The sequence below is a fragment of the Lampetra fluviatilis genome, chromosome 7 (assembly GCF_964198595.1).
Source record: "Lampetra fluviatilis chromosome 7, kcLamFluv1.1, whole genome shotgun sequence".
NCBI classification, from domain to species: domain Eukaryota; kingdom Metazoa; phylum Chordata; class Hyperoartia; order Petromyzontiformes; family Petromyzontidae; genus Lampetra; species Lampetra fluviatilis.
Genome location: NC_136281.1, coordinates 13,733,335 through 13,804,649, shown reverse-complemented (window position 1 = coordinate 13,804,649; position 71,315 = coordinate 13,733,335). Strand labels below are relative to the sequence as shown.

At 51.7% G+C, this 71,315-nt stretch overlaps 3 protein-coding genes across 3 annotated transcripts; 2 read left to right on the top strand and 1 right to left on the bottom strand.

Moving 5' to 3' along the window:
• Window positions 1-8,720: 8,720 nt before the first annotated feature.
• Window positions 8,721-14,258, bottom strand: LOC144933608 (polyadenylate-binding protein 1A-like). The gene has a single exon (XM_078858587.1). It carries the CDS (start codon window positions 12,751-12,753, stop codon window positions 10,267-10,269), a length of 2,487 nt encoding a protein of 828 aa, XP_078714713.1. The 5' UTR covers window positions 12,754-14,258; the 3' UTR covers window positions 8,721-10,266.
• A 1,924-nt stretch (window positions 14,259-16,182) lies between these two features.
• POLR1B (RNA polymerase I subunit B) lies at window positions 16,183-32,235 on the top strand. The gene is made up of 17 exons (XM_078858586.1): window positions 16,183-16,403; window positions 17,910-18,077; window positions 18,727-18,873; window positions 19,462-19,594; window positions 20,603-20,739; window positions 20,883-21,106; window positions 21,571-21,742; window positions 22,823-22,997; window positions 23,512-23,793; window positions 24,100-24,233; window positions 24,701-24,871; window positions 25,947-26,103; window positions 27,397-27,593; window positions 28,037-28,296; window positions 29,724-30,079; window positions 30,972-31,153; window positions 31,458-32,235. Exons 1-17 carry the CDS (start codon window positions 16,227-16,229, stop codon window positions 31,836-31,838), a joined length of 3,453 nt encoding a protein of 1,150 aa, XP_078714712.1. The 5' UTR covers window positions 16,183-16,226; the 3' UTR covers window positions 31,839-32,235.
• A 16,116-nt stretch (window positions 32,236-48,351) lies between these two features.
• Window positions 48,352-49,977, top strand: CYP1B1 (cytochrome P450 family 1 subfamily B member 1). The gene has a single exon (XM_078857987.1). It carries the CDS (start codon window positions 48,352-48,354, stop codon window positions 49,975-49,977), a length of 1,626 nt encoding a protein of 541 aa, XP_078714113.1.
• The last annotated feature ends 21,338 nt before the right edge of the window (window positions 49,978-71,315 follow it).

The window sequence follows — 71,315 nt, the reverse complement described above, 5'->3', positions numbered from 1 at the left end:
ACCTGTGTGCTGTACCACTGACGAATCGGCACGTTCTGTTGACGTGAAAACCCCTACTAGTTGGCTGCGTCGGGTGGTGGCGGGTTTAACGACACATTTTTTTTTATTTACGCGATCTAACCCAAAACAACCTCTATTATGGATGATATTTGTCGCAAAAGCCTACATTGTGTTAAAGTAATTGGAATATCTGCCTGAGTCTCACATTGTGTTGGTGTCCTTCACGAGCGTGTGGCCGAAGAGAGCATTATTTACGTTGAATTCCCCCTGTTGCGGTTCCAGTAACGGCGAATATGAAAGGGGAAAAATCCCCCTTAAGATGATTTGTGCAGCTGGCCGCCGGTTCGGTCGCCCTTTTCAAAATGACGAACTTGCCAAAGAGATATCAAAGCAAATACCAAGAGAGACGCGAAGAGCCAAGAGGCGACATTCCTATATCAAAGCTTGCGGCGTTTAAAACAATATCAAACAATACTCTGGCACGTGGTCGTGTCGGACGCTGCGAAATCCGACCGTGGTACGTCCGGTGCTCCCTGCATCGGCTTCCGGTTGCAGATCCAGGCACGCTCATCGCACACAACCATGGGTGGGAAAAAACCCGATTTTTCCAGCGGCAGGCATTGGGTTTTTTCTTTAATACAATTAAACCCGATTTCGGGGAATTAAAACCTGGTTTAATGAATACGAAACTCTGATCCAAGGCTTAGGCTGCTTCCTCGTCGGTGCTGCTATCATCGTACTCGGGGGGGGGGGGGGGGTCGTCGGGCACGGGGTAGTCGTAGAATGCGGCGGGCAGGTTGGTCTTGATGAACACGAGCTTCTCCTGCACAATCGTGGGCGCCAGTGAGTTCCTTCGCTTGGAATGGATGAAGCCCATCGTTGAGAAGTTGGCGAAGTGCGGTTCTGCAATTAGAACCAATTAAACCGGATTTCTCCCAATCGCAGATGATCGGGTTTAATATAAAATGACAATTAAACCCGATTGTAAAAAAAACCCGACTGTGCCACCCTTGCACACAACCGAGTGCTCGCCACAGATGGAACCACGATAGCTCGCTGGCCTCGTCCAGGAGCAGACACCATCACGCCAATTCGGGTCATCCTCGCGGTGGCTTTTTGGCTGCTGGCCATCGAACAAAGGCGGTGGTCACCGCGTCGCGTGGCGCTCTCAGAGGCGCTTCTGCGGCCGTCTGGAACGCTCTTCCTTCTGATGCTAGGAAGTCACTGGACCTGTGCGCTTTTTAATCACATAGATTGGAAACTCATTGCTTTAGAAGTGCTTTTTGTGTTCCGTTTGTTGTCATTCCCCCCGTACCTCCGATTAGCACGGTTGGCTACGTACGGTGCGAAAGAAGTTCAACGTACACACGTACAAATCACCTGATATCAGAAGCTAAGCAGAAGTTGCGCCTGGATAGCGAGTTGATGGGCGACCATAACACACTGTAGGCTCCTGCGGTGCCACGTTGTGAGCAGCAGAGAGAAATGCAGCACAAAACTACTGGTTGTACTGTACTATGCTCCCACGTCTAGCCCCCCTGCCTTCACCAACCCGCACTTGAAGGCTGAGACCCATGGCCGACGCGGGGTGTGGGGAGGCCGTCATCCAGCAGTGGATCGCCAGCGGGTTCTACATTCCCATTATTGTTACGACACCGCCGCAGTGTAGATGAGCTACAACAGGGGGACGTTATCTTCGTATTGAAGATGCAGCTCATAGAGGTTCCGACTTTTAGTCACCCCACCTCAAAGACAAAGATCCCCCATATAGCCTTCAACAGACCGTTAGGGCAAGTGCCGCTGGCGAGGACCTATGAAGGCCTGTACGGTGAACGAGGGGGTTGGGTGGCCAACACCACGACCGACCGCCTTCGTCTCCCTAGTAACGATGTTTATACATAGCACCAGGCACTAATTTGAGGTTGAGTCGACCTAGGGGAGGCCCATGACCGGTTCAGATAATCGCCACTGGTGGTGACCGTGAGTGGGCATTAAACCCCCGGGTCGCCGGGTTCGTAGCGCAGCGCGTTAACGGCGACACCACCGCCCTCCTCCACAAAGACAAAGATCCCCCGTATAGCCTGTAACAGACTGTTGGGGCAAGTGCTGTTAGCGAGCGCCTATGAAGGCCGGCACAGCACACGAGGGGGTGGGTGGCCAATACCACGCCCGGCCGCCTTTGTCTCCCCAGTGGCGATGTTTACACACCGCTACACCAGCTAATCATCTGAGGCTGAGTCGACCTAGGGGAGGGCCCAGGACGAGGTTCAGATACTCGTCACCGGTGTTGTCCGCGAGCGGGAGTCGAACCCGGGTCGCCGGGTCCGCAGCGCTGCCCGCTCCGCCTCTCCTCCACCTCGAACACAAACACAAACATCACCCCAATTCACTCCTTGCCTCATCTGGCTCCCCCACTCTACCCCCGCATACCCCGCGTTGCCTCCCTGACCCCCCCACCCCCCCAGCCCCTCGCCGTCACTCCACGTGAAACGTGCGCTGATGAAGCAGAGCCGCTCATCAGTGCGGGGTCGCCTTCGGGCCCGTGGTGGTAAGGAGTGAATGGGGGGGGGGGGGGTGAGCGAGTCCGGGTCAAGGTGAGTGGGTAGCACGAGTGAAGCTTAACGGCCTTCGTTTGTGATTTGCTCAACCGTCGTCGTCATCATCATCGCTAAATCCACTGCTGGATGAAGGCCTCCGCAAGCCGCCACCACCCAACGGCGTCGTGCGATGTACTGATCCACCCGGCACCTGCACAGGAGCTGGTTTAATCGCTCCGTCTCCTCGGTGGAAGTGAGAGAGTTGCGCACATCTTTCGGCGGTCCGCCAACCCTCGTCCTTAAAGTGTTGGGGGTCCACAGGTGCCTGCTATCAAACCCGTTTCTCGGGTGTATTGAGTTGTTGATCCAAAGCCTCGCAACCAAATGACTGCAAAGACAAAGATCTCCCGTGTAGCCTTAACAGACTGTATGGGCAAGTGCTGTTAGCCAGCAAACACACACAAAACGCCTCCATCGCGTGAAATTTGGTTCGATTTCAGCTCTGAGAATTAAAAGCAATGGTTCGACTGTCATGCGACAAACATTGCCCTCGTGTGGCAAAGCGAGTGGGCAAAAGCCGCCCTCTGCTGAGTAGACCAGGTCACTTGAAGGAATCCAAGAGGAAATCAGCGAACTACCAAGATGCTCCCGAAGGAATAAAGATGCCATATCAGCTGCTTGTGACGCGTGTATGAGAAACGTGGATATGGGCAAATACAGCGGCACAAAGGCGGACGAGTGCGCAAAGTAGCACGGAGAGTGGCGCACGCTCGCAATGTACGCTGAGATACACAAATAGGAACCCCCCCCCAGGTGAGAGAACGCACGCACAGGTTAGATTCGTCATTCTGACCGTAAATAAGTAGACTTGGGCAGGACCCTCCCCGCCCTCCCCCCCATCCATGGTCGAGACGAACCACAGAGTTGCAGTCAAAGGAGGGAGTGACCTCGTGAACCGCACAGGTGAAAGGATGACATCAGCTCGTGGTGCATAGGAGCTGCGGTTGAAGGTTGGATAGCGACAGCGTGAGAGAGGGAAATAGCTGGGGGGGGGGGGGGGAGGTGGCGTTCATCCAGCAGTGGATCGATCATGACTGCTTGCCGCTGTTGCTGATGATGATATAGGCCTTTAGGGCGGTGCGTACATTCACTGTGTTGATGTGCGTCGCTTGGATACAGATGTGGCTGGCAACAGCTGGCAGTGTTGCAGCGGGGGTGATCCTTAGGGATGGCGGTGGTGATGGTGGTGATGATGGGGATGATGGAGGGAGAGATGCTGGGGGTGGGGATGGAGCGAGAGGGGTTTGGAGGGGGGGGGGCAGAATTCACATTAATCTGAGCGGCTTGGCTGGGCGATGTGGATTGGTGGTGAGAGGAGATGCTGTTTTTAGCCGTGTGATGTCACCTTGTCAAATGCGCGCACAGAGACACACACGGGCCCCTTTGTGAGGGCCAACATTTGCCAAAGCGCCGCACATGGAATCCACGCCTTCACCTAAATCAATCACGAAATCTCCATACACTTTGACCAAACATTCACGGACGCTAGCCACAACACTACCCGCAACCACCCCCCCACCCCTCCCTCCATTGCGACACAAACCTCTGTTGATTGTTACTCAAGAGTAAGTGTTAGCGTGCGTGCTGCTACAACTCGAAACACTTCTGTATAAACATGCATATTTATTTTAACATCAATTTCTAAGAATTCGTCACGCTGAAAGAGGTAAGCGAGGTAAAGGCGCGGCCCTGCAATTTCGTTCGCCTGCCACCGGTGGCGAAATGAACCCTCAACCACAGAGATGTACGGAGAGAGCCACTCTCGCCGGACTTTGGTCTACTCTTCCTCGCTGGTCAGATGTCTTTGCAAGGGGCGGTAGTACCCACACTTCACCCTACTTACCACACGAGCTCCTGCCGATCGGACAGCAGCAGGGTGACTTAGGAAACGTTGCACCGTGGTTTCAGCTGCCGCGCCGGGAAATCGAATCGAACCGACTACCACTGTGTTTAGTTTTCAGGCTTAGTGTACTCACCATCACACCATTGGTGCCGTGCAGCGTTCCCTCGTTATTCGCGAGGGGGATACGTTCGGGAGATGCTTGCGAACAGCACATTTCGCGAATAATGCTATTGGCCCACGAAAACTTTTCAACGAATTGCCTCAATTAAATACGTCAATAAGCTATTAAAACCATGACAGTGATGTATCTATCTCATCTCTTTATCTCATCACTTTCTCTCTCATCACTTTAGCTCGTCACTTTCTCGCATTACATTCTCTCTCATCACCTTGTCTCTCATCACTTTATTTGTCTCACTCTCTCTCTCTGTCAATGCAGTCGTGTAGAGTTCCACATGCGATTCGCGGGATAGCCAAAAATTGCGGATAGCAAATTCGTGAACAACGAGGGAATACCGTACTTGAAGCATCTGTACCAAATGCATCGCATTGAAAGTAAATATGAATTAGAGACATAGCATTGACTATATTCTTGGTTCTTTCGGTAAAGTCACGTAGAAGGGAAAAAATAAAATAATACGTGACTTTACCGAAAGAGCCAAGAATATGAATCCCTGCAGTCACGAAAGCTTTAAATAAAAAATTTGCATTGACTGTTAAGATTGTATACGGGTGCTTGGGTTGGTGTGAATCGAATCACATTGGCACCCACGATTTGTCCACGGGAGTAGAACCGTTGTAGATTTTCGCGGATGTGCTGTGCAGTTCCCCCTTGCGTTTTCGGGCTGTATCGCGCTTGTTCGCCATGATGTCCGACGTTTCGCTCTACGTGCTGGGAGCTTATTTCAAGACCTGACGGAATGGAGAAGCTCCCAGCACGCGTGGTGCAATATTACTGGCATCAATGCCGTGTGTTTACCCCGGGAAAGCCTTACCGACTCTCAAGATGTTTCACAGATGACCCCTGCATTGGTGATTTTGGCCAATTCCTCAAATGTGTGTGTACGTATGTTGATCTCTTTCGCACCGTACGTAGCCACCCGTGCTAAGCGGAGGTGTGGGGAACGGCAACGAATTAACACACAAAAAAATTAACCCGTAAAAACAAAGTTTTTCACTATAAATCCTTTATATGCGTGGCGGCTAGAGTCCTCTCGTCCTCTGGCTTGAGATGGCTGCCACCTATGGGTCAGATGATTGCCTGCCACCATTAAGCAATTGGTAATGAAATATAAAAAAAAAATTCCTAAAAAGTGTAAAATTTTGGAAAAAGATTTTCACGAAAATAAATTGTCACGCACAACGAGTCTGTGTGCAAAATGTCAGCTCGATTGGATCACGGGAAGTGGGTTAAAAAACGACCGAAAGATTTGCACGGTCGTAAGCGCGCAAGCAAGCAAGCAAGTGAACTTAATATAAAGGATTTGAAAAGCGGAGTGCCTGAATAAACACAAACCACGCCTACGACGGAATAACGCTCAAGTCTCAGAAAGACCGCTTCACGAACCCACTCGATTATCTCCCGGCCACCTCGCAGCCCAACAGGTTTGCGAGTTTTTTTTTATTACAAATCTCTACATGATCCACAAACCCTTGCTTCCAAAGCGCTGGACCGCAGGCGTGCACCATCACGCTCGGTTAAGGGATGATAATCATACTACTTTCATTTTATATAGCGTCATTCATGCCAACAGCATCCCACAACGCTGTACATTAATTATATGTATTCTATATAAGGACCGAATTCCATATATGCGATTGGCTACGCACCGTGCAAAAAGAAGCCCTACATACACACGCACACGCGTAGCATAACCAAGCACACGAAAACCCTGCTCCCAAGCAAAATTAACAATGAATAAACTAATTAAGAAATGGCACCAAAAAAAAAGCACAAACAACAACAAAAACTACAAAGTTTTCAAAACAAAGAAACGAGTCCATTCGGTGATAGCGGGTGGACGAGGCTGGTGATGGACCGGCAGCTAAAGGAGGGGAGAGAGAGCGCGCGCCATGGAGGACGCTCGCCACGTCCTTGCGCAGGAGAGGAATTGCGGCGTCGCAGAACCGTGGGCGATGGCGACACCACATATCCAGCAGTGGACAGACCGTGGACATTAGGAGGTTCAGGGACTCTGTGAAGTCATGGGAGAGAGGTGTTAATGGTTCCTCTGGGATCTTCACTCAACGAGCACTTCCCCCCCCCCCAGTACTGCAGAAACCCCCCCCAACTCCCCATTTTTCTCACGGCCCAACCCGCGCCTCCCTCTCTCCCACCACCCAGCCGGCATGCACACCCGGTGAGTAACGGGTGGGCCCCTAAAGTCCGTTCTAATTCACCGCATCCATTATTTCAGTAGCAAGGTCCCACGTGGTGAGATTAATTAAGACTTCGATGTCCTCCGAGAGGCGCCTCGATCTGAATTTTTCGTGGAATATTTCCACCCCTCCGCCCGACCAATAACCAGCCACCAGGACACCGTCCATTCCCTCAACCTCCCACCGATAGCAAGACGGTGGGGGGAGGTGGGGGGGCATTTTTTCCAGAGCTTAGCATCGGACAGCTCCGCTGAAACTAAAACTGTCCTTGTAAGCTGAAGGATGAGAGCGGTGAGCGAACGGCGGTGGGGCAGGAAATTCTCTTGCGGCATCTAGTGGACATCAGTCGCATGAACAATCTCGAGACGGATAAAAGAAAACGCACGCGACTATTGCAAAATAAAAAAAACCCCACAAGAATAGGCTCGAAACCCTTTCGGGCAATAAAGGGTGTAAAACATTTTCATACGCCAAATAGATCCCTTATCGCAAGGCATCGAGTCTGCATTAAACCACACACACTTGTGGCGAAACATGCAAATTAACATGCTCTGATCATATGCATTGCCTACACCAGATACTGCCTTTTGTGTGGCCTTGTCTCACCGGTGTTAGACCAGAGAACGCCGAAAGGCGAACAGCGCAAAGGCAGCACAAGTATCAAAGTATGATACTGGCAAAAAAAGGTCCCATAGACATAACACAATTATTTTTATCATCACTGCTGAGGTTGTCGCGGTTGTGCCCTACAGCTCTCCGATGAGCGTTGAGGTTGTACCACACACCCTGTTCAGCATTTTGTCTGACGTTTCGCTACCACGCGGTGAAACCTGAAAACACATTGGGGAGCTTCACAGTGGGAAGTGGCCTGGAGACAGAGCTGGATTTGTCCGTCACCCCGAAGCGAAGCTTCCTCCGTAAGTGAAAAATAACCACATCATCTCAGTTGGACGTTAGAAGGATCGACTCGGATACGAATTTCCATGAAGAAGCGCTCAATTACTTTTGACCCAAAAAATAAAATTACGTGATCAACGGGCCAAATCACAAGTGACAAAGATGTCAAAGATTAGAACCTACAGAGTTGAACAGTATCCGACAAAGCACATTCATAATCCACAAGGGTGCCACAGACCCATAGCCGTGGAAACATCAACTCCCAGGAAGAGAACAAGACCCATATATTCTAGATTTGAAGTTTTCGTGACTGCAAGGGTCCATACTCTTTGGTTTTTTCAGTAAAGTCACGTAAGTAAAAAAGAAAATAAATTAAATCACGTTTCGGAGGCAACACAATTTATTTTTTATTTTATTTTTTACCTACGTGACTTTACCGAAAAAAACAAAGAGTAATATCCAGATACCAATACAAGGCTTGTCCCAGTCAGCTTCCAGAAATTCACCTACCACCCACCATCCAGGTTCATCACCACGATCACGTTCCACATACGTTTCAGACCACACAAACACGTGTAAGAAGCACACAGCCTCGATCCGTATGCAAAACACATGAGCATTTCACGAAAAAGTGCATGTGGTACTCTTAAATCACCATCCAAATACATTTGAGCAAATGTGACCTTCTGACCGCAGCAGTGAGGATATGCAATTTTTTTGCATAATGCAGAGGTTGAGATGCATTTTACACACGATTGTGTTGCTTGAAACTCATGGTTTTACAGAATGCACGATTATACTTATTATGTTTGTCTTGCCCTAGACGCATTTGAACTCGCTCCCATTCCCAGAGGTCCTGCTGATCCCATAAGGGTCCCCGAAGAGCTTCCACAAAAACTCCCAGACTTTCCCAGGACGGTGGGGAAAAAAAGAGATTCGAGTGCAGCAGAGATCTGTGTAAAGTTTTATTATAGATGTTTTTCCCGTCAAGAATCACTTTGCACGGCAGACGCATACGGGGGGGGGGGGGGGGATAAAACGGTACAGCACAGACCAGTTATTAGAGACGCCGGTAAATAAAGACAAACTTCCTCTCGGGCAATTATACGTTGACACGATTCCGTTGCAATGTTAACAAAAAAAAACATACGCAACAAGACGATTTGACAAGTCGTGGCGTGACCGATGTTAAAGGGCAGGGGGGGGGGGTTCAAAGCAAAAAGAGGTTGGCTGTTTTGTTGTTGGGTGGCCAAATGTGGCTTGGTGTGTCGTGGATGCGTTTTGTGTGCGCCACCCTGGAGGGTGTGGCACGTGTTGGCAATTAACTGTGGAAAACACCATTCTTCCGTTGAGTGTGGAAAACAATGACCCCCCCCACCCCATCACTCCTTAAACTCAATAATAGCCTCATGAGGACAAGTCGTATAATTGTAAGCACCGACTATCAGGGATTCTGAAACTCTAGTCCTGACAAACCACCAAGGCGGTGCACCTTGAAATTTTACAAATCAAGTCGCCCCATGTCACACTCACTACAACTGGTAAATGTGGATCCCTTGCACCCTGGTGAGGAGCTCGGGATGGTGACTGACGACCTCAGCGGACTCACTACATCGCCTCTTAAAGCTCACGGAGCTTGCTTTCGGACTAGGGCTGGACAAGGGTTTGACAAAAAACAGATACTTCGGTTGAAATGTCACATTAAAAAACTGCACTTGTCAAAACTTGTTTATTAAAAAGTGACCAAGGTACAGAAAACTGGGTGCATGGAGCCGGCTGTGGCTCCATTGACTGACACTTTCCCCCAGGCGAGACATTATTCGTGAAAGCCAAAAACATTCACGATTGAAACAAGGACGTTTGACACCGACCGCTTCCGTAACAATCACTTTTCTACAAACACTAATTCGACTGCTGGTGTTGCATTGAGGTGAATGTGTTTTCTGACCGCGGTCGTTAACAAAAACAAACACTGCGGCCACTGAGATGGAGAGCCAGCCCCCCCCCCCTACACCTTAAGTGTTCTTTGAAGGAGCTAGGAAAACCATCCCTAAAGTGGCCTTTCTCAAGGCCCCCTATTTTCCGCCTCTCGTTGCTTCGACTCCACGGGCCTCGGGCGAGACCAGGCGGGAGGGAGCGAGCGGCGTGCTCCCCATCTTCGGGGCATCCACTCCAAGTCCTACGGTGCTGGCGATGTGTGCAGTGTGGAAGCGAGGAGCGGACCCTGCCCGTGCGCCACTTTTGAGGCTTCCCCGCTGTGCGAGGAGCATCCCGAAGAGTCTGGTCCACTCCCATGTGACCGCCGAGCCTGACCACGTTTTGCAGAACTCCAAGCCAAAAGCAGTGGCCGGTGAGCAATTCAACTCTCCCACCGACTTCAGCTTTCTGACAGTCAAACTCTCAGTCCATGACCTAAGCCGCAATCTCAACTTTTCCATGTATTTTGCAAAAACTTGGTAGGCAGGAGACTGAGTGATGGTGTTGGTGGGGCTCAGACTTTTTCCGAGTGTTTGCAAATGCAAGGCCTTGCCGACGCACATGCCGGGTCCACTAGAGGTTCTGCATGCCCCTCGTGTACTTGTAGGTTGGCACTTGTAGTCCGGTGACCTGGTTGGAGAAAGAGGGGCGGGCCATCATGCCCTGGGAGATGACGTGCGCGGCATCGATGCCCTGCGACACATCGGCCGCGTTCACCTGGTGCATCACCGTAGTGCCGGGCGACGGCTGGCGGATGGGGCCCGGCATCGCCTGGAAGCCGGCGGCGGCGTGGGCGTGGGCGGCGTGGGCATGGGCGGCGTGAGCGTGGGCGGCGTGGGCTCCCTGGGGCTGCACTGGCAGGAGCCACCAGGGGTTGGAGCGCACGGGCACCATCTGGGACTGCGGGTAGTACGGAGTGCGGGCCTGCGCTTGTGACAACGTCGTCATAAAGTATCCAGAGGTGGTCGCCGGCTGGTACTGCCCGATGATGGTGGTGCTCGGCGCCACCATGCGCACGCCGCCAACGTGCTGCACGTACTGCGAGGACGACAGCTCCACCTTGCGCTCCACCTTGTGCTGCGCCAGCGTCACGTACATGGGCTTGGAGCCGACGATGCGGCCGTCCATCTCCGACATGGCCTTGATGGCCTCCTCGGGCGTGGAGAAGCACACGAAGCCGCAGCCCTTGGACTCGCCCGTCTTGTTCACCATCACCTTGGCGCTCGTGATGGTGCCGAACGGCGAGAACTCCTTGCGCAGCCTCTCGTCGTTGATGTTGCCGTCCAGGTTCTTCACGTACAGGTTCACGCCCTGGAACTTGTTCTTGCCGTCCTGCTTGGGCGACTCGTACTCCCCGTTGAGCTCCATCTCGCTCTCCGACCTCCTGTGCCCGCTGCCCGCGTAGAACTCGTGCTCGTTCAGGTGGGGGGCGAGATGCTGGAGGTTGCGTTCAGCCTTGAGCTGCGCCAGGGTGACGTAGAGCGGCTTGGAACCGATGATGCGGCCGTCCATCTCCGTCATGGCCTTGGTGGCCTCCTGGACGGTGGAGAAGCACACGAAGCCGCAGCCTTTCGACTCGCCGCTTCTGTTCACCATCACCTTGGAGCTCGTGATGTTGCCGAACGGCGAGAACTCCTTGCGCAGCCTCTCGTCGTTGATGCCGTCGTCCAGGTTCTTCACGTACAGGTTCACGCCCTGGAACTTGTTCCTGCGGTCCTGCTTGAGCGACTCAAACTGTCGCTCCAGCTCCAGCTCCTCCGCCGACTTATGAAGATGGCCCACGCAGATCGCCCGCCCGTTGAGGCGAGGCAAAGGAAGGCTGCGCTCCGTCTTGAGCTGGGCCAGCGCCACATAAAGCTGCTTGGATCCGAGCGCCTGCCCGTCCATCTCCACCATGGCCCTGGAGGCCTCGTCGTGAGACGAGAAGCACACGAAGCCAAACCCCTTGGACTCGCCGCTCCTGTTCACCATCACCTTGGCACTGGTGATGGTGCCGAAGGGGGAGAACTCCTTCCACAGCCGCTCGTCGTTGACGTTGGGGTCCAGGTTGTTGACGTACAGGTTGACGCCCTGGAACTTGCTCGTGCACTTGTGTCTGAGCACGTCGTGGCCGCCGAGCTCCATCTCGAGCACCGCCTTCTTGTGCGTGCTGCCCACGTGGTACGCGTGCTCACTGAGGTGAGTCGCCAGCTGCTGCATCCTGCGCTCCCCTTTCAGCTGCGCCAGCGTCACGTACATGGGCTTGGAGCCGACGATGCGGCCGTCCATCTCCGACATGGCCTTGACGGCCTCCTCGGGCGTGGAGAAGCACACGAAGCCGCAGCCCTTGGACTCGCCCGTCTTGTTCACCATCACCTTGGCGCTCGTGATGGTGCCGAACGGCGAGAACTCCTTGCGCAGCCTCTCGTCGTTGATGTTGCCGTCCAGGTTCTTCACGTACAGGTTCACGCCCTGGAACTTGTTCTTGCCGTCCTGCTCGGGCAACTCGTACTCCCCGTTGAGCTCCATCTCGCTCTCCGACCTCCTGTGCCCGCTGCCCGCGTAGAACCCGTGCTTGTTCAGGTGAGAGGCCAGGTGCTGGAGGTTACGCTCGGCCTTCAGCTGGGCCAGCGCCACGTACATTGGCTTCGAGCCCACCACCCTCCCGTCCATCTCCGTCATGGCCTTGATGGCCTCCTCGGGCATGGAGAAGCACACGAAGCCGCAGCCTTTCGACTCGCCGCCCCTGTTCACCATCACCTTGGCGCTCGTGATGTTGCCGTACGGCGCGAACTCCTTGCGCAGCCTCTCGTCGTTGATGCACTCGTCCAGGTTCTTCACGTACAGGTTCACGCCCAGGTACTTGCTCCTGCGCTCCTGCTTGAGCATCTCGAACTGTCGCTCCAGCTCGGCCACCGCCACCGCCTCACCCTCGGCCGCAGCCTTGGAGGCACGGGCCCCGTACATTACCCGGCTCCCGTTGAGCTCCTTCGCCTTGGCGTTCATCGCATCGAGGGCCTTCTGCGCCTCCTCGTGGCCCTCGTAGCTGCCAAAGCCAAAGGCCTTGTCCCCCACTTCCATTGGCACGTCACGCAAGCGGGCTCCGTGGCTGGCTGTGGCACGTCCGTAAGTGAACAAATCAGGCAGGGCAATAGGATGTCTTCTGACAGGCCGGTGAATCAACTGCGACTGTATGGCTAGATGTCTGTCTGGCTGGTCATTCAGGTTACGAAGACACAAACCAATCAATTAATGTAGCTTAACAGGCTCACTTTCAGGTGGTACGGAGTGGTTATCTGGCAGAAAAACTGTACAACAGGCAGGCCGATTGCTGGTCTGGGTGTTAAGCTGGCAAGGCAGTCCAGCAGCAGCACAACAGGTCGCCCAAACTGAAAATCTGTCTGGCTGCCCAAGCACTTGGCTTGCTTGGCGTCTCAGTGGCAATGAGTGGTACAGTCCAGTACCTGGGTTGGCAGGCAGGCAGTATTAACACGTTCCACGGACAGGGGGTCTGTGTCTGCTGGCAGCCAGTCCAACCACACTCTTTGGGCTGTCTATGCGTGTGAATGGCTGCTCGTGAGGCAGTCCCAACAACGGCAACACGGGACGTCTGTGAAGCAGCCGGGCAGTACAACAACAACACGTTGGCTGGCAGGAAAGGCGGGCAAAGCGGTCCGTCCAACAGGTTGTCTGTCGGGCAGGCAGGCACGCAGGCAGGTAAGGCACGCAGGCAGGTAAGGCAGGAGGGGCTGGCCACGGAGTCGGCAGGTCCACTGGCCGCGTGTCCAACGCTGGGCCAGCTGTTGTCGTGGAGGTGCTGGGAGAGGAGGGCGATGTTGTTGTTGTTGTTGACGTAGGGAGAGGGCGATGTTGTTGTTGACGTTGGGAGAGAATGGCGATGTTGTTGTTGACGTTGGGAGGAGGGCGATGTTGTTGTTGTTGACGATGGGAGAGGGCGATGTTGTTGTTGTTGACGCTGAGAGAGGGCGATGTTGTTGTTGATGCTAGGAGACGAGGGCGATGTTGTTGTTGACGTTGGGAGAGAAGGGCGATGTTGTTGTTGTTGACGCTGGGTGAAGAGGGCGATGTTGTTGTTGTTTACGTTGGGAGAGGAGGGCGATGTTGTTGTTGACGTTGGGAGGAGGGCGATGTTGTTGTTGTTGACGTTGGGAGAGGAGGGCGTTGTTGTTGTTGTTGACGTTGGGAGGGCGATGTTGTTGTTGCGGTCGTGGTTGGGTGTCGCCTCGTCGTGCAAGACGGCGACGCGACTTGGTGGCGTAACTTGAAGTAGACAATTTAAAAACAACAAAAGTCGGGGGAAGCGCGCACGACCACCACGCGCCGTTGGGTGGCCCAATGGTGAAGATGATGACGATTAGTAGTGGTGGTGGTGGTGAGGGCGAACAGATGTAGAAGACTCAAACTAGCGGTTGATGAGAAGCCCTGAGCACAACACGGCAACAAACAAATGGGGAGAGGGGGAGGGAGAGACAGAGAGAGGGAGGCCGCTGGAGGTTTTTCTTGTTGTCGCCGCGGCCTTTTGCCGTCGCAACTCGGGGCAGGAAGCGACTCCCGGCTGCTAAATATCTCGCGGCCGCGCGCACCGCGCATGCGCAGGGCGCGTCACCCGCACGCCGGTTCTCACATTGAGTTCAAAATTAGTTTTATATTTCTTTTTTTATTATCGCTACTTTTCCCTTTCCGTTACTTTTTTTTGCTCTACGCCGACGCTTTGAGCGATTTTAGTTATATTTGATTTTAAGAAAACTTTTTTTACCCACAGGCGGTGTTTTATCTATTTTGTTATCCTGCTTAGAATAGTTTGGGATTGATTTCAAATAATTTTTCACAAATACCACCTCTAACCCGACCCCAGCTATGGGAGTTGTAACGAATTATATTCGGTGATACTGCTGCTGTCGCGTTGGCAGTGGCGCACAAATAACAAACCAAAAACAACTCCACACGTTCGTCAATAACATTGGCTTCAAAATTAAATAAAAAAAAAGTACCGACGTTTGGCTCACTGGGCCTTATTCATAGCCACACATTGCGTTTTGCGCAGGCAAAACGCGCTCATCTCTGCCGAGACGCATGTGAAGGTAGAGAGATACACACGAGCCTGCAGGCGTGTGATTGTGGCCGTGCAACCACCCCTTGGGGTTGCAGTCAACCATCGTGGGCTCTGCACACTCCTTGGGGGATAGCGAAACAACACGAAACTCTCTCTCTTGCAGCCTTCTCGCCTGCGAGCAGACAACGTTGCCCCCCCCCCCCGTTCGTTCCCCCTCGACTCGACACCCCAACTGAGAATCGCACGTGAAAATGTGACAACACAGCCTCGTTGGTTCTCTCCGAAACGATTTAAAGCTTCTTTCTCCACCGCACGTAGTAGCCCCCAGCGTGCTTCCAAACTCTTCATCGCTCTCTCTCTCTGAGAAGTGCCCATTGCCCGAAACGTCTTCTGCCGTGCACACACGCGCACGCAGTCCGTCATTAGTGCCGCTAACAGCTCCGTGTCTGTGTGTCACCACGTGTCTCTGTGCACCACGTGTCACCACGTGTCTGTATGCAGCACCCACGTGTGTGTGTACCACGTGTCTGCGTGCGTGACTGGGGAGCGGTGGTGCAGTGGTTAGCGCTACGCTGCGCTACGAACCCGGCAACCCGGATTGGATTCCCGCTCACGGCCAACACCGCCAGTGACGATTATCTGAACCGGACCTGGGCATCCTCCCCTAGGTTGACTCAGCCTCAAATGAGTACCTGGTGCGGTGTGTAGTAAACATCGACACAGGGGAGACAAAGGCGGTCGGGCGTGGTGCTGGCCACCCAACCCCCTCGTGTATCGTTTTGGCCTTCATAGGTGCTCGCTAACAGCACTTGCCCCGACAGTCTGTTAAGGCTACACGGGGGATCTTTGTCTTTGTGCACCACCGCCAACGCAGCAACAGGCTGGGGGTGGGGGGGGGCGTGAAGCGGCATCACCGGGGTGACGAGGGAAGCCGGGTGAGCCGGGCGACAGTCGAGAACTTCTGGCGGCCATATTACTCAGGGAGAGTCCCCAACACCCTCACCCCCACCAACACCACCAACACACCACCACCCCCCCTAGGTAGGATGGCCGCAGACGACTTTACCTCCCCACCACCACCACCAACATTCATCACCCCCACCACCACCACCCCCCCCCCCCCCTAGGTAAGATGGCCGCAGACGACTTCACCTCCCCACCACCACCACCAACATTCACCACCCCCACCACTACCACCACCCCCCCTAGGTAAGATGGCCGCAGACGACTTCACCTCCCCACCACCACCACCAACATTCACCACCCCCACCACTACCACCACCCCCCCCCCTAGGTAAGATGGCCGCAGACGACTTCACCTCCCTACCACCACCACCAACATTAATCACCCCCACCACCATCCCCCCTAGGTAAGATGGCCGCAGACGACTTCACCTCCCCACCACCACCACCAACAACATTCACCACCCCCACCCCTACCACCTCCCCACTCCACAGCACGTGGAGCTATCGGGGCAGCATGGCCGCGTCCACGGAGCCGCCGGCGGCTTGCGGCGCTCCGAGCCTCAAGGAGCTCACGGCGCCAGACTACGGGCGGCCGCCTGCCACGCAGAGACGCGCCCTGCAGGAGCTCGTTAAGTCGCACGTGGAGTCGTTCGACTACGTGCTGCACGAGGGTCTCTCGCAGGCGGTGCAGGTGAGGCCGTGGCGAGCGGGGGGGTGGTAGCCAGGGGTGGTGTGTGGTGGTGCATCAGCCAGTCATCTCGGTCATCTCGGTCGGTCAACCCGTGGCACCTGCTGGGTCTGCCCCGTGACCTCCTGCCAGCGGGCGTTCGACACTTCACGTGGCCTCACGGTGCACTTGGCCTGGCACAAGCGTCGTGGTGACGTCACCGCCACTTAGTGGCGAATGGCGGTTGTTGGTGGTGGCCTGAGAGGGCCCACGGGATCCCATCGCCGCCGTCTTGCGCGGTGCCACCACAGAGGGCCCACTTTGTACAGGCCTCGGCGTGGCCTAACTGAAATAATAGCGGCATCTCAGCGGCGGTTTGGCCTTAATAAAATAACACTGGTCAACAAAAAAAGAAAAAAATTCTGGCCTGGACGTTTGCAGCTGTTTTAGACTAATTTCAGGGTGCTGATTCCAAATCTGATCTCAGATTTGCTCTATCACATCTAATTTTTATGCTATCGGCATACCCCATTTTCATTTATTTTACCCGAAATTAACTCTGTCACTTATGATTGCAAGTTGTTGCGAGTCAGTGACTGCTTTAGTGTTAAAATATGGTGCTGTATTTTTAGGATAGTGTGTTTATAATATCATTTTATGTAGATATCCACATTTATTTAATATTTTTCTTCAGCAGTTTTTATTGAAAATGAAATATTTTATATCTCAAAAACCTGATGTGATAGACAAAAACTGATGCAAGATTTGGAATCAGCACCCCAAAATGTCCTTATTACCGTTGGAATACCTTATGCCAGAAAAAGTGTGTTGACCAGTGTAATCATCGGTGGTGACGAGCCAGGTTTGGTGAACGTTACACACTGCTGCGGAAGGCTGCCGAGGTTAATGCACCCTGCCCTTAATGTGACGTTAAGCACGCCATTCCCCGTGTAATGTAGCGTTATTGCGGCATACCCGGTAAAAATGGATAATCGTGTAATTATTAATTGTGTGCAGGCACGACAATAAATTCGGTTTTTTATTCATGCGTTGCGCGAGGAGCGGTGGCGCAGCGGTTAGCGCACTGCCTTGTGAGCCCCGGCCACGCCGACTTCAGTTGCAGGGCACGGATCTTGGAAGCCTGAGCAGAGTTGAGACGGGAAAGTTATTGGATGGGTGTCTGGCCTGCATACCGGACACCTGTGAAAATAACGCTTCACAGCTCATCGGATTCCTCCAGTATAAATAAAATATTCTGGTTCCGATGTGTTGTTGATGGGTCTACGTTACCAGCAGAGGAAAGTGCAGTCAAAGGCCGGTCGTGGTGCTGGCCACCCACCCCCTCGTGTGCCGTGCCGGCCTTCATAGGTGCGCGCTAACAGCACTTGCCCCAACACCCTGTTAAGGCTATACGGGGGATCTGTGTATTTGGTGTTGTAATGAAGTTGTTGCGGCGATGATGATAATGATGACATTGTGGCAGCATTGATGGTATTGTGATGATCGCGCTGTTCTCTGTCTCGCACCCAGGCCATCCCTCCCATCGAGTTCATGATAAATGGCAATCGCCTATCGCTGGCTTTCGCCGACACCTCCATCTCTCCGCCCATGGTGGGCAAGGCGGCCGTGTGCCGGGACATGCGCGTCTTCCCCGCCGAGTGCCGTGCGCGCCGCGCCACCTACCGCGGCAAGCTCATGGTGAGATCACGGCACACCCGCTCGCGTCACGAACTTGGCATGTTGTGTCTCTGTGGATTCGCCGATTGCAATCGATCCCTTGAGCAGCCCTGTTGCGCGTCCTCAAAAAGTCGTACGGCGTCTCATGCACGAATGGTTAACTATATACGACCAGCAAATGAGGGCGCTGATAAAAGCAGATAATAACGAACACATTTTTTTTACAGTGTTGATGAGAAGAAATGGTCCGTTTTGCAGGATGAGATTGGAGGGTGTCAAGGCATGAGGTTCATTAGATAAATTGTTGTGGTAGTAGTGATGAAAAGTGACATGGAAATGGTTCAACGGCAGTGAGCGTGTAATTGCAGTGAATCGGGGCAGGGTCATGTCAACCGAACTTCTTTATGTTGAGTTTCATCAAGCAAAGTCGGGAAGGAAGCTAGAGCTCTTGACGCAGATGTGGCTGCTGCGGTATTTAAACCTCGGCAAATGTGTTCCTTGTAGAGCTTGTGAACCGCCGGCTCTGCGCTACCAACTACGGTACGTGGTCCACTCTCGCTGCCTCGTGTGAAACAACCAGCGCTTCCCCACTATCCTCCTTCTTTCCCCTCGTCCTGGTCCTCATCTTCTCCCCTCCTGTTACTCCCCCCCCCCCCCCCCCTTCGGCCAGGCGGATGTGAGCTGGTCGGTGAACGGGGAGCCGCAGGGCATCATCCAGCAGAGTATGGGTCAAGTGCCCATCATGGTGAAGTCCAAGGCTTGCAACCTGCGCGGGATGTCGCCCGCCGAGCTCATAGCTCACCATGAGGAGGCTGAGGTGAGCCGCACAGCACACGAGTTATGGTAACACTCACAATCGCGACAATTATTGTTACGTAATATACCTGCCCATTTATGTACCTGCACGCGCGTGTGGGGAGTGAAAGTGGAGTGGTTCGCTCGCTGCGCTGTTAATGCAGCAACCTGAATTATATTACCGGACATAGCTAAGATTGGTGGAGAATATTCGAACCGGTCTTCGGCTTTCCCTGGATTGACTCGGCCTTAAATAAGTTCCTAATGCCAAGTGTACATATTAGTACTTGGGATACAGGCAGCTGGGTGTGATTCTGGCCACACTGCCCCATATTACGCCTTGCTGGCCTTTGTAGGTGCTCGCTTGCAGTGCTTACCTCAACAGTATGTACGGCTATATGGGCAGCATCTGCATTACGATTTTTGAAACCGGTCTCCGTAATGAACCACAAAAAAGTAGTCCATTACAATTTTCACCCGATAATCAAATTCATTGACGAATCGGCCCAGCTCTTATCGTACGGTCACAACAATACTTGTAACAATGCGTTATTTTTTGACTGGGATCTGTTGGGGGGGGGGGTGTGCGTTCGTTTTGGACCGCTCGCAGGAAATGGGCGGCTACTACATTATCAACGGCATCGAGAAGGTGGTGCGCATGCTGATCATGCCACGGCGAAACTACCCTATTGCCTTGAACCGGCCCAAGTGGAAGAGCAGGGGCCCTGGCTACACCGAGTTCGGTGAGTGAGTCGCAACCAACGCCACCACCGCCGTCACTGCCGGCAAGCGAGAACAACTTGGCGCGAGCCCTGACGGTCGGTCTTTCCTTTCTCAACTTCACCGTCATCGTCATGATCACTATTTTACAGTGAGCGTGGCTGTGTGAAGGAATGCCGTCATTGGGTTATCATGCCATACTGCGTGCGTTTGTGTATGCATTTGGTGCTGTAGCACAGTGTTCAGCACATGGCGCTACATACCCGGCCACCTGAGTTGGTTTGCCAGCCAATGGCTAACATTGGAAATGATCTGAGCTCCTCCTGAGCCTCCTAATAGGTTGACTTAGCCTTACCTGAGTCGCTGGTAGTGTGTTTTCATTCGCACATGAAATGCAAAAAATACTTAACACATTTGTCAATAACTCTGCGGCCTTGATATTTCTGGAAAAGCCTTATTATAAATAACCCTTCTAAATAAGACCTTTGCCTAAAATGTCACCTATTATACGTATAAAATATATATTTTTTCTTGAAGGATGTGTTATTGACGTTTGTTGTAATATGATTGTGCTCCACTGTTAACACACCACCAAATAATGTGTGACACAAAGGTGGTAGACATGTGTGGTGCTGGCCGCAGTGCTCCTTGACAGATACTCGCTAACATCATTTACCCCAACAATCTGTATAGTTCCTTTGGGGCATCTTTGTTTTTGTGTATGTGTGTGTGTGGGGAGCGGTATTACAGCGATCAGCGTGCTCCACTACGAACCCGGCAAGCCGGGTTCAATTCCCGATCATGGGCAACATCAGTGACGATTACCTGAACCGGTTCTAGGCCGATTCGGCCTCAAATGAATACATGGTGCGATGTGTAAACATCACCATTCATGAGACAAAGGCTGCCAGGTGTGATGTTGGCCACCCCCCACCCCCTTGTGTGCCATGCCGGCCTTCATAGATGCTCGCTAGCAGCACTTTCCCCACAAGTCTGTTAAGGCAATACGGGGATCTTTTTCTTTTGGGCAGGCATCTCCATCCACTGCGTGTGCGAGGAGCACACGGCTATCAACATGAATCTGCACTACCTGGACAACGGCACCGTCATGCTCAATTTCATCTATCGCAAGCAGCTCTTCTTCATGCCGCTCGGCTTCGCGCTCAAGGTGAGCGAGGCGGTGGCGGTCGCCTTCCCGAGACGCTCGGTAACGCGGAACCGGTATCGCGCGAGCCGGATCCGATTTCGAACGACAAGTCGTCGGGACACCCGTGATCGCCGCCCTCCCCCTTTCAACTCTGCCTCCGCCAGGGCCTCGTGTCCTTCACAGACTACCGCATCTTCTGCGAGCTCACAAAGAGCATGGAGGGGAACTCATTCTACCGGAGCTGCGTGGCGTACATGATGCGCGCCGTGGGTGATGAGGGCTGCCTCACGCAGGCCCAGGTGATGCGCTACCTGGGAGAGCGATTCCGCGTCAAGCTTCTCCTGCCCGAGTGGCTCACGGACGAGGAGGTGGCGGAGTTTCTCTTCGAGTGAGCCTCTTTCCCTCCCTCTCCCCCCCTTCCACCCTCACCAACCTTTGACCCTGTGGCGTTTCCCAGTGGCCAAAGTGACTAGAAACTAACAGCACTCTCGAGATTGCGACGGGGCTCGTTACGTTTCTGGAATTAAGCGAGGTTATGAGCACTTGGGAAAGGGACCATGGAAGGGGATTCCAAAGTCGATCGGTGAGAGGAAAGCGACAGAGAGAGAGAAGTGTTGTGATGTGCAGTGCGGTGGTGGTTAAACATTGAGGATGAGACGAAACAGCCATTCTGGTAGACCCGAGTCCTCAACATGGGCGGCATGAACAATGGGTGAAGTTCTGGGGAACGGTAATCCTGTTCGTAGCTATGTAAGAGTGACATGGAGGTGACTGGCCTGCCGGTTAGAGGGAGTGACTGCATGGGTGATTGACGGGATTACCACCCGACCCTGACTGTGTGTGTATTTCCAGCCAGTGTATATGCATCCATCTCAAGAGCAACGTGGAGAAGTTCCAGCTGCTGTGCATGATGACGCGCAAACTCTTCGCCTTCGCCAAGGGGGAGTGCGCGCCAGAGAACCCCGACAGCCTCTCAACGCAGGAGGTCTTGACTTCAGGGCATCTCTATCTCATGATGCTCAAGGTGCTTACCCCACAGTTCCCCGCAGTGTCCACTACCACCAGCCGTTGTTATTCTTATTATTATTTATTCGACTTATTAGACTATTTTATTTGTTGTCATAACGTTATCCTTGTTGGTGCTTTTTCTTTTGGTGCCATTTTTTTGTTAATTCGTTTTTGATTTGGCTTGGTTGTAGGGTTTTTATTTTCTGGTAGTAGCTATATATGGGATTTGGTCATTATATATAATGTACAGCGTTGTGGGATCCTGTTAGCATGAATGACGCTGTATGAAATGAAAGTATTATTATTACCTCTCTACGACGTGTTTTTCCGGTTCTGCGGGTAAGGGGTTTTTACATTACGTCCGACGTTTTGCTCTTCGTGCTGGATGATTCTCTATGAAATGTGTATCAGACATCGTGCCAAACGACACGCTGTACAACCAGAAAACACAACGGGAACCTCTGCACCAGCATCGTTAGTTTCATAGAACTTAACTCTTGTGCTCAGTGCAAGTTGATGGAGACAAGGATCGTAGATGTGGAAGCGTAGAAGTGCAGTACAACGATGGATTTTGTGCAGGACAACAATGACATTTTGCTGACCCAACGCTTAGCCCCACAGCCCTTCGACAATGTGTTTTGTGCGCATGTTAAAAACCTGCTTAGCTTGCGAGATTTGATGATAAGTCAAACAGGATGGGTTTACGTTGTTCCATCCTTGGTCACCAGGCTGAGGCCATCAACTTGCTGCATATGAGAAGCTGTTGGGTGACTGCACCATGGATTCAAACCCAGCGTCAGCTCAGTGCTGTAACTTCTGAGCCACTACTCGGCCACTTGAAGCATTGATATTTAAAAGCTCCCCACGCCCCTCACCCCATGACCCTTACCCTTGCCCCTTATCTTTCGACCATCATCCCTTGCTCCTCACCCTCTGACCCTCATCTCTTTCCCCTCACCCTCTGACCCTCACCCGTCCAAGCGCACCCCCTTGCCTTTCAACCTTTGACCATCACCCTTCAACCCTCACCATTTGCCCCCCCCCCCATACCTTGTGACACTCACCCTTTGACGCTCACCCCCACACGCGTGTGCAGGAGAAAATGGAGGGCTGGCTCGTGGGCGCCAAGTTTTCGTTTGACAAGCGCGTGCAGCGCCACAGCAACATCCCGCTCACAACGGACTCCATTGCCAAGGTCCTGAGCTCCGTGTCGGACCTCACCCGCGCCACCGAGTACCTGCTGGCGACAGGGAACCTCGCCTCCAAGACAGGTACCGCCACTCGTCGTCGTCGCCATCATCACCATCACTTCATATTTTATACTGCTCCTCCATTGCAATGCGCGCACGGACCAACTTCCACTCGGTGAACGGGCAAGGGGGGATTGCAACACCGGCCAGGAAGTTGGGCATTAATCTGCGAGTAGCAGGGAGTGATGTTGCCACGTGGCTTCCCAATTAAGTAACCAAACCAATATTTTTATTCTCAGAGCTGGACTTTGCCAAATTTAGTGAAACTTCAAATTGAATATTCTGGATTTTTTTCACGGGCAATTGTTGGTCAGGCTTGAGACCATAAACTTGGTACACTTGAGAACCCAGGTTCGAACCCACAGTAGTGCTGGTTCAGTGTCGCCCGTTCTTCACAAACTAAACAAAATGTATTCCGTCGCCACTAGAGCAGGATGGGAGAGATGTTGACTAATCCATCGGCGCTTTCCGGGTTCTTTCCAGTGTCTCGTCCGTCTGTACATCTGTCTCTGCGTGCGTGCGTGGGTTCCCGCAGGCCTGGGCATGCTGCAGGATGCTGGTTTGGCGGTGGTGGCCGACAAGCTGAACTTCACGCGCTACATCTCGCACTTCCGCGCCGTGCACCGCGGCGCCGCGTTTGCGCGTATGCGCACCACGACGGTGCGCCGCCTGCTTCCCGAGTCGTGGGGCTTCCTGTGCCCCGTGCACACGCCCGACGGGACGCCCTGCGGCCTCCTCAACCACTTGACGGTCGGCGCCCAGGTGGTGACGGCCATCACGCCCACCGGTGGCATGCCCGCCCTGCTCTGCTCGCTCGGTGAGATTGCCGCGCGGCGGTGCGGTGTGGCATGGTGCTAAAACGGTGTGACCGTTATTCTAATTTTATTAATTTAACTTGATTATTTTGGCCTTAAAATCCTAAAATCTGCCACCCCAAAAAATTTAATAAAAAAATGCTCTGCATTAGGAATGCTGGTGTATCTTATCGAGTATATTAGTAGAATGTCAGTGTGTCGGCTTACCAGTGTGTTGGTATATTAGTATGTCAGTGTGATGTTCTGTTGCCGATGTTTTTGGTATATTCGTATGTTAGTGTGTTGATGAGTGCGTCGTGCCCGCCCAGGCGTGGTGCCGGTGGACGGCACCCCCGCTTGCCCCTACTCCGAGTGCTACCCGGTGATGCTGGATGGCTCGTTCGTGGGCTGGGCCGACCCCCGGATCGCGCCGCAGATCGTCAGCACGCTGCGCACGTACAAGGTGCGCGATCGCAACGTCGACGGGGCTGCTGGCACGACTCTCCTGCTGCTCTCAGCTCTCCTCGATGGCTCATTTTAGTTTGGCTCCAAGGGTCTTGGGTGTTCCTTAGCTAATGTTGGCCGCACCATCCCTAGCCACGCACCGTGGCCACCCCTTTTAATAGTTGCTCACTCGCAGTAATTTTCTCCCAAAGAATCTCTAGAGGCTACATGGGGGCCTTTGTTAATTGAATGTGGTTGGAACGTTTATGAGGATATGTTAGAAACATCTTCTCCTCATTCCCTGGGTTCTGTTTGGAGAGGAGGTGAATTAGTTGTGACCACGTGCTCGTTGTGGTTTCCGTATTTTCCATGTCATGATTTTCCACCTCCACCAACGTCTCAAGCGCCACCACCTCCTCCTCCACAACCTCTTCACCCGCCCCGCTCCACCTCCACCCCCTGGTGTCCGCGTGTTCCGTGCCGCAGGCGCGCAAGGAGAAGCGGGTGCCGCCCTGGACCGAGGTGGTGCTGGTTCCCAAGACGGCCTGCGCCAGCCTCTACCCAACGCTCTACGTGTTCACGGGCGCCGGCCGCCTCATCCGCCCCGTCCGCAACCTGGCACTCGGCGTCGAGGAGCTCATAGGCACCTTCGAGCAGGTGGGTTGGTCGCGCTCGCCACCGCGGCACCAGTCTGGTGCGCACGTCTCTGTGATGATGACTTCTTCAGAATCGGAATGTTTATTTGTACTGGAGAAATTCGGTGGCCTATAAAGCTCTTTTTCATAGATGTCCAGTAGAGGGGCGGGACGGAACAATACAAAAACACGATAGGGGTGCAAAGTATAGGAAAGATATGGAAATCACTTAAAATAAATATACAAATAAAACGAAACTAGTTTATATTCTTGGTTCTTTCGGTAAGGTCACGTAGAAGGGAAATAATAAAGTAATAAAAATATAAAAAATAAAATTCTCACGACGTTTTGACTGCAACACAAGCAATCATCATCAGGTGTGAAATCCACAGCAAGAAAATTTGAAAATGTGCCATTTCTTTCTTAATTTTCTTGCTGTGGATTTCACACCTGATGATGATTGCTTGTGTTGCAGTCAAAACGTCGTGACAATTTTATTGTTTTATATTTTTATTATTTCCCTTCTACGTGACTTTACCGAAAGAACCAAGAATATGAATCCCTGCAGTCACGAAAGCTTTAAATCGAAACTAGTTTATTTTACCAGGTGATGCCCACTGACCTATTAGCTACTTTGCAAAAGCAACCTGGCCACAAATGAAAGCTCAACGACCTGGCTTATCATATGGAAATGTATAGCAGCCAAATATTCCAAATAATGTAAGCCACGTTGAGTCTGAAATTCCATCCAGGAGGGTCCTGCACTGGGATATTTTTGCCCGACATTGTGTGTTTTTAGCGATTTGAAGAAACCGGAAACACATACAAACTCCACACAGAAAGGCACCCAAGTTGGGAATCGAACCCAGGCCCTTCTTGCCGTGGGGTTAGAGTTAACGCTGCGCAACCAGACATTTACCAGCCCGCACTGACCACTGTGGTGAAGTGTGGTCAAACAACCACCATGAGTGACATGGGATGGAGCTGTTGTCCTTCATGGGTGCTGTCTAACGTGTCCTAAAAGCCCATGTAAGCTATACAGGAGATCTTTGTGTTCCGGTATCGCCACATCATCTCTCCCGCCCCCCGCCCCACAGATTTACATGGACATCGCGATCCGTGAGAACGAGATCGTGAAGGGGGTGACCACGCACCAGGAGCTGTTCCCACACAGCATGCTGAGCGTGGTGGCCAACTTCATCCCCTACTCGGACCACAACCAGAGTCCCCGCAACATGTACCAGTGTCAGATGGGTGAGCTGCTGCCTACCCCTAATAAACGCTTGCCCCTACCTACCCGCCTGATTGCCTGCCTGCCCACTTACCAAACTACCTAACTACCTTCCTATCTACTAATCTATTTGCCAGCCTTCATACCCGCCTACCATCCTACCCAACTATTTGCCGACATGCCTACCTGCCTACCGAACTACCTTGCTCCTGCCTAATTTAGTATCAATCTAGCTAACAACCTATCTTCCAGGGGACTTACCTGCCTGCCTACCTGCCTAAATCCCTTACTGCCTACCTACCTAACGTCCTACCTAACAAACTACCAACCTACCTGTAAACTACTTAGCCTAACTTACTAACTAACCTATCTAGCTATCTACTTATCTAACTATGTACCTGCCAGCCTATTTGCCTGCTAGCTACCTACCAATCTCGCTACCAGCCTACTTACCTACCTGCCTGTTTGCTTATCTAACTAGCTACATTACTACCTACCTGCAAACCTGCCTACCCACAATCCACAGGAATTACTTCGAGTGCCTACAGACCTACTTGCCTACCCAACCCCTCCCACTTATCTACCTACTTTACCGTAAGTTTTACTTCTGCCTATCTACCGACCTACCTACCTAGCAAACTATCCACACTCATCAGTGTACCCACATAGGTAGGCTTCTGTTACCTACAGACCTGACTACCCATACACCTATGCCCCTGCCTACTTACGAGGTTAACTTGAATCTACTTGGCTTTCTGCTGACGGACCTACCGTTCTACCCACAAGTACTTGACAGTCAGTGGTGACCATGAGGATACACTCTGATTGAATCCCAGATAACCTTTGCATGAGAGACAATGATTTACATGTCTCAATAAGGTTTATTCCATGTCTTGGTTAAATCAAGGATACAATGGTACAACATTTAGGTCTCGTGATATCGCTCTTACCTACTCGCTGTTATCTGGTGGCAACCTTCCGCGAAATCACTGGAACACGTGATGAAATCGAATCTGCACGATCCACGACGCCAGATCCGGTCACCGCCTTCATCAGTGGAAATTCAAAGGAAGTCCGAAATGTGACTGTAGAGGCCCTGACCAAACTGTAGAGCGCCGTGTAGACCACTGAAATCCAACGGAGGCGCAGCAGCATCAGAAATCAACTCAGCCTCACCCGTAGCCATCGCCTGCCTACCAAACTCGGATACACACTTTCCGAGTTGTTCTTTACGAAGCCATACGCAAGAAGTATCCGTTTATGCGGCTCGCTTGATCCTTCCCACACGCATCTCTCCCCATCCCCTCCGCGTGCAGGCAAGCAGACGATGGGCACCCCGCTGCACAACTTCCGCGACCGCTCTGACAACAAGCTATACCGGCTGCAGACGCCGCAGAGCCCCCTGGTGCGGCCCTACATGTACGACCACTACGCCATGGACACTTATCCCGCGGGCACCAACGCCGTGGTGGCAGTCATCTCCTACACGGGATACGACATGGAGGACGCCATGGTACATTTGCGCACGTTGCTTTACAGGCCGGGCCCTCTCGCCCACTTGCGTGCGTGCACGGCTGGTGTGCGTGCATGGCTCTGTGTGCGTGCACGGCTCTGTGTGCGTGCACGGCTCTGTGTGCGTGCACGGCTCTGTGTGCGTGCACGGCTCTGTGTGCGTGCACGGCTCTGTGTGCGTGCACGGCTCTGTGCGTACGTGCACGGCTGGTGTGCGTGCACGGCTCTGTGTGCGTGCGAGCACGGCACCACGCGCCCGCTCGTGCTCTCCTTTGTTGCCGAGCCCTCCAATTAAAAGTCACGAAGCGTCACGGAGAGGCCTTTATTCCACGCGTAGACTTTGTACATCCACGACGCGTTTCGCGAGTTGTAATAAAATACAACCGGCACGCGATCAACGCGAGGCCCGGTTCCCGAAGGTCTCTTTCTCGGCACGAAAAACAGATCGTGAACAAGTCGTCGTGGGAGCGCGGCTTCGCGCACGGCAGCATCTACAAGACGGAGCTCGTGGATCTCACCAAGTGCGTGCGCGAGGGCCGGGACGAGCTCGTGTTCGGCTTCAAGGCCGGCGACGACGCGCGACCCGGCGCCGCCAAGCTCGACGCCGACGGCCTGCCCTCGATCGGCTCGTGGCTGCGCTACGGGGAGCCCTTCTACTCCTACTTGAACCTCGCCACCGGCGAGGCCACCGTCATCGCCTACAAGTGAGTGAGCAGTCGCAAAGGGGGGGAAGGGGGTAGTGGAGGGGACTGTTTTGTTGTTCAGAATGAACGTTTTTGGGTTAGATCGCGTTATTTATAAATGTGTCGTAACCCTCCACCACCCATTGTAAATGTTGTGGTTTCACGCTTCAACACACCGGTGGGCTAAAGTAGTGAACTATTTCTCTTTTGTCAACGTGACACTTTTTTGCTGATTGGCCGTGTCGGGTGGTGGAGGGTTACGACACATTTTTAATATTAACGCGATCTAACCCAAAAACGTTGATTATGAATAATATTGGTCGCGAAAGCCTACGTGTTAAACTGTTTTGTTGTTGTTTTTGATGCCCTGCCCAAGCGTGACAAGTCAGACTTATATAACGGGATATTTTATTATTTATTTACATTTCGTGGCATTTTCTCTATTTTGCACTCCTATCGTGTTTTTGTATTGTTCCCTGTGGTAACTTGCTGACCCGCCCATACTGGACATCTGTGAGAAAGAGCTTCATAGCTCATCGGATTCCTCCAGTATAAACAACGATTTTTATTCTGATGGGGGTGGTGGGGGGCGAGCGTAATTGTCGAGTGTGCAGACGGAGCAACTGCAACGGGCGCCCATGGGCCGGAGGGTCCCGGGTGACGTAGATATGGGGCGGGGGGGTAGGGGGGTGAAATCGGGATGGGGGGCACGGGAGGAGGGTGGCTTTGTCATGGGACAAACACTCCTCTTGGTGGCGGAGGGAGTGGGAAAATGCTGCCACCTACTGTGTGGATGAAAGGTCCCAGGAAGGGATCTCGAAAGTAGTTCTGCTACGTCTTCTTCCATGGACCCTTTTATCTGACACGAGATTGCTGCACTGCTGTGTCAGATATCCAAATGTATTATTTATCTCATGACATGAAGGCAAAAGCACCGTTGGGATAAAAATGGGGGAAAATATATACGTTTTGTTAAGTTAAAACTCGCGCTTTACATGCAAGAAACGGTGGGCGGTCTTACAGGCACGTAACGTTTCATCCATTCGTCAATTAAAATCGATTCTTAGGCTCGCGATTCACACGTCGGTGGGGTGGAATGGTGGTGCAGTGGTTCGCTTGCTGCGTTAAGAATCCGGTGACCACGGCTAGTGTCGTGCACGCCTCTTCTTAAAAATATCTTCTTGGTCTGAAGTGTCGGGCTGACAAATTACGACTCCATATGTAGCTTGAGTCGTAATTGATACATTTGGCTGTCCACTTCAACTCGCCGGCGAGCTGAAACAAGACGACAATGGGCCGCGTGAAACGCCAGTGCGTAGTGACAATTTAATTTCTTTGGCCGCGCCGGGTAGGTGGGAGAACCTTGGTTGCCGCAAAATAAGGTCGGATCGTTAGGCGGCCTAAACTCCAGATTTCGACTGCACGTTCACAAGACGACTCGTCCCCAGGGGCAAGGAGGACGCGGTCGTGGACAACGTGAAGGCGTGCGGCAACGACAGCGGCACGGGCCGCTTCTTTCGGGCGTGCATCACGATGCGCATTCCCCGCAACCCCACGATCGGCGACAAGTTCGCCAGCCGCCACGGCCAGAAGGGCATCTTGAGCCGGCTGTGGCGCACCGAGGATATGCCGTTCAGCGAGGGCGGCATGACGCCCGACATCCTGTTCAACCCGCACGGGTTCCCGTCGCGCATGACCATCGGAATGCTGATCGAGAGCATGGCCGGCAAGTCGGCCGCCATGCACGGCCTGTGTCACGACGCCACGCCATTCACCTTCTCGGAGAGGAGCTCGACCGACGGAGGTACGGCGCTGGCGGTGGAAGTGGTGGTGATGGTAGTGGTGGTGATAGTGGTGGTGATGGCAGTTCGGGTGGTTTTAGAGGTGGTGTTGGTGGTGGCAGTAGTGGTGGTGGTGGCGGTGGCGGCGACAATTGTTGTGGCGGTGGTTGTTGTAGTTGTGGCGGTAGTGGTTTTGGCGGTGGTGGTTGTGGAATGTGGCCGGGTGGTTTAGAGATAAGAGCATTGAGCTGGCATCGCTAAGATCCTGGGTTTGAATTAACCTGTGAGTAATCTGGGTTTTAATTCATGCATGCATGTGTGTATTTGTTTTGTGTTTGTGTGCATGTGTTCGTGTGCACGTGCGCATGTTGTGTATGTGTTCGTGGCGAGCGATAACTCGGTGATTCTACTCTGAGACCTCCTTTACCAGTGGCAAAATATAGTAATAGGTTTTTACCCTTTCAACTGGTACAAAAAAGTGACACCTTTATACAAGGCATCATGTTTGCAATAACCACAACACAAGCAGTCAAAATGCAAACAAAAAGAAACAACTCTGATGATGATGATAATGATATGCACTGTCCTTGAAGTTGATTGGTCCACACCCGAGACAGCTTTTCTTAGAGCCTAGTCTCCATTGGTGTTGGACCAGATGACGCCAAAAGACGTACAACTCAAAGACAGCGCACTATCAGAGTATTGAGAGCTCGGGGTAAGCATTTACACTGAGACCTGATTGTGGTGATTGCGCTATGAACCCGGCGACCTGGTTATGATTACCGGCACTGGCGACGGGGGATTGGTTCCGGCCACACCACTCATGCACCGTTCCGGCCTTCATAGTTGCTCTCTAATAGTGTTTGCCCCAAACGTCTGTTTATGCTGTACGTGTTTGTGTGCGCGCGTCTGCAGACGAGGCTAAGCAGCTGACGGCGGTGGAGTATTTTGGCAAGCTGCTGAGTGCCGCGGGCTACAGCCACCTGGGCACGGAGCGCCTGTACAGCGGCATCAGCGGCCTGGAGCTCGACGCCGACATCTTCATCGGCATCGTCTACTACCAGCGCCTGCGCCACATGGTGTCCGACAAGTTCCAGGTGACGCAGGGTTCCCGCTAGCCTGAGGCCGCGCACTCGGAACTTGTGGAAAGAGCCTTCTCTCACCTGTCTGTCCGTCCCATCTGTCCATGTGACTCTTTGTCTCTTGATCCGGCTCTCCACTCTTGATTTGTTTTTTCCATCACGCCGTCTTTTTCTCCGTGCGGTGATAGCAGTGCACGCAGCCCTGAGTTTCGCCAACAGTGCGCATTCGTTTCAAATCTCCGAATGACATCAAAACCTCATCTCGATCCCCTTCCCCCGTCCCACCGCCCCGCCCCCACCCGCGTTCCACCCCTCCCAGGTGCGAACGACGGGCGCGCGCGACCGCCTCACCTGCCAGCCGGTGGGCGGGCGCAACGTTCAGGGCGGCGTGCGCTTCGGCGAGATGGAGCGCGACGCGCTGCTGGCGCACGGCACCTCCTTCCTGCTGCACGACCGCCTGGTGGCGTGCTCGGACCGCTGCGAGGCGCGCGTGTGCACGCGCTGCGGCTCGCTGCTGTCGCCCACGCTGGAGCGGCCGCCGCCCGACTGGGCGCACACTCGCAGCGGTCGCCGCGCCTGGGTGTGCGTCGTGTGCAAGAGCGCGGACTCCGTGTGCGTCGTGACGATGCCCTTCGTGCTGCGATACTTCGTGGCCGAGCTCGCCTCCATGAACATCAAAGTGCAGCTGCAGGTCAAGTGAAGCTGCCTCGTGTGTGTGTGTGTTGGTTGGGAGGAGGGGAGGTGCAGTGGTTAGCGTATTGCAACGACCCCGTGTTCCACTTTCTGCTCGTGACCAACATCGGTGGCGAATATGTAAACGAGTCCCGAATACTTGGTGCGATTTGGCAACATTACTGGTGAGGCAGTTTCGTTGGGTTTGGTGTTGACCAACCCACCCCCTCGTACGACATCCAGAACTCATTAGGTGCTCGCTAACAGCACTTGCCCGAGCAGCTTTTGAGGTTTTTTGTTCTTGTGTGCAGGCTGGGCCAGGAGGTCCAGATGGCTGGGTAAGCCACATAATTATTATTTTAAAGCCATATTTCTTGTAAAAAAAAAAGATTCCATACATTTCCTCGTGTGATTCTGAATAAACGTTCTCGACAAATGAGCCGTGTCCCAGACCTTTTGAATTTAAACAACACCGCTTGGTTATCTCCCTCTTCCAACAATGTCTGGTGGCCCAGTTGTTCAGAGGTTCAGGGTGCTGAACAGAGCGCCCATAGCTACCACTGGTGTTAAACAGTGGACCTGTGTGCTGCAAACGCGATGTCAAAATAAAATGTGGACAATTTTGTCCTCCGTACAAAAACACGTTCCTTCGGAGTGGGCAGGTAGGAACTTGGTTGGACAGCGCATTTGTGCACGACAGACAGACAAATAATCCCTGGTGGGCAGTGTGGAACCTGTTGTTCCTACCTGTAAAAGAAACTAGTTTTTTTTACACATCCCATCACCCACGGCCTTCTGGGAGTTATTTTTTACACATCCCATCAACCACGGCCTTCTGGGAGTTTTTCTTTTCTTCCAGCAGCATGTGTAACAAGCTATGGCAAAGTTTTAGACACTCAACGTCTCATCAGGGTGAGCGTGCTAACACTTGCAACTCGCAGCCAAGAACGACCTGTGTTGTATTCATCACTTGAGCACCTTTTCTCTGATCGGTTCATCCACTCCCCCTGTGCTGCACGGGTTTCCTCCAGGTTCTCCCGTTTCTCCCCATATGTACAAGAACGTACTTTGGTATTGCCAAACATACCAACGTAGCAGGACCCTCCTGAAAAGGAGAATTTGGGCTCGGTGTGGCTTTCGGGGTTAACTAAAAGCGCGTCACCATTGGTACCTCATTTGGCAGTAAAAAATATGATAATTGTTTTTTTACCCTTTTATCTGGCAAAAAAACTGACACCTTTTTTACGAGGAGTCATATTTGCATAGACCACAATACCTGCAGTCATAATGCAAACAAAAAACATAACTGATAATGTATGCGCTGTCCTTATCAGAGTTATGTTTTTTGTTTGCATTATGACTGCATGTATTGTGGTCTATGCAAACATGACTCCTCGTAAAAAAAGGTGTCAGTTTTGTTGCCAGATAAAAGGGTAAAAAACCAATTATCATAAACGCGCGTCATCGGCAACGGGAAGGCTTCCTTGAAACCAAATGCAGGCGAACTACCAGATGCTTGTCGGAACACTAACGCAGGTGTTCCGTTAACCTGCACACTCACTACGGCGCTGGTGGTGGTGGGGGGTGAGAAAGCCACGGGAGTTGAGGTTAGTTTGATTTATTTATTGTGGCGACACTGGAGCCACGATGGAGCCGGCATTAGAACTTGGCAGACGGGGGAGCCGGGTGGTGGTGGTTGGTGCCGGGCCAGGCCCAGACGGGTCGGCGGGGAGCGGTGTCCCGGGGCGCCTCGTGTTCCCTCCGCCACCAAGGAGGAGGAAGGAGGAGGGGAAGGAGGCTTTGTGTGCGTGTGTGAGAGTTGCTGCTGTCGGCTCCCTGCGGCAACGTGAGAGAAGTTGAGGGTGACACGGGGCGGCGGCTGGGGGCTTTGGTAATTCGCCCGCGCTGCCGATGGTGCAGAATTAGTCGATGGGAAGGCACATTTACATACAGTATGTATGCCTCGGAGAAAGAAAGTGCATGTAATAGGCGACGTTTTGGGAAATGGCTCTCAACAGCACCTAGAGAGGTAGAATGTATTCTAGATTTGAAGCTTTCGTGACTGCAAGGATTCATACTCTTAAGTTTTTTTCGGTCAAGTCACGTAGGTAAAAATAAAATAATAATAAATGAAAATAACTAAATTAAATCACGTTTCGGAAGCAACACAAGCCTCCGTCATCAGGTGTAACTGCTCCAGTAAAATTTGTTATTATTTTATTATTATTTTCAAAAAATGTTTTAACCTACGTGACTTTACCGAAAAAACCTACGAGTAGGTAGAATGTATTCCAGCCTCTTGTGTACGTGTCCAAAGCGTCGTCTGTTGCACGTTTACGTTTTACGGTCGCACTGTTATTGAAGATTATGCGTTGGTGTTTTTTTTTGGTTCGCTTCATTAATTGTGGTGCTTGTGCCCCTGTGGGGCGTTTAACGCAGCAGCAGCAGCATCGCCAAATACTCCGCTGCGTTTAACAATTGCACAGTCGGCGCTGCTGCGTCTCCGAACACCAAAAAGGCAGCCCCGTTGCAAACACAGCGGCGAAACACCGCCTCAGCACCCGTCTATCGATAGATGGATGCTGATGGTGCATCACTTCAAACAGACTCATATTGGCAATTCGTCGAATCAAGGAGTTGCGGTGGCAATTGTTTTGTTTGTCCTGCTCAGAAGTCAAGAGACCAGGACGAGACTGATTAGCAAGGGTGACCTGGGTTGATTGATAATGATCAATGCGTGGATTATTCTAAATTGTGTTCTCATTCCGGACCTCCGATTAGCACGGTCGGCTGCGTACGGTGCGAAAGAAGTTGAACATGCAATGACTTTAATACAACCATTTTACTCGTCATAACGAATTGTGCCAGCAACATGGTACAATTGCTATTATAATGGAAATACGTGTATTTAGTAATACACCCTTTTGTACGTTTGAAGGGTTTGCCTGATCAGCTACCAATAGGCACGGTTTGCTACGTACGGTGCGAAAGAAGTTCAACATACATACAAAGACACAGTTCCCCCATATAGCCTCAACAGACTGTTGGGGCAAGTGCTGTTAGCGAGCGCCTACGAAGGCCGGCACGGCGCACGAGGGGGTGAGTGGCCAGCACCACGCCTGGTCGCCTTTGTCTCCCCAGTGGCGATGTTTTTACACACCGTGCCAGGTACTCATTTGAGGCTGAGTCGACCTAGAGGAGGACCAATTCAGATAATCGTCACTGGTGTTGGCCGTGAGCGGCAGTCGAACACGGGACGCCGGGTTCGGCGCGCAGTGAAGCGCTAGCCGCTACACTGCCGCTCGACACGCACACGACTCATCACATGCAATTTTTTTAAAAAGAAAACCTGTTAATCGTGAAACGATTTAAGAATGCGATGCTCATCAGGCCCCCGTGGTGTCAAGTGCAGTCTGCAACTCTCGTTTATCCACTCCCTGGCCTCTCTAATGATCTGCCACGAAGAAGAGGCTCATTGCACGAAACGTCACGTAGAGGATATCCTGTTCCGTTCAAGGAAGCGTTATTGACGATCGCGTTTGGTTGGAAAAAGTATAATCGCGCACACATTTTATTGTGGCAGGTGCTGATAGAGTGGATGATTGCGCTGATCTTGCTGTTGTTGTTGAAGTTGTTGTTGGGACAACACGGGTTTTCATAGAATACGTAACCAGGGGAACACACATTTATCAATGGTTTAGCATTGGCGTTCCAAAACACCCTCATAACAGCGCTCGGAACGCGTTCCACGCTGATTGCGTGGACAGGAACGATTTAAATTTGAGATTGTTAAGTCCCCGATCTAACCCAAAAACCTTTATTATGAATAATACTGGTCGCGAAAGCCTCCGTGTTAAACCGTGTGTGTGTGCACGTGTTCCGCCTGACGCAGGCAGCGTTAATTGCTCAGCGCGTCACGTGGGACGTGTTGAACAATCATCGGGCGCGTGCAGCGCGGGTCGAGTTAATTTTGTAATTTATAATGGGGAGTACGTTGGTGAAGGCGGAAAAGGTGCAGCGAATGTGCAGGAATGGGACGTGGAAAAGCCTTCTCGAAGGTTAAAATATGACAAAGGAGACAATTTGTAAAAACAGCCTCATAGCTCATCGGATTCCTCGAGTATAAATACATATTCTCGTTCTAACAGACGAGGTAGACAACGCAAGCGAGGTTGATGATATGAACGAGGAAATGAAACGAGACAATACAAACGAGACGGATAATACAAACGAGAGAGCCAGGTTTGTGAATCATGCTTCAATCAATTGGAATTCTTGGGGGGGAGGGAGGGGAAGATAGGAATGGGGGGGGTGAATCATGTTTGCCAATCAATGAATTCGTCACCCCCGTGTAATCACGAATGACTCTGCACGCTCGTGCCGTCCGCTTGCATCTTCTCGTCGCTCTGGCGCGCGTGCGTGCGCGTGCGTGCTCTTTTTTATTTTGCAAGGCGCCTTAAGTTGTTTCCGCTGGGCGAGCGCGTGCTCTCTCTCGCCTATCTCGCGAACGAGGCAGTCGCCTGCGTCCCAGTGGAGCTGTGAGACAATTGTAGTATTTAAGACGCGTCGTCAGGAGCGAAGTCGAGGGGTTTGTTGGGTCGGTTGTTCGACTCTTCTCCCCCCGCCACCCACCGCGGGTAGGGCGCGGTGAGAGGCGGCTTCCGCCTGCGCGGGTTTGGCAGTGCGAGTGATTGAATGAATCGCTGCGTCTGAAGTGTTCTCCACATCAATGCAAGTGTTTGTTTACTTAACATCGAGGATGGTTCGTATGTCCTGTGCCCCCCCCCCTCCCTCATTTCATTTTCTAAAGCGTAATACGATTTAAAACCGAAGTGAATATGCAAACGAGGGGGAGGCGAATGTTAAGGGTCTATTAGTTGGGGATGTTCGCAAGCGCCCGTTAATGGTCATGTGAGACGCGGCTGGGAGTGATGCCGAAGCCAGCAGGTGCGATTTTTGGGCCTCGAATGAGTGTTTTCTTTCCCTCTGAACCGGTGACTGTGCTGGTCTCTCGCTTTTGTTTTTTATTCGTTTATAGTTCTGGTCAAAGGGACAACCGGGTATAATTTTTTTTTGTAAGTTGAGTCTCGTTTAGCGGATGCCATGTCCTTCGCTTGGCCCACACTAACTTGTGTGTGGCTTGTTCTTACGGGACTGAGGTCCCAGATGTAGCGAAAACCAACGGTGTCTCATTTACATCTGGGCCACTTGTTTTGTGTACAGCACAACGGCCTCGTGGAAGTGCAGAATTTAAGCGGTATTGACTGTGACAGTTGACTTTTTTGTTAATGCGTACTTGTTTTCTACGTTGTGATCTTTATGGGATGGGGGGGGGGTCCCGAACCCTTCACGGGCGAACATCGCAGTGCATTCCAGAACAAACTAAAAGTTTGGCTGGCTGGAAGCGCGTGCAAGGTGTGCGGTGGGTGACGTCACCGCCGCACACCTGCGTGACGTCACCCGCCGTCCCACCCTTTAAATTGTTTTGTTTGTGGTGGCGACACATCGCCGTACGTCGTGGCTGCCTGTAATCTCGTTACTGTGGAGGCAGCGAGGGTCTGTGGCTCGAGACGAGAGGTGCCATACCCTGTGGCTCGCGCAGCAGAATGCGTTTTGTACAGCAGCAAAGTGTGGACTTTGTGCGTGGGATAGTGTTGTGTGTTTTCTCCTGCGTCCTCCGGTTTCATGCCCACCGTGTATATGAACACTTGCTAATTGGATACAAGAAAAACTATCTTAATAGATGGAGAACTGCAGAGCAATTGTTGGCGCAGGATCGTGGCAGCCTTCCAGTTTGGTCTGTCGTCCCTCGGCGATTGTGAAATGCAAGTCAACGACGTTGTTATTAAACTAATCCGATGTATTATACGAGGACTGCACGTGTGCTAGCAAAGCAATTTCCACTATGCTTAACAGAATAGATAAGCAAACAATGACTCCTTCATATACACGGCGTATTGTTTGCTTCTCTGCTTTGTTATTTATATTCGCCTCGACGATGCAAGTGATTATATTTTGAGTTGTGTGTGTTTTTTTTGGTTTAGATCGTCGAATTTAATGCATTTTTTTTTACTTAAAGAATTTATAATCAACTAAGATCTTGTCCTATTTTACTAATTTCACCAGTTTTTCCTTGCAAATACACGGTGCTGGGGCCTACGCGTTCTAGTATGTTGATGGTCTCAAATGTGGTGTTTTGGCAATTCTGTTATAATTGACAGCTTCCAAAACGTAGCTCTCCCAAATGCGTACACTTTAATTCGTGACCTGAAATGAAACTCTGAACATTCTTGATTTGAAGCTTTGGTTCTTTCGGTAAAGTCGCGTAGATAGAAAATTAATAGATCAAGACGGTCGCTTGTGTTGCGATCGAAACGTCGTGATCTATTAATTTTCTATCTAAACTGAACATGTTTTGAAAATTAGACCTAGAACTGAATCTTTTGTGGAAACGATGTGACTTTTGTAAATTAAATGATTCTTACAGAAGGATTTGTTTTTTGACCTGAAGGTGATGCCTTCTACAGGTAGGAACAACAGGTTCTACACTGCCCACCAGGGATTATTTGTCTGTTTGTCGTGCATATCTGGAATTCCGCCCACCCATGCCCCTCCCCACCGAACACCAACATCGTCAACGCCGTGATTGGTTGACGATGTCGGGGAGGGTGGGGGGGAAGGGTAAACACGCCCACTCATCCAACTGCCGCCCCCCCCCCCCCCCTTGAACGCCGCGCTGTCCAACCAAGTTCCTACCTGCCCACTCCGAAGGAACGTGTTAGTAGGATCCCATTGGTCTTGAATATATGTTTGTATTTGTTTTTTTTTCTAAAATTCGTGCTGTTGCTTGTACTGTGTGGTGATTGGTCTCAAGAATGGTGCAGGGTGTACTTTTGCACCAATACCTGAAAAATGTTATGCTCGCCTGTGGGTTAGTGTCTTTAAAACGCAATTTAATCACAATGTAAGACTTTAATATAGTAATTAAGAACCGACTCCAGCAAAACGAATCTTACAAGTGACAAAAACTGCCTGGGAGAAGTTAAGCAGCACTTAAATAATGACTACAAAACCGAACCTGCCCACGACGCTGTCTACAATGTGACAACTGGAACTGAAGGGAAATAATACGTGCACAACAGCACTTTCACCAGCCTTCCAAGGCGAAATGTGGAACCTCTTTTGCAGTTGCGCAAACGAATTGGTCGCATGGCTTGTGGTGAGCACTCGCAGACAAGAGTTCTAATGTTATGTACTTTTTTTTAGCCTGGCATTTCTGTGGTGTGCACCGTAATTTAACGGGTTTTTTTTCAGTGTGCCGTGTTCGTGCCAAAGACTTCGTGTGGTGGAATTGGGTTGAAGTTAATTTGCGTTGGACCAGTGGCCAAAAATGTGGCGGTAAAGCTTCTAGAAGCTGGCATGTTTTACGTAAGATTGGCAAACTCTCTGCACCAACGTGATTCTTTTTAGCTCTCTGCTTCGTTTTTGTTCAACGGCGGCGTGGCTTGTAGCTTGCTCTCGTGGGATCCTGATCGTCATCATCCTCGACGATAAATACGCTATTTAATTTTGTAATTTGTCATGACCAACCTTTTTTCCTAGTCTTAGGTTTTTTTTTTTCGGTAAAGTCACGTAGGTAAAATTAAAAAAAAAAATATATAAATAAAATAATATTATTTTTTTCAATAATTTATTCTTTTTTTTACCTACGTGACTTTACCGAAAAAAAAACAAACCTAAGAGTATGCATTCTTGCAGTCACGAACGCTTCAAATCTAGATACATTTTTTCCGAGCTTTTTGCTTTTATTTTCATTGTATTCGTCTTGCGCTGCTTTTTACTCGAATGGAACCTGGGATCGTTTTTTTCCTCCCGACGGATAAATTCCTGGATCGATGCCGTGGTAAATATGAAATAGCTGTGATTACGCGCCGTTTCTCCCCCACCCCCTGCGGTATGTGTGCCCTGCCTTCTCTCGTCTAGCGCGTGTCGTACCACCCAATCCTTCCCACTGCCGCGTGGTACGCCCACGCGCTATCTCGCGTTACTTGCAGGACCAGTTGCTGTGTGTAGGATTTATTTTGGCATGTACGTAGCTAACCCTTGCTAGTCGAAGGTGTCGTGCATGCGATTGAAACTTCCACTATCCGTAACGGAATAGAGAAGCAGCCAATGTCTCCTTCATGGCATGTTGCCTGCTTCTCCGTTTTATGTTTATATATGTACTCCTCGCCAATGCTAAATTGTGATTTGGAGTCATGTGTGGTTATTGTTTTTGGATCGTTAAGTTGAGGTTTGATTGCCTTTTGGTAAAAGGTGAGCACCTACAGACCTAGTCGTCTTTTTTCCCCAAGGTGACCTGCGCCACATTGAAAACCAAATGCAGTGGCCTGCGCATTCCAGGCCGACGTTGATTCTTTTAGAATTTTATTTATTTTCACTCCTCTTGTTACCCTGCGATGGGTTGGTGGATGTGTGGCTGGATTAACTGACATTGCCCTGCTCATTCTTACAGCTGCAAGACTAACAAAGGGGTTTCTGTTTATGGCCTCCGAAAAAAGGTAAGATGTAACTTCATTTGTTTTGTTTATGTATCTGACCCCAATGGTAAGTAGCACAATAAAATGTTTATTTCCGTAATTCCAGGATTTAATTTGTTCACTCTTGCTTAAACATCCGGAGGTGACCCATGTGTAGTGCGTAAGTGTTTTTGCTTTTCTTCATAAAACCAATCTGCAGCCTAATACAGAGATAGAGGGATCCCAAAAGGGAGACGTGTGTCTTTGAAAACAAAGTCATTCCAAACACTTAAATACCCTGAATTGTTCAACTCTTGATTTGCAATAAATTTTACTTGATTCTAAAAAATTAATTGGACCAATTGAACTGATAATGTTAGAGCTGGAGATGTCGCAAATCACCTTGGTGCGGTCTCTATTTTGAGGGTTGTGCGGTGAAGACTTGACAGGAGCAGATCTTAACCTGTCCATCCCACATTGCTCCCTGCAGGAGATGCCTCCATAGGATGGAAACTTTTTGAAGGTCTCCGCCGCCAAGCAAGACGAGTCGCAGTCGGTCATCTGAAGTCCCATGAAAGATGACACCAGCAACACAGGAGAAGAGGGCGCCAGGGATTCATTGTGCGAAGTTAAAAATGCTTCGGGAGCTATTTCTCAACTATGATCTCCACTTTTCAATCAACCTCTGTAATTCGCACAAAAACCATCACGGCAGCAGCCCACGAGCTTCACCTGAAAATGAAATGCCACGTGTACGAAATGATCAGCGGCGTGTGCCACGCTGTTTAACGCTTTTCCCGTGAGCACGCACAGTGTGACTCTTTGGCTGGCGGCCCTCTGCCGATTTGGGCCCAGGTGTTCGTTGATGGAGCGGCACCGCTGGTGATGTTCATCGTTCATCTCTTTGCTGGGTGCACGTGCAATTAACTGTTCCGTGTTTGGTTTTAAAAGCCGTGCCCCATCGCTTGTAATTGTCTGCCACGAGCAAGGGAGCAGGATTTTTAGGGCCTTTAGGTTCAGTAACTCGGACCACACTGCTGTGGTACATTACACCAAGTCAACGTTGTCCATGCACGAATTGAAATGCCTTACGCTTGTAGGATTTGTATTTAGTATGGCTAATGATATTTGTTTTTTTAAATGCTTTGCTCTTCAACCAAAATATGTAGGAACCCGTTTGCGGTGGCGACTTGCGTTTTGATTGCCGCAGGGGTCCGCAGATGATGGGAGGGGGTGGGAAGGGGGAAATGCAAAGCTTATACTGGTAGGAACCTCCTGGTTACACCAGCCCACAGGGGATTATTGTGTCCGTCCGTCGTGAATCAAAAAATGGGATGGGTGGGGAGGGGCTGGGAGGGGCTGGTCACCCCGTGGTGCCCTTATACAACTCAACGTTTAACCTACTCACGCCGGCTTGTGCCCGCCCTCACAGTCGGTCATATTTGCGGAATACACCACGCCGCCGTTGACCCTGGCCATTGACCGAGCAACCCAACGTTCCTACCAGCTCCCTCCGTAGGAATGTGTTCGCAGAATAGGCGACGTAGCTTTGTGAAAGCTCCCTCGGGTGAGTGCTGTTGGGAAAAGTCACTTTTGTGGTGGTAGGCAGAGCAGCCTTTGGAGTGTGGTCCTACACAAGGTGGGAGGAGTGGTTCTCAGAGTAAGATGTTGGTGAGATTACTCGCGCGCGCATTGATTGGCAGCTGAAGCGAGTTGCTACGGGTTTTAATGTAACCCTTCGGGAACAACCGTCATGCATAGTCTTTTGGTTATTTCGGTAAAGTCACGTATATAGAAAAATAGTGAATACAAAATTAAAACAAAAACACTTGATTTGACGCTTTCGTGACTGCAGTGATTACTCTGGTTCTTTCGGTAAAGTCACGTAGAAAGAAAATAAATTAAACAATAGAATACCACGTTTCGATTGCAACAAGCAACCGTCATCAGGTAGAACTAAATTTGAGAGACAAAACACAGACAGACACACAAGCAGAGAGACAACACAGACACGGAGAGCCAATGCCTCTGTCTCTCTGCCCCCTCTTTCTCCTAAGGCCTCGACACAGGCATTGGGTCTTTGTGTGTCTTTCTCTCTTTCTCCGCGTCTGTTTTGTCTCTCTCTCTCTCTCAAATTTAGTTTTATCTGATAACGATTGCTTGTGTTGCAATCGAAACGTCGTACTCTATTTAATTTATTTTCTTTCCACGTGACTTTACCGAAAGAACCAAAGAGTAAAAAAAACACACTTGTAGACTAGCCTGGTTCTTAAGTTTGGTCTGGTAGTCTATAATCTAGACTATAGCAATGGGTATTAAGCTGGGTGAGTGTACTTGCAGTCTATAATGTAGACTGTAGCCTGGTTATTAACCTCTGTGAGCGTACTGGCAGTCTATAATGTAGACTTATTGTTGGTTCTTTCAGTAATAATATAAAAAAATATTTCTACGTGACTTTGCCGAACGAACCAAAGAAGATGAATTCCTACAGTCACCAAAGTTTTAAGTCAAAATTTAACCGTCATGCACCCGATCTCTCGGCCTGTCCATTTCCCCATCGCCGCTGCAGCACTTTGTGAGATCTACTGTCCAGGAGAGAGGGTTCATGGGTAAGGTGGGGGGGGGGGTGACTTAATGGATGTGGTAAAGGTTAGTTGGGGTTTTCAAAAGCTCCCTACACTCCGACAACATGTCCTGGGGTAGGTGGCTGCTCGGGACCTGGTTGGAGAGTGACCGAATGACACTTTTTTTTTTACCCTTCAACCGGCGTTTATAATTGGCGGGCTCGGATGTTATTGTGCCGAGCGGGTTTTACCTGGTAGAAATCGCTTGCTGCTAATGGAGGCAATTAACCAATTTCAACCAGGTGCATGGCGCCTGGAAAACAGTGGCCGTGTGAACGACGCTCATGCCGTGAGGGGGTGGCACGGGAGGGATTCGAAGTGGCTCGGTAATATTCTCTTCCGTGGGCCGTTTCTAACTACGAAGGCGGCACGTCTGTGATCCAACTTGAATGTCTCGAAGTTTGTTTGTGGTTGGATGGGCACATGCTGAGATGGCACCTCGTTCTGAGTCGTGATCTTTAATTGCGTTTTTTTATCTTGGCCCAGTTTAAACAAGTATAACCCGTAAAAACAAAGTTTTTCACTATAAATCCTTTATATGCGTGGCGGCTAGAGTCCTCTCGTCCTCTGGCTTGAGATGGCTGCCACCTATGGGTCAGATGATTGCATTGCACCATTAAGCAATTGGTAATTAAATATAATATTTTTTGTCCTAAAAAGTGTAAAATGTTGCACATTTTTTTCACGAACATTAATTGTCACGCACAACGAGTCTGTGTGCAAAATGTCAGCTCGATTGGATCACGGGAAGTGGGTTAAAAAACGACCGAAAGATTTGCACGGTCGTAAGCAAGCAAGCGAACTTAATATAAAGGAGTCAAAAACACACATGGCCTGTGCCGACACAAGCCTTGGCGCTGCCGAGTCTAAGATCAACTTACAAGGGGTTCGGCTGTTCTGACGCACACGGAGAGCCAATGGTTTTTAACGGAGGCAGCTTTGGCCTCCCCCTCTACCAGTTCTGTTGTGGAGGTTTATTTTTTTTATTTTGCTTGCTGCGGGAAAGTGGGTACAGTAAAACCTCTCAGCCCGGACTAATCGAGACTTTCCAGTTTGGGGGGGGGGTGGGGTTGGCAAATTCTGAATGGCTTTTATTCCAGCCATTCTGGAAACCCTTGACATTAGTAACATCGTTATACCGTGTGTCCGTAATTGATGTTTTTATTTTCATACTTCACCATGTGGGGTGAGTCTTTTTTTGTGGCTTGAAATGCATCAATTATAGGTCTTGCGTGCGTTAAACACGATTTGGCATGTCGCCATTTGAGAGAAACACTTTTTTAAACACGTGGTAGCGAAAACCTGATGGCACTGCAAGACGCCTCCTTCAGTTGTATGCGCCGGTGGATGTGAGGAAAGGTTTGGTGATAGTCGCTCCTACACGTATCGGACGGACGAGGGGTGGACTAAGCAACGGATTCTCTCCGTCGTCGTCTTTCGCCGTCCTGTTGCTAGGAGCTCTTGACAAAGGACTGCGATTAAAGCCTGCGTTTGGCCCCTGTCCGAAACGTTCAGCGCAACTTTTACCATTCTGTTCTCACCTCCCCGGCAGGTCTTTCCCACTGCAGAGGCTTATTTGCAGTGCTATTTTTTTTTGTTCACGTAAGTAATGTGGTGATCGTTTATACATTTATTGTAAAAAATGATTGCCACTTTGGTTTAATCGGACCATGAAGTGGTGGGAGGCTGATTCACGAAATATATGAGTTTTGGGGATCATGGCCCTTCAAAGCGCAACACATTTGTGCGCTCAGTATCGACAATGTGACCGCCGCTGATAGAACCCGCTTGAGCTACGTGAGCTCTTATTTACACAGATGTCGGGAACGGCTCCCAAGGGCGTGGATTGAAGCGTCGAGCATCGTATCGAACAACCGAGAACCGTGATGTTGGTGGTGGTGGTAGTGTCTTGGTTCTGAAGTTGGACCTCCCAATGTGCGGTTTGTACAGAATGAATGCAGCGGGCGGGCGGTCGCTGTTGCCCTGCAGGCTTGGGTAGGGGAAGCCCCACCGCTGATTGCGTTTGTTCCCGTGAAGGAGACCGCACCGCGACACCTTGGCCGTGTTGTATTCGTGTTATCCGACGCCTTGTGCTTTGGTTTTGAATTGAAATTTGATGTACAATGGTTCAACTGTTACTCCTTTGTTTACTGAAAAAGGGCATGATCCGACGTGTGTGAGCGCCGCACGATGCCAGCTGTTTAATAAAACCAGATTCCTGCCCATTATGCACAGCAATCGTAGCAATCTTCTTAAAGCGCCGTCGATCCGGACTTTGTTGGGATATTTGGCCCAATTGAGTTCATGGGGGGGGGGGGAGCGGGGGGTATAGCATCTTGGCGAGGCTATAATATCTGTGCGAACCGCCGTGGGTTTAGTTAAAACATCTCTCGTTACCGAGCAGCGAGAGGGAAGGTGGTCTCAATTACTCGGTTTTGTTAACGCGCACCAATTGAGACTCGATCGTATCGCGTGGCTGCAGGTATCACGACGGCCACTCGAGGCGCTGTTTACTATGTCAATGATCTCTTTGTGTCCAATTCGTTAAACTGGCAGGATGGAACACGGGGGATGGGGCGCTTTGGGGGGGGGGGGGTATTAAATTACATAAATGATTTTGCCTCTCTCCACACAACTACCCGACACGCTTGGCCGTTTTTTTTAAAGGTCGCGATCATTACACAACAAAGTGGTCGCCACAAATGAACCACCAAATACCTTGGCGACCTCGTCGCGGAGCAATACACCAGCAGCACGCCAACTCCGGTCGTTATCCTCGCAGCGGCTGTTGGCTGCTGCCGTCGGACAAAGACGGCGGTCACCGCATCGCGTGGCGCCGTTCAGATGCGCTTCTGCGGTCGTCTGGAACGCTCTTCCCTTCCGATGTTATGAAGCCACTGGAGCTGTGCACTTTAAAATCTAAAATTTGAAAACTCATTTCTTTTAGAACTGCTTTGTGTTGTGTTCTTCCTCTGCATCTCCGATTTAGCACGGTTGGCTACGTAAGGCGTGCAAGCAGTTCAACAATGTGTAGCACTACTTGACTATTGAGCACATTTTTCATACATCCTATATACGGCGATGCACTATTCTATGCATCGTGTGAATATAATTTCGCTAAAAACCCCTCTTGTGATCGATCACCGAGTCCTGCAGGCGCTGTGTGGGGATCGAACACAGGCTGCCGAGTTAATTCCTAGCACAGCGCGCTCACCACTGCGCTGCTTTAACAGATACCTGGGGCAAGTGCTGTTAGCGAGCAGCACCTACGAATGCCGACGCGATCGGGAGGATGGCCAGGAACTTCGCTCGGGGGCGCCTGTTATCTCCCGAGTGGTGACGTTTTCCCACACCGCACCAGGTACTCCTTTTTGTGGCAGAGTTGACCTGCGGGACGCGCACGACCGACTGGTTCGGGTAATCGTCACTGGGTGGTGTCACACCGTGAGCGGGGAATCGTCTTACACGCGAGTCGCCGGGTTTGTGGCGCGGCGCTCCCGTCGGCCAACGCGCTGTCGCTTCCCACGCTCTTGGAGGCACGCACAAAGATAAAACAAAAAATCCCCCATATGGCTTTAACAGATTGTGAGGGCAAGTGCTGTTAGCGAGCACCTGTGAAGGCCGGAACGGTACACGAGGGGGTGGGTGGCTAGCACCACGCCCGACCGCCTTTGTCTCCCCAGTGGGGATGTTTACACATCGCACCAGGCTGAGTCGACCTAGAGGAGGCCCAGGACAGGTTCAGACAATCGTCATCGGTGTTGGCCGTGAGCGAGAATCGAACCCGGGTCGCCGGGTTCATCGCGCAGCGTAGCGCAAACCGTTACACTCCCGCTCCCCACTGGAGGCACGCACACACACGAACACACACACGCACGTATCTACTCGGACACAGACACGTATCATGGTACCAAACACGGGCACTCGGACACTCATTCGCACCCAGTCGAGGGCTGAACGATGAATCGATTTCAAATCGAAATCGCAATTTGAAACAATGCGATTAGCAAATCGCAAAGGCTGCGATTTGAAAAGTCCTCTTACTTACTGGAATTGTTTTCATTATTATTATAACTTTATTTAACTTAAATTGTTCTATGTTTGTTCTATTTCAATAAAAACATTTTAATAAATAACATGTTGGAAGCAAGTCATATCTTTTAAGCTATCATCCTTGCATTAGAATAAATTGAAATAGTTAATATTTTGATGGTATCATGTGCTAATGCTCCATCGCATGTTTTAAATCTATTACACAGTGAATATTGAACTGAAGTTTGACCTAAAAAAATGTAATCGCAATATCTGTTATAAAATCGCAATTAGAGATTTTCCCCAAATCGTTCCGCCCTAACCCAGTCGCACACCCACGTGGACTCACTGGGGCGGGTGGGGGGGCATCGCGGCTGAACTGAGGTCGCCGTGGTGGTGGCGGCGCAGGAAGGAAGCGGCACTTTTCGCTGATAAATAATCTGAGGTCCGCACGCGACGAGGAGGAGGAGGGGGAGGAGGAGGCGTGGCCCCGCCCCTGCCAGCCACCAATTGGCGCCGCCGATCAGCGCAATTTGTGCAAACCGCAACTCAATCACATCGGTTGTACGATCACACCGCCTACCCCCCCCTTCTCCCCTCCACCCCCTCCTCCTCCTCCACACACACCCACCGCCCCTTCCGTACACCAGCACCACCAACCAACCACCCACCCAGCCCAAGAGTATAAAGGCACGGGTTCACACCCTCTCCCGTCTACACCCGGTGCTTCTCCTGGCACACGGACGCGTGTTCTCTCTCTCTCCTCCCCTCCTCCGTTCTCGTCCTCGCGAAGTTGCCGGGGATCCGTTGAGCACGAGTGGGGGGAGTTGAGCGCGCGTTGGTTCAGTGTGCGTGGTCTGTGCGGCACTCGGGATGAGAGACGGGCAACGACTCTGCAGAGCTCCGCCAGGGACCTCCTCCTCCTCCTACCTCGGCCGCAGCGACAAATGTCAACTTCTCTCGCCGAGACGGCGACGTTGACGTGTGTGCTGGTGACAAATCGAGCGACTTGCATTGCGATGCGCGCCGCTTAACTTGCAGCAACGTGCGATTTACAGAACGGAGCATCCAGACACACGGACGCCTCTCTCTATTTTTGTATTCCCTCCCCACCGGCAAATTCGCGCGCGGACGCGCAAACTTTGGACTTGCGGAGTTTGCGCCGCGCTCAAAAGCGAGCGCGATGAATGAATTGCGTCGAGAGCCGCAGGGGTCGGGCGGGGTCTGATACGAGGTCCTCAATCTTTGATCGTAGCCCGGGGGAGGAGGGGGGGGGAGACCTCGGGAGGAAATACCAAAAACCGTTGCCTCGCACCTCGTCATCACGTCCCTCGTCGTCGTCAACGACAACATCACCACCACCGCCATGGGTCTGAGCGGAGAAGAGGTGACCGGCGACCTGCGGGCCGCGCCGTGCAAGAGCTTCGCGCAGCCCTTCCTCCTCGTCTTCGTCGCGCTGCTCGTCGCGCTCGAGGCACGACGTTGGCTCCTGCTGCGTCGCCGCGCCCGGAGCTCGCGGGGGCCCCCGGGACCCTTCCCGTGGCCCATCCTGGGCAACGCGCTGCAGCTCGGCTCAGCCCCGCACCTCGCCATGTGCCGCATGGCGCGGCGCTACGGGGACGTGTTCATGATGAAGCTGGGCGGCCGGCCCGTGCTGGTGCTCAACGGCGCCACCGCCATCCGGCAGGCGCTCGTCAAGCAGGGCGCCGACTTCGCGGGGCGCCCCGCCTTCCCCAGCTTCAGCGTCGTGTCCGACGGCCACAGCATGGCCTTCGGAGGCTACAGCCCCCTGTGGAAGATGCACAAGCGCGTGGCGCAGTCCACGTTGCGCCACTTCTCGTCGTCGGGGAACGCGGAGGCGCGGGCCGACCTGGAGCGCTACGTGGTGTCCGAGGCGGGCGCGCTGCTGGACATCATGTTGGAGCGCAGCGGCGGCGGCCGCTATTTCAATCCGAGCCGCCTCTTCATCCTCGCCATCGCCAACGTGATGAGCGCGCTGTGCTTCGGCCGCCGCTACGACTACGACAACAGCGAGTTCCGGGAGATCGTGAGCCGCAACGACAAGTTCGGCCGCACGGTGGGCGCGGGCAGCCTGGTGGACGTGATGCCCTGGCTGCTGTACTTCCCCAACCCGGTGCGCACCGTCTACCGCGACTTCGTGGCGCTCAACATGGAGTTCAACGCGTTCACGCGGAGGAAAGTGGAGCAGCACCGGGCCGACTTCAAGGCGGGCAGCGTCCCGCGCGACTTCACCGACTCGCTCATCGCCGCCGTGGAGGTGGAGCGGCCGCGGAGCGACTCGGGCGAGGCGCTGCTCTCCGGCCAGCACGTGTCCGGGGCCGTCAACGACATCTTCGGCGCCAGCCAGGACACGCTGTCGACCGCGCTCCTGTGGCTCCTCATGTTCCTCGTGCGCTTCCCGAGTGTGCAGCGCCGCGTGCAGGAGGAGGTGGACCGCGTGGCGGGTCGCCACCGCCTGCCGCGCCTCGACGACCGCGCCTCGCTGCCCTACACGGAGGCGTTCGTGTTCGAGACTCTGCGCTACAGCAGCTTCGTGCCCGTCACCATCCCGCACTCCACGACGACGGACACGGAGATCGCGGGCTACCGCGTGCCCAAGGACACTGTGGTGTTCGTGAACCAGTGGTCGTCGAACCACGACCCCGAGCGGTGGCGCGACCCCGAGACGTTCGAGCCCACGCGCTTTCTCGACGAGAGCGGCACCCGCGTGGACAAGGACCTCGCGAGCAACGTGCTCATCTTCTCCGTGGGCAAGCGCCGCTGCATCGGCGACGAAATGTCCAAGATGCAGCTGCTGCTGTTCGCGGCCATCCTGGCGCACCAGTGCTCGTTCGAGGCGGACCCCGCGCAGACGCTGACCATGGACAGCTCGTACGGCCTCACGCTCAAGCCGATGCCCTTCGAAGTGTGCGCGCGCGTCAGAGACCACGTGCTCGCGGAGTGCTTCGCCGACGCGCGCCGGCAATCGTAGCGCGCAGTGCCCGCAGCCGCCGGTCTCCGAAGCGCTGTCGTCGCGGTTTATGCCGTCATAGCTCGCTGGCTCTCGCTCGCTCGCTCTCTTCATCCGATGGGGTTGTCGCTTTTGTCGTGCGGTGTCGTTCGGAATGACGGTCCGACGTTCCGCTCCAAGAACTGAATCGGGCAGCTCACTTTCTCCCATTGATCGGATAGTGCTGCCGGCTGCTGCTGCTGCTGGTGATGATGCTTGCTGTTGATGTGGAGGAGGAGGAGGGGGGGGGAGCTGCTGAATTTGGTCCGAGCAGATGGAGCTCCCAGCGTGGTGGAGAAGCACGTGCGAGGTGATGCCGAGCCACACGCGTGGAGCGCTGTCGTCTGTGAGCCCGGACTTAGTCCCAAGTGTGCTGAGCCCGTGTGCCACGATTCATCCTCTTCCCCGCGATCCGATTTCGCCGGTTAAGTTAGCGAATCGTTTCCAGAACATGCACATATATATACTGGATATGTGTGGTTTGTCGAGGAATTACGTCTGCGTTTGTAACTCCATGTTTGCAGTTTGGCTTGCTTCATTATCTCCAACGTAGCAACGCATTGGCAAATAATGTATAGGGAAGTTGGTATGCATCGTAATCGATTTCTACACATTCGATGCATGGTATCGTGAGCGTAGGAATCGAATGATATGGCATCGTTGCATGAAGTTGGCATGAAATTACGCAATATAAATCGAAAGTGTTTATTATTATTAGGACGGATGAGACTTTATGGACGAGGCGCGCGCGGAACGAGACCATGAAATCGCTTCTAGAATAGTCACGGGTCCATTCGATGGGTGTGGGAGTTGTGACATGACGCGCGTGTGTGTGCGTGTATATACGTGTGTGTACGTGTGTGTGTAAGAGGGGAGCGGTAGTGCAGCGGGTAGCGCGCTGCGCTACGAACCTGGCTACCCGGGTTCGATTGCCGCTCACGGGAAACACCCAGTGACGATTATCTGAACCGGTCCTGGGCCTCCCCTAGGTCGACTCAGCCTCAAATGAGTACCTGGTGCAGTGTGTAAACATCGCCACTAGGAAGACAAAGGCGGCCGGGCCTGGTGTTGGCCACCCCCACCCCCTCGTGTGCCGTACCGGCCTTCATAGGTGCTCGCTAACAGCACTTGCCCCTACAGTCTGTTACAGGCTATACAGGGATCTTTGTCTTTGTGCGTGTGTGCGGCTATGTACCTCGTGAGGCCAGATGAGCGACGCTCACGCCAACGAGTGGAGCGCCGGGTGGATAAAATTCAGCAAGTTGGCACAGTAGGGGGGCAGCACAGCTGGTGCAGCTACGGGTCATCTCAGTCAGTCAACCCCATGGCACCTGCTGGGTTTGTCCCGTGACCTGCTGCTGTCAGCGAGCCTTCGACACTTCACGTGGCCTCGAAGTGCACCTGGCCTGGCACAGGCGCCGTGGTGACTTCTCTGACTTGTGTCCAGTAGCGTGCATCGCGTGTGTGTGTGTTCGTGTCAGTAGACAGTGACTGATGTTTATTGTTTGCGTAAGTTATTTTTTTTAAACAAAGTGTACAGTATATCTACATAATCTTGCTATGCGTACATCACGTACGCCATAAAATATAAATATATATAGCAGAGCTTGGCGTGATGCGCGTAACAGCTTCAATGCCAAAACTTTTGAGGCGTTTAAAGGGAGCTGTTCTTGTAGCCCGCATGCTCGTTGTAGTGATCGCCACGGCAATCAAGTTATTCATTACGATGGCGGACTATTTTCATGTTGTCGTGTCGTTGACTTATTCGTCGTCGGTCAACTCTGTCGTCTTAAATCGGCCCAGATAAATCATCGACCATCCGTCATCAGCACCATCATCATCATCATCTCACAACCTCATCATCATAGTCGCATTTATCTCGATCTTTGTCATCCACTCACCAACCACGATCATCATCTCAACCCATGATCTGTCCATCCTATCTAATTGCTAATCCACCTGATCCATTTCACCAATTTGCTCCCATCCATCCATCTGCATCGGTCACCATCTTCACTGCCTCACCATCATCGATCAGTAGACACCCACGATCGATCTACCCATCATCCCCGATACCCCCGTCTTGTTATGCGGAGCTTGCCAACTCGAACCTCTGTGCCCACGTGCTTCCACTGCTGCCACGTGCTGCTACTGCTGCCACGTGCTGCCACTGCTGCCACGTGCTGCCACTGCTGCCACGTGCTGCCACTGCTGCCACGTGCTGCCACTGCTGCCACTGCTGGGTCATTCCGCTCACGTCTCCTCCTCCTCCATCCTCACCTCGCTGGCACCCTGCGCCTGTGCCTTTCTAGGGCGCTAATTCTAGATTTGAAACTTTCGTGACTGCAATGACTCATACTCTTAGGTTTTTTCGGTAAAGTCACGTAGGTAAAAAATAAAAATAATAATGGAAAAAAATGTTTAGCTGTGACGGTCCCACCTGATGACGGAAACTTGTGTTGCCTTCGAAACGTCGTGATTTATTATTTTATTTCCATTATTACTTTTATTAACTTTTAATTTTATTTTTTACCTACGTGACTTTACCGAAAAAACCGAAGAGTATATTTTAAGGGCGACTCCACGTGGGCTGCTGGCTTCAGTTGGTGTGGGGGGGGTGGAAGTGAGTGGGGGGGGGGTATGAGAGGAGGAATCGGGGGAAGAGGCAATGGAGAGACGGCAGGGTGCGTTGTTCGAGGTGGGAGGGGTGGTGGTGCAGGGAAGGAGGGGAGGGCGGGCGGGCTGCCTGGGCTCGCGTGCGAGCGTGTGGCGAGCGCGCACACTTTTCGCACGCTCTGCCTGATTGATGGAGGGGGTGGAGGTGGTTTTTTTTGTTGGGGGAGGGGGGGGGCGGGAGGCTGTCCGTGCGCCGCGTGTGTTGCGATGCTCACGACCAACCGGACTTTCCAGGAACTTGCCTCTCGGCTTTGCCAACACGGCACCAACGATGGACTCGCGTGACTGTGTGTGTGTAACTGTATCTGAGTTCTCGGCGCGCGCGTTGTTTGTAAATGTGTGAAGGCTGCCGAGCGTGTGGGGTGTGCGTGCAGCTTTGTGAGCGTGTGCATCTGTGTAGAACTGGTTGTTGTGTGTGCCTTCATAGGTGCTCGCTAACAGCACTTGCCCCAACAGTCTGTCAAGGCTGTACGGGGGATCTTTGTCTTTGTGCGGTGAGGAGCGGCAGTGTAGTGGTTTTGGCACGTCCGCGGTACGAACCCGGCGATCCGAGTTCAACACCGGTGACGATTATGTGAAGCGGTCCTGGGCCTCCCCTAGGTAGACTCGGCCTCAAATGAGTACCCGGTGCGGTGTGTAGGTGTAGTAAACATCACCACTGGGGAGACAAAGGCGGCCGGGCGTGTTGCTGTCCACCCACCCCCTCGTGTGCCGTTCCGGCCTTCATAGGTGCTACTTGCTCACAGCACTTGCCTGTTCAAGTGCTCCCCATGAGATCTTTGTCTTTCGTGCGTGTGTGTGCAACTTTGAGTTTGCGTGCAATCTGTCTGTATGACAAGTTGCGTGTCTGTGTGGCTGTGATTCTTTTGTGTGGCTGTATGCAAAATAAACGTTCTCCTGTGTGTGTGTCTGCATTGCATCTCGTGTGTGCGCGTCTGGTACTGTGTTGCTTGTGTGATTGTTGTTGTACGTTGTGTGTGTGCGTTTGTACGTGCCCTAGTGGTGTCTTTTCATCTGCATTGCATCTGTGCGTGTCAATATTTGTACGTCGCTCGGGGCGTTTGTCCGCGTGCGTGTATCATCTGTGATTGTTAATGCATGTGTGTTCAGCCTTTATCAGTGAACCATTCCCACTGTCGCTTGCATGTTTTTGTCCGTTAAGCAAGCCTACGGGGTTTATTAAATATATACTGTATGTGCAACATGAAAAGTAATGTATAATCACATGTGATAAGTTTTATAGTATTTGTAAAGTCGTAAACTTACGTTGCAATACTGCATTTAATGTGACCGCGAGTTATATAACGCCTGTTCCGATGTAAACCTGTGGTACGGCTGCTATCATGATAATATATACAGCTCCAAGCATTGTTGTATAACTGTACACATTATAATGGTAGCAAATCGATGCATCTGTGCGCGGTTAGAGCCTGCAATTCACATACAAAAAAAAGTGTCTCTTGCACCAGGGCCTCTTGGGAGGAGCGATGGCCCAAGTTGTTGGCGCGTCTCGTCTCACGAGGCATTCCACATCATTGTTGATGTTCGATTATCGGCCGCGGCTATAAAACATCAGTGGAAAGTTGCGATAGCCGGAACCGATCCTGGGCACGCACGCCGGCGTGGGAGGCAGGGAAGCCTTCATCCGGCAATGAATGTGATTGTTGTATTGTTTTGTTTTAAAGAGGGGCCCTACATTGCGCAAGGCTGGTGTTCTGAGCACGTGGGGGGGGGGGGGTCCATGCTCCCGGGTGTAACGAGGTCACCGTTCATCGTTCCGGTCGCTCAGAAAGGGTGATTTTGATTCAAATGCGCTTGTGTCATTCAACCGCATTCTGGCTCGCCGAGTTTTTATTTTGTTTAAGAGCGCCCGGGTTGATGGACACGTGACGAGCGCTCGATGGCGCTGGGGGCACGTGGAGTGTGTGGGCCCTGTACAGTGAAAGGCGCGCCCCACGACCTGGTTGTAGCCGGGGTCGAACGCATTGCGTGGAACTCGAGTGGTTGTGTGGTTGTGTTTCGTTTGTTGTCCTTTCCCCCCACCACCCACTCACACACCCCCGCAACTATCAATTATCGCGGTTGGCTACGTACGGTGCAAAAGAAGTTCAACATACATATTTACCGCTCGCCGAGAGAGAGTTTAGCCGAGTGACTTGAGGGCTGAGGCAGGCACAATAGCGGCCTATGCTGTGGTGCATTTGCAGGAGGTCACGGGTTCGATCCCGACCATGACGCCTGCATATTTGGAGTTTGTATTTTGTCTCTCTTCCAGTGCTCGTGTAGATTTTTCTCCGGGTCCTCCGGGTGTTTCCCCTCCACGTTTAGAAACGTGCGATTAGAGTGTTTGGCTGCTGTACATTTCTACATGATGAGCCACTTCGTTGAGCTATGATGTGTGGCCAGGTCGCTTTTTAAAATGAGCTTCGTAGCTCAGTGGGACTTACCTGCTAAAATACCCAAATATATATATCGTTTATATTCTGTGGTTCCTTCGATAAAGTTACGTCCGCTTGTGTTGCGCTCGAAACGTCGTGATATATATATATTTTAGTCACTTTATTTTTATGATTTTATTGCTTATGTTTTTTTCTATCTACGTGACTTTACCGAAAGAACCATTGAATATGAATTCATGCAGTCACGAAAGTTTTAAGTCAACATTTATATATCGTTTAGTTTATAATTAAAAATGGTTTCTCGGAGTTTTGAGCTGCGGCCGTATAGTCTATCATTTGCCCTGATATGACATTACTGAGTGAGCAGTTTAACAAAACACCCGAAAAGTAAGTTACGTTTTAACCCAGCAAATCCTCTTCTGGCCTCAAGACTCCCATTTGTAGGAGTACACAATCACGGGACGCTGTACACACTCGTCAATAGCACTGCTTAAAAGTGAACACAACTCCATATAATGAGCGACGTTCCGAGCAATGGCCCTTTTCAGGGACGGCTCTACTATCATTGGGCATGTTTGGCCAATCCCACGAATGAGTGTTAGGCTTCGTGTGGGAGGAATTCCAAATGCGCTGCGATCGGCCACCCAACGGCTCCGTCGTTGGATGTTGATTTGATTGACGATCGCCGTGCATGACAAGCGTTTGAGGTTGTGGGGCTACGTTATGGGTAGTATTATAGTTGACAGATGTCGACTGAAATATCTGTGAACGAATGGACATCTGTGAAAAAAAGAGCGTCATAGCTCATCGGATTCCTCCCAGTAATAAACAAATATTCTGATTCTGACAAAGCGGTGCAGAGAAAGCCAACGGTGTACCTTACAATGCTCCCCGCGTTCATTCAAACCCACGCCGTCCAGCGTGGTGAAATATGGTCGAACAACACCGCTGATCGACAACCGGTGTGGGGGGAGACCTTCATCCAGCAGTGGATCGGCGCACAGTGGTGGCGTTAAATAAAGCGTCGGCGAGTTTTTTTGTTGTTGAGACAAATTAATTGGAAGGAAATGAAAAATGCGATTGTTCCACTACCCAAGCGAGCCGAGACTCTATGCGTGCCGCGTGAGCCGTCACGTGTATTCGCGGCTTAGAGGAAACGAGTAGGCGAATATAAAAGTAATAGTTGATGTTATAATCGTTTCAAATAATAATCATCATTCGCCGCGATTCGTGTTTTGAAGAAATGCCGTAGAATTGTGAAAGGGCGTTGTTTTATGTCCAACGTGTATGGACACGAATTGTATTCGGCCAATCTATTGTGGAATTGTCACGTGCTGAATGATGTAACGACAATGTTAGGTGGTTTCTGTCGTTTTTGAAATATCATTTGTATTTTACCTTTTTTTGTGTTTTATGGGTTGGTCAGATATTTATACGGTGTGTGTGTACATATATGATATGTTACAAACAGTATAAACGAATTGCATCAATATTCCGTGATATGTAGGCAATGTTGTATTCTACCTCCGACGTACAATAAAGCACTTTACACTCGATGGACGTGGTTGAAGAATGATGCGCGCATCGCTGTAATCCCCCAAAAAAACCTCCAACACTTCACTATCAACACGGCAAAAGTCCGAGTTCGATCCCTAGCCGAAACACCTTGCTCTCGGTCAACCTGCAAATGTTTTTTTTCTTCAAATATATGATAAACATATATATGTTATTTTTTACGGCAAAAAGACGCCGAAAATATTCAGTCACGTGGGGTACAGAAAGTCTGCGGGGATCGATTCCGGGGCGTGACAGAACCACACGAAAAGTTGTGGGGGGGGGGAGAAGGGGGGGCGTTGCTGCCCTAGCCGAGAGGGGAGGGGGGGGGCAAAGAGACACCCTTAAGAAACAATCCTCGCGTTTTTTTCGGGTTAGATCTCGTAACTATGTGTCGTTAAAAAAACCCGCCACCTTTCCGACACATCCAATTAGTGTAAGCGTTGTCACGTAAAGAAAACGTCACATCTCGTTACTATTTCAGCACACTCGGTGTGAGCACAACGTTCTCGCCGGTAATTACCACCAGCCTCATCAGGCAACAGCCAGAGTTGGATAATATTGGTCGCGGAAGCTTACGTTTCTTTTTAAAACCAAATAATCAGCTTGCTGAGGAAAAGCCAGGGATGGGAGGGGGGGGGGATGAGGGGGGTGCGGGGAGGTGGGGGGGAACAAATAAAACCCCTTAAGAAACAAATGAAACAACATGCGGCGAGTGGCCTTCCAGCGGGAGGTGTCGGCAGGTTTCAAAGTCAACACGCGGGATGGGGTTGGGGAGGCGGTGGGGGCTGGTTCCATTTGTTGTAGAAGTTAGCGGTTCGAATCCAACGGCCGCCCCGGACGATTACTGATGATTGCAATAGCGGCAGCAGTCCACTCTCTCTGCTTCCATAAAGAACCCCCACTCTGCCCCCCCCCCCTGACCCCCCTCCCAACGTCATGCGCAAGGGTCGGCCGTTGTGCGTCTGCTTCAGGGTTAAACATTTCCCAAAATTCGAAATTTTCCGCATTTGGGATTGTATCTATATACATATACAGGTGTCCCTCCGCTCTCTGCGAGTTCGCTTTGAATTCACTCGCGTGCGGCTACGCAGTGGGACGTGGGACAACGTTGTTTGTGTACTTCACGCGCTGCTCTGCAAGGCAGCGGTCTCGTGCAGTTTCGCTTTGCGCGCCCCGCCCCCCCACACTACCGCGTAAATCGAGGGAAAGCTGCCTATACAGAATGTACGTCTCGAACATTGACTGGCGGATTAATACCCCAGACCGCTTTCGAAACATAGATTCGTCTCCCCCGAGTTCTCACCTGGTGAAAACAAAAGACGCTTCACTTGAACGAACTTGAACGCCGACTGCGGTGAGACGCACGGGACGTCTCCTCGGTCTCTCTGCTACCGTCGCAGGAGCTGTGCACCTTTTAGGAGCTTCGTAGAGACTCCGGGGAAACCGGGAAATCGAACGGGCGAACCCTGGATCGCATAATCCCATTATGCCAACAATCTCACCCCCGCGGCAGAGTTACTTCCAGTGTGTCGACCAATCCGCACGCTCCCAGAATCGCGGAATCTGATCCTAGACACGTATCGACTTAGCACGCCCAGTTCACGTGCGCATGTTGAACTTCTTTCGCACCGCACGTAGCCAACGGCGCTAAATAATCCCCGAGGTACGCGCGGCTGACGGTTTAGTTGGAGGCGCTCGGACCGAGGACATCGGCTCGGCTGGCGTTTCGTGTCCCACGTTAGCGCGAGAGAAGAACACCCGAGGTTCGGCAAACACGCGCAGGTCATATTCTTGGTTCTTTCGGTAAAGTCACGTAGAAGGGAAATAATAAAATGCTAAAAATAAAACAGGTTAAACAAAAAAGGCATCCGTCAAACTGTTACGAAAAGCGAGCGTGCGCTTGGGCGGGACGCGTCGCCGGAACGGGACGGTGACCGCTGGGTCGAGAGCGGTCACGGAGTGTGAGCCAAGCAATGGGGACACGCGTCCGATAGGACTGGATTCTATGAAATCGGCTCGCGTGCAGCTCGCTCGGTGGATTGTTGGGCCACGAGGGATTTGCAGAGGTCTTCATTCAGCAGCGGATTGAGCTTGGCTGACAATCGTGAAATGTATTCCGTATTTAAGAGGCGTGTTTTGTTTTTCGCCTCCATTGAGTTGCCCTAAACGCCGAAAGAGAAATTCCGAAATTTAACACGGAGGCTTTCGCGACAACTATTATGATTAAAAATTTATTTTCGCGAAAATAAAATGCCATTTGGTGTGTGGTGTTGAGTGTGCGCGTAATGCGGTGAGGTCATAATTGATCTCGGGGGGAGAAGGGGGGCAGGGACGGGGGAGGGTTAACGGGAGTATTTGGGGGGGAGGGAGGGACAGGCGTGGGAGGAGGGGGAGGAGGGGTGGGGTGGGGTGGAAACGATTGCGTGACACCCCCAGCCTGACGGAACCCATCCCTCGACACGCAATTAACGCGACCGCAGATGAGCCTCGGTTCCTCTGGACGCACGCATCTGGGCCGTCCACACGGCGCCTCCCGCGGCCTGCAGCCCTCACGCCAATAGCGCAACGTGTAAACTCAGTAGGGGAGGGCGAGTGGTGGCGCAGCGGTTGGCGCACCGCGCTACGAACCCGGCAAACGCCCGAGTTCGATTCCCTGCCACGGTTGGCATCGGTTGGCGAGTTGTTTCTCAACCAGTACAGCACTCACCCCGCCGTGCCCCCCATCTTCTCCCAACTCCACTTTACCCCACCGCACCACGACTTCTTTAACCAGCACCAAACCAGCGTGGTGACGAATGGTCAGACAACGTCTATAATCGACGATGCGTGAGTGAGGCATTCATCCAGCAGTGGATTGAAGGGCTATTTATAAACTATGTTTGTTTTATTGTAGTACAGAGTTAGCCTGATGACTTTAATCTACATTGTCTTATGGTTGTTATTGTTTGACTTGCATCCCATTGGGATTTTTGCACACAGCGTTGAAATGTAGTGTTTTTTTCTGCAAGACTTTGCTGTTTTTCTCCAGGATTTTTCTGTTGCGTGTAGTCACTTTACGATGTTTCTTGCTCATGTTTGTGTTTTGTTGCGGTTGCACCCGAGTCAAGAGCCGCGTGGCTCACAGGGTTATACCTAATGAATGAAACTGAAAAATTAAACTTACATTTTTCTTTTTTAAATAGCCGATCCTGTGCAAACGGGCCCGGGCAGAGATACATCGCAGGCAGTGCAGGCCGTCGATGTCTGCGGCTGCTCTGTAATTTAATAGAGCTGGCGGTGAGAGTTTACTACGCTTCGTTTTGTGTGTGTTCGCGTGAAAGTGACAGGTTCGGTTTGTGTTAGAGGTGATGCAACACTACAGAAACGTGTGCTCAACGTGTCCGTGTGTCCGTGTGTGTGTGTGTCTATGTTACATTATTTGGCTGATAGAAAGTTCCACGTGATAGGCCACTTCGTTGAGCTATCATTTGTGGGCGGGTCACTTCTGAAAAAGAGCTACTTAGCTCAGTGGGACCTTACCTGGTAAAATAAAATAAAAAGTAGTTTTCACCTTTAGCCTTTCATGTTTCTGTGCGTTTGTGTCCGTGTCTTTGTGTAGGGGTCATGGAGAGCGGTGGTGCAGCGGTTAGCGCTACGCTTGCTCTACGAACCCGGCGACCCGAGTTCGATTCAAGCTCACGGCCAACACCCAGTGACGATTATCTGAACCGGTCCTGGGCCTCCCCTAGGTCGATTCAGCCTAAAATTTGAAACCTGCTGCGATGTGTGTACCCGGTGCAGTGTGTAAAAACATCGCCACTGGGGAGACAAAGGCGGTCGGGCGTGGTGCCGACCACCCACTCCCCCGCGTGCCTCAACATTCTGGTAAAGGCTATACGGGGGGGGGATCTTTGTCTCTGTAAAGTCGTGGAGAGCAACGCTGTCGTACACCCGGGCATCATTGAACGCGGCGAGACCTGTACGCGGATACACCTTGACGCGCACGGAGTGACGGGCGTTGTTGCCTGCCACGTTCTATTCTTACCCACTTGCACAACTTAAGTCGCGAGGGAGCAGCGCTCGAAACTGCATCTGTCAGTCTCAATGTTCACAAACATAACGCGCCTCTCTGTACACCGATCGCGAGCACATGTTTATACATTTCGGCTCGGCCTGGTCTCTCCGACGTTGGCGGACCTAGCAGATGAACGCGCTAAATGAATGTCTTCTATGCGAATTGCCTCGGCATCGGTTTTTTTTCTTGTTGTTGATGTGGTCCTGAACTTGTTTTCTCTCGTCCGTCTCTCAACTCTGCGTGTAAGTCCCAATCTGCACTGTCTCGCTGCCACTTCCTGACACGTGTAATGCTTACACGAAAAGTCACTTGATATCCCAATGGGCCCTCTCACCTGCTTAAATAAAGTACATTTTAGGGGGTGGAGGAGGAGGAGGGTGGGAGGCGGCGAGGTGATGGACTGGTGGCTTAATGGTCAACACACCTGCCCGATCAACTCTGACTTAAGTTCAACTCCCGGCCACGTATAACACGAGGAGGCGCGCGATATCGGAACTGGTCCTGCACCAGCACTGGTTGCTTGGCCCGAAGGTCCCCGATAGCCGACGGTTCGGGCACTGACCCTGCTTCACACAGCGCATAAAGAGAGGATTCCACTTAACCAGCAGTTTACACCCGGGTTTCAGTTGTTGTTGTTGTTGAAAATCAAGTTTTGTGTAATATTCCAAACGAATATTTCTCAAGAGTCGCGAGCGCGCTCAGCGGTCCGATGAAACCGAGTCCACAGCGAGTTGGCGCTCGCAGTCGTTCTCTGCCACAGGTGAAGCGCTGACCCCCGCAGGCCAACGACTCTACCGACCCAGTCAAGCGCCGGAAAGCGGTTTAGTCTTCCCCGTCTTCCTCTGTGTTGCGTTGTGCGGCACTACCCTGCCATTTAATGTTCCGTTTGTACCGCGTGTTGGTCGGAAGGATGTTCGACGTTTCACTGCACCTGCTTGGGAAGGCCTCTTCGAGGAACTGGTGAGCTTATTTGGAAACTGAAAAAGCTCTCAGCACGTGGAGAGAGAGAGGGAGAGAAACGAATTGCGCCGCACAACACGAAAAACACAGCCGAGATCGTTGTTGTTGTTTACGAAAGCTTTCCGTGGTGGATGGATGTTCATCCTCATCATGGTCGCCACCAACAATCACGGTGCGAATACCGACAGGCGATGGCGTGTTTGTGTATTTCTGACGTTTTGGAACAGATGTGAATCTTTCACAAGATCTCCTTAAATAGTGACGTCCTCCCTCCTCCCTCCTCGTCAGAGTTGTGAGTCAGGAGTCGGCCCACTGCTCGACGAAGACCTCCCAAAGCTGTCGCTGTCTCTCGCGATCCTGCCATGCGCCCTGAGCGTGGTGGAAAGTTCTCGGCAAAACAAAAATGAAATCGGAGGGGCCGGGCCCCGGGCAGCGCGCCGGGCGGCAGAGATCGCGTGCGAACGGTGCACGGCGCGTTCCGTGATCAGATAACCGCTCCGACACGGGGTAGGGGCGGGGCGGGGTGCGGTGGAGTAGACGGGAGGGAGTGAAGAGAGTAGAGAGCAGAAGAAGAGGAGGAGGTGGTGGCGGTGGCGTTCGCCATTTTCCACCACCCCCACCGCTAGACCCACCGCTCCCCTTCCTCGTTGCCCGCGGTGTCTCTGTCTTTGTGCGTCTGCGCGCGCCTCGCCATCGCGCGCGTTGTGTTTGTTTCGTTGCAACGCGCGTTCACACACGCGTCCGCGCACCTCCAATTATAGCACGGTTGGCTACGTACGGCGCGAAATAGGTTCAACGTCCACACGCACGTACAACCTCGCACCCCACGCAGCCACGCGAACGCCGCGTCGATGCCGTCGTCTTTGGCCACGTGTTGGTTACGGGGACACCCTTGCCAAAGAGAGTCGTAGTACCACCACCACCACTACTACTACTATCGAGTACGGTACTCATATAATAACGATGTTGAGCTTCATCAACAGGTGATCTCCCCCCCCCCTTCTTCCCCCAATCTGGGACAGCCAAGACTCAATTTATAAATGCGATTTACAGTAACTGTGCGGATATACAGATGCTAAATCGAACACTGTAGAGTATGGTAAACATTTTGATTTAAAGCTTTCGTGACTGCAGGGATTCATATTCTTGGATTTGTCGGTAAAGTCACGTAGAAGGGAAACAATAAAATAAGAAAAATATAAAAATAAAATGTTCTTGCTGTGGGTTTCACACCTGATGATGATTGCTTGTGTTGCAATCGAAACGTCGTGAGAATTGTATTGTTTTACATTTTTATTATTTTATTGTTTCCCTTCTACGTGACTTTACTGAAATAACCAAGAAAACGGTAAACATGTCAGACACTCGGAATGGAAGGTTAAATGGAAGTGTCTGATGTTTTCGTCTCGTAGTGCGAACGGACACGAGGCCACGCTTAGTCGCGGAAACGAAGACTTAAGAGCCTACAAATATCCCTGTTCAGGTGCACAAGGGGGTGGGGGTGGGTTGGCGACAAAGACAAAGATCCTCCCGTGTAGACGTTCATCGACTGTTGGGGCAAATACTTTTAGCGAGCAACTCCGAATGCCGGAACGGCACGGCACGCGAGGGGGTGGGTGGCCAGGACCACGCTCCCTCCCCCACCGCCTTTGTCTCCCCAGTGGCGATGTTTACACATCGCACCAGGTAACTCATTTGAGGCTGAGTCGACCTCGGGGAGGCCCAGGACCGGTTCAGGTAATCGTCACCGGTGTTGGCCGCACATACACAGACACCACGTGTACGCCCTGCTGGGATGTCTGTGTCTCTCGGATTAGCGTCCACATTGTACGGCGATAAACACGCTAAAACTAAAAGTAAACTTTTTTTTTTATTTTACCAGGTAAGGCTCACTGAGCTAATTATCTTTTTTTTAGAAGCGATCTGGCTATCGCAAATGATAGCTCAAAGAAGTGGCTTATGGTGTAGAAATGTATAGCAGCCAAATGCTATGAACGCGTGTTGATTCTAAATGTGGAGGGGAAAACCGGAGGACCCGGAGAAAGAATCCTGTCATCATGGGGAGAAAGAGGAACACGCGAACTCCAAATATACAGCAGCAGGCATCAGCGTCGGGATCGAACCCACGACCTCCTGCACACCAGGCGAGGGAGATAACATCTCGCCATCTGTGGAGCCTCATCATCCATCAAGGCCCCTGCAAGCAATCATTTACATATCGTCTCACAAAGGGACGACGTATTTATTGATATTTTTTGTTCGTGGAATAAGATCTTACGCGGACTGCACAAGTTGCCGTGGTTGCACCGTGTTCACATTTAAAATGTTCGGCACGATGCCCGGAACTAAAATTATCCCGACGAAGCTCGCAGCACGTTGGAACGAAACGTCGGACACCGTGCCCGAAACAGCTGCGCGAACGCGTGAACAACCCGACACCACGTCGGCGAACTGGAGCTGAACAGCGCACCTGTGAGTATCTCACCTGTGAACAGCGCACCTGTGAGGATCACACCTGTGAACAGCGCACCTGTGAGGATCTCCCCTGTGAACAGCGCACCTGTGAGGATCACACCTGTGAACAGCGCACCTGTGAGGGTATCACACCTGTGAACAGCGCTCCTGTGAACAGCGCACCTGTGAGGATCACACCTGTGAACAGCGCACCTGTGAGGATCACACCTGTGAACAGCGCACCTGTGAACAGCGCACCTGTGAAGATCACACCTGTGAACAGCGCACCTGTGAGTATCTCACCTGTGAACAGCGCACCTGTGAGGATCACACCTGTGAACAGCGCACCTGTGAACAGCGGACCTGTGAGGATCTCACCTGTGAACAGCGCACCTGTGAGGATCACACCTGTGAACAGCGCACCTGTAATGATCACACCTGTGAGGAGCGCACCTGTGAACAGCTACGCGGCAGTAGCAAGGCCCTCCTGGAAGTAAGGAGTGGAGACGCGCCAGCGTGGCCTCTCGTGTTCTCTGAGCAAAGCAATTTGCGTCGGAGTTGCTTCATCCGTGGGGCATTTGCCCAATGCTCGTTGAAGGCGTCGGTGGTAAAGAAATGGCGTGTGGATTAGGGGCCGTCCATAAATGACGTCACGCGATTTTGGACTATTTTTGACCCCCCCCCTCGTCACACCGCGTCACAAAAAGTCAGACCCCCCCCTCAAATATGACGAAAGCTTTGCCCCCCCCCCCAAATAAAACATGCTTCAAATCGCTTTAAACGATTGTCATTGTAGTGCGTATTTAATGTGGCCCTGCACTCTGATGTTGTAGGAGAAAACATTTATTAAAAAGTATATTTAATTAAGTAGAACGTGTTGTATATATTTATTTAAAGTTGCGCATTTTGATGTGACGTCACATTTCTCAACCCCCCCTCCCCCCCCGTAGGTGCGTGACGTCATTTATGGACGGCCCCTTACCTTGGCGTTGTGTTTGAGTACCAGTTGTTGTGCCAGGTCAACGCTTTATTTTCAGAATGTTGTTTATATATATATTTGTGTAATTAATTAGCTCGCAAGATGTCTGCGACATCGAGAGCCATATGTAGAGAAAACTTGAGACGTTGACAGCTCACGCGTGCCGTGATAGATCTGATTTCGGGGCATCTCGATTATGGCAGCTCCTTTCTTAGGCCCCGACATGAAGTCAAAATAAGATACATTGATCAAGAAACAACTGAGTCGAAAATTTATTTTCAGAAGGACCCGAACCACATCGGGCCATGTGGACCATCCACATCGCCGAGTAGTTCGGCTTCACGTGCCAGAAAGCCAGAACCCCCCCACTAATAAAACCTACCATGCACACAAGGGGTTAACTATAATATCCGCACAGATTGATTTAATAATCCTTGTGCTTTCGATTTAAAACTTCCGTGACTGCAGGGATTCATCTTCTTGGTTCTTTCGGTAAAGTCACGCAGAAGGGCGTGACTTTACCGAAAGAACCAAGAAGATGAATCCGTGTGCTGTACCGTGATTTCTTGGCTACCTCGACATACACGCCGATAAAGAGTCGACGTCCCCAGGTAGTCTCCGATGCAGGCACTAACCAGGCGATACGGTCGTAGAAATGTAATGGGGCATTTAATGCATCAATCATATCATCATCATCATCATCACTGTCATCATTGCAATCATCTACTAATCACCATCATCACCATTCCGATAATCAGAAATCATTAATTCATTCAATTAACTTTGATCAAGCACTCCAAGAGTATCATCATCTATCAATAATTCAATAGTGATGTGATCTATCTGCCAATGGCTCTCCACTTGTGGATGAAGGCTTCACTCCGCGCGTCGGTGCCCCTCACGGTAACCTACAGGTCGTGCTGTACCGGCAACGTGAAAGTGTTGGAGGGTTTTTTTCCAGTGGCTCAAGTTTATCTGGTGGGTTGTAATTGTGTCTAAGCTTCTTTTGCTTTACCAAGTGAAAACTCAAGAAAGCTGAATGAGTCTCCATGTTTCAAGGGTTACCCCCGTCACCAAAACGGCAAAAGGCAAACGATGCGAACGCCAAGCACAGCAACGAAGACGATCGTTTTCTTAGGGGGGGGGGGGGTGTAAAAAAACACAAAGCCACTGCGTCACACGAGACATCGAAACTCATCGAGCCCGACTTGACATGGGAAATTCCGAGCTCTCGCATCCGTCCCTTTTGTCGAGTCTCGAGCGAGCGATGGAAATTCCACATTGCTATGGGCAACCGGTATGACATGGGTATCCACGGATAATTTTTTTGTGGACCTATAAACCACGGCCATTGGGGCAGGTGCTTCATACCTGCATGTTGTTGTTTGTTGTTGTTGATTGTTGTTGTTTATTGTTGCTGCTGCGTGGAGCGGGTGGTACAGTGGTTCGCACCCTGATGCGCTATGAACCCGGTGACCCTGAGTTTGATTCCCCGGCGCGCCTAACATCGGTGATGAGTGACATCTGGACCGGTCGGAGGCCTTAAAGGAGACACACGTAGGCCTGCCGCCACGTGACAACTGACGGGAGAGAAGACGACTGGTGCTGGTGATGATGATCATCATTATTATCGACGATTGAGTTCAAGGCTGGACTGATACCCGAATGAACCCCATCTGCCATAGCTCAGATGACAGATCCACTCCAGGGAAGCGATCCCGTGGTGCGGAAACTGTTGCCGCTCACGCCAGCCCCGGCTGAGAATCGCACCTTGGTATCGTGACCGATTCTCCCCCACGCCCCTCAACTTCCACACAAAGACAAAGATCCCCGTGTAGCCTTTTAACAGAACAGACTGCACAGGGCAAGGGCGCTTAGCGAGCACCTAACGAAGGCCGGGACCGCACACGAGGGGGTGGTGTGATTAGCAGCACGCCCGGCCGCCTTTGTCTCCCCAGTGTGGCGATGCTTACACACAAGCACCACGCCACCTTTGTCTAAAATATACGCACGGAAACAGGTACCGATTTAAGCCTGAGTGGACCTAGGAGCGACCTAGAGCACTTTCAGATATCGCGTGCCGCTCACAGCCACAGAGAGGCACGCGCATGAGCGCACACCACAGCAGCCACTTAAGTGGTGGTGACAACACGGACGCGCGTGCCAGGCTAGGTGCACGTCTGGGCCACGTGAAATATCGAAGGTTCACTGGCCGGAGGTCACCGGGTAGATCAGTGTTATGCGTTAACCGACTAAGATGACTGGCAGATGCACCGCCTACGCTGCCCACTCCACGAGCCTCCTCCACAGAGGCGGATTTTGACGCAGCTGGGACCGGTCATCAGCAAGTCCAATAAGCTCCACATTCCTCACGCACCACATCAGCCCATCTATTGCCTAACCTGTGTCGCTCCAGTCTGGCCCCCTCTACGGCCAAACAGAAGCTGCTTGGGCATGCGATGACTGCGCATGTGGGCTCTGTGAGCCAGTCAACGCAGCCTCGTCTGCCAGAGGAGCTCACTGATGGGACCGGGATCTGTGAGCTCCTCGCACAATCCAGTCTGGTTAACCCGGGCTAGCCTGAAAGTTTCAAACGGGCGCAGATGTTAATTTAGAGGACTTCGCATTTCGCAAGGGAGAGTGCATCACTGTGGCCGAGAAGACCCGGAGCTTCGTATTTAGTGATATACCAGGCAGCTTGCACACAGCGTTACGCAACTGATGGAAATATAATGCCGCTCGGCTGATTCGTAGTAAGACATCGGCTGCCAAACCCACCTACACACATGGACTTAACCGCCATCATCCACCACCCACACACCCACCCACCACACACACACACACCCACCACACACACCCACCCACCACACACACACACTCACCACACCCCACCCACCACCCACACCCACTCACCACACCCCCCCACCCACCACACACACCCACCCACCACACCCCCCACCCACCCACCACACCCCCCACCCACCACACACACTCCCACCCACCACACATACCCACCACACCCCCCACCCACCCACCACACCCCCCACCCACCACACACACCCACTCACCACACCCCCCACCCACCACACACACCCACCCACCACACACACCCACCCACCACACCCCCCACCCACCACACACACCCCCACCCACCACACACACCCACCCACCACACCCCCACACCCACCACCAACCCACCCACCACACCCCCCACCCACCCCACCCACCACAACCCCACACCCACCACATCCCCCACCCACCACACCCCCCACCCACCACACCCCCACCAACACACCCCCCACCCACTACACCCCCCACCCACCACACACCCACCCACCCACCACACCCCCACACCCACCACACCCCACCCACCACACGCGCACAAAGGCTTTGGGGGACAGCTGTTCGGAGCCGATGCGACGAGTGACCTCTGAGTCGCGTGAGACCTCGGCGAGAAGGAGCGCGCCGAGTTTACAAAACAAGCGTTGCCCTGTGCTAATGAGAGCCGCTAAGACCCAGAAACAGGTGTTCCTTTCTTGCGTCTCACGGGGCCCTGTTCGTAAAAGCCGCGGGTCGCTTCCAAGGGCATCCGCAGTGCGCGTCATCCCACTTCTGAGCAGAGTCTTTAATCGTGCGCCGAGTGGCCACACACCACGTGACCTGTCATCCGGCGACTCTCGAGGGCAACCGGCGTTGGTGGATGTCGTGAAGCGGCGTCCACGTGGGTTTCGAGGAGTTGCCATATCCTGGCCAATGGCTCAATGGGGGCGCCACGGTGGCTAGGAGATGTTAACTACCTCGCCTGGTGTACAGGAGGTCGTGGGTTAGATCCCAACCCTGACGCCTGCTGCTGTATATTTGGAGTTTCCGCGTTCCCCCCGTGGTCGCGTGGATTTTTCTCAGGGCCCTCCGGGTTTTCCCTCCCAATTTAGAAACGTGCATTTGGGGTATTTGGCTGCTATAAATGTCCGCATGATAAGCCACTTCCCTGAGCTATCACTTGTGGCCAGGTCGCTTCTGAAAAAGAGCTTAGTGATGGTCTTGTAGCCCATTCCAGCCTTGTGTAGGTCTACAATCTTGTCCCTGACATCCTTGGAGGGCTCTTTGGTCTTGGCCATGGCGGAGAGTTTGGAATCTGATTGATTGATTGCTTCTGTGAACAGGTGTCTTTTATACAGGTAACAAGCTGAGATTAGGAGCACTCCCTTTAAGAGTGTTCTCCTAATCTCAGCTCGTTACATGTATAAAAGACACCTGGGAGCCAGAAATCTTTCTGATTGGGAGCGGGTCAAATACTTATTTCCCTCATTAAAATGCAAATCAGTTTATAACATTTTTGACATGCGTTTTTTCTGGATTTTGTTGTTGTTATTCTGTCTCTCACTGTTCAAATAAACCTACCATTAAAATTATAGACTGATCATTTCTTTGTCAGTGGGCAAACGTACAAAATCAGCAGGGGATCAAATACTTTTTTCCCTCACTGTAGCTCGGTGGGCCTTACCTGGTAAAAAATAAAAAAAGGTTGAGTTTTTATAATTTAATACAATCAACACTGCTGATGAGACACTGACTGTTGAAACCGACTCACCGATTGTGTTGAACCAATGCTGCCGATGAACTCCCAGGTGTGTTTTGTGTTTTGTTGTTATTTTCTGTTGTTGTTGTTGTTGTCGTGGCTTGTGCACCACTGCCAAACCAACGCAGCATCGTCACGAAATAATTCGAACAGACGCGCAATTCTAGATTTGAAGCTTTCGTGACTGCAAGGATTCATATTCTTAGGTTTTTTCGGTAAAGTCACGTAGGTAAAACATCAAAATTATTGAAAATAAAATAAAATAAAAATCACGACGTTTCGGAGGCAACACAAGTCTCCGTCATCAGAGAGTTGTGTTGCCTCCGAAACGTCGTGATTTTTATTTTATTTTATTTTCATTAATTTATTTTCATTCATTAATTCAGACGCGCAATGATGAACGAGTTCGTGTTCATCGCAGCTTTTATTCCCTTACCCTCCCTCGTTGAACTGAGCCCCCGTCGTTGGGAGGTGCGCCCTCTCGCCATCGACGTCTGGAAAGCCCAGCGGCGTTTTTCGTCCAACAAACCCCGATACTGTGCCGACGAGAGCCGCGGGAGGATTTGGGCGCTCCGTGCATTCGCCGAGCGTCGCCCCTTGCACGCGGCGCGATTATCGCGAGGCAAGTGCCGCTCACAATGAAACCTCTCCTCTTGGGGAGGCGGCGGCGACAGCGATAGTCGTCATACCATTATTTCTGTTGGTGTCGTTTTTCTAATTTTCTTTTCTTCCGTGCCGCAGTTGTGTATTCCCATCGTGGTGTGAGAGCGTCTTTGTCATCCGATGACAATGCCAATTCTGGTTCTGTCTCCAACGGCAGGCGGTGTGTCGCACTGCTGGGAAGCGTTGTCACGCCTGAGATGTCATTGCACCGGACCTGCATGAACCTCGCATCAGCACCGGCGGTGAACCGAACTTTGTCGCACACCATGCTGCAATCTGCAATGCTGACGAAGGGTTCGTCGCACACGGCAGTTAAAGTCGTAACTTTACATTCCCAGGAGCTGGAATGTTGCCAATTGAAGAAATAAATACATTTAATGCGATGGGTTGTATATGTTTTGTGTAACAGTCTCCTACGCTTACGAGAATAATGCAACTTCGGTAGACTTTTGACTTTTAAACAACTTTTATTGCCGCCAGCAGCAACAGAACTGGAGGCGATTCCGATATGAAATACACAAAGTCACCAGCAAACAAATTAAAATAATCGTTATAAATCCACGCGTTGTGGCGCTAAATGCAGCGTGCACAAAACGAAAGAAAAATGATGGTGGTGGTGGTGGTCATCGCGCACGCCACGGTGACGAGCGAGCGCTTCAGAAGGTGAACACGAGGGTGCCGTCCACGCTGGTACAGAGAGGGGCTTTTCCGGCTCCCCAGCGTTCGAAGAAGACGCGCACATCACCGACATGTGTGTGGTACATGGCGTGCTCCAGCCGGAGCCGCGCCTTAAGCAGGCCCCTGAACACTGGCTTTGTATTAAAACTCTCAGGTCCACGTGCATGAGAGCCAAAGCACAGCCTTGGGTGATCGCTGGATGTATGGCTTCGATGTTTCTGATATCGTCGCTCCATCTCCACTATCGTCATCTTCCTAGACGCGTTATGTTTTTGTTTTGGCGGCTGTCTGTCACTCCCGTCGCCTAACCTCGTCCAGCGG

Coding starts and splice junctions, on each gene's coding strand:
- LOC144933608 (XM_078858587.1), bottom strand. CDS start 12,753: ATGGAAGTGGGGGACAAGGCCTTTGGCTTTGGCAGCTACGAGGGCCAC.
- POLR1B (XM_078858586.1), top strand. CDS start 16,227: ATGGCCGCGTCCACGGAGCCGCCGGCGGCTTGCGGCGCTCCGAGCCTC. Junction 21,107..21,570: donor GTGGCGGAGTTTCTCTTCGA/GTGAGCCTCTTT, acceptor GTGTATTTCCAG/CCAGTGTATATGCATCCATC. Junction 30,080..30,971: donor GAGGAGCTCGACCGACGGAG/GTACGGCGCTGG, acceptor GCGCGTCTGCAG/ACGAGGCTAAGCAGCTGACG.
- CYP1B1 (XM_078857987.1), top strand. CDS start 48,352: ATGGGTCTGAGCGGAGAAGAGGTGACCGGCGACCTGCGGGCCGCGCCG.